Below are 72,089 nucleotides of genomic sequence, written 5' to 3'. Positions count from 1 at the left end.
TCCTTTCTGGGCTCCACATGTCAGTGGTAGGTAAAGACAGAGGTAAAAAGTGGGATGGCCAGAAGCTAAAGTGGACAGGATAACAAATGTGAATTCTGTCTTTATATGAAAGGCTAGTTTCTATACACATGCAACTTTTAATTGTGCATTCAGTCAACCAACCAAGAGGCATTTTCAGAGGTCAAGAACAAATTCCAGCCAGGCAAAAGAAGAAGTAGTGTTTGAATTTGATATCCCACTTTATCACTACCCTAAGGAGTCTCAAAGCGGCTAACATTCTCCTTTCCCTTCCTTCCCCACAACAAACACTCTGTGAGATGAGTGAGGCTGAGAGACTTCAGAGAAGTGTGACTAGCCCAAGGTCACCCAGCAGCTGCATGTGGAGGAGCGGGGAAGCGAACCCGGTTCCCCAGATTACGAGTCCACCACTCTTAAGCACTACACCACACTGGCCCAACCAAAAGCAATAAAGGAGGGTATTAAGGACCAGTGATGGATGTGATCTGAGGAAGGGGCTTGGCCTAGGCAGAGTCTCAAGGGCCAGATAAAGACACCCACATTTTGCCCGGAGGCCTGAGGCTGCCTACCCATTTCCACAGCTGCCTCCCCTTGGCCATTAAAAAACGTTAAATTTTTTTGATCAAAGGCAAAACCATAGCGATAAATGTGTGTGCAGTAATCAGACAGTAAGCCTATAACAGTTTAACCATATTTTAATGGTCCCCTTTTAGCCCCTTATTCACATGACTTGCCCTTTTGAGCCAAGGATCTTTGCATTATGGATGATCTGGGTTATCTGAAATGATTAAAACAAAATGGTCCTTAATCAGAAATACAAGTCAGTGCAATTCTGTAGATGCCTATTCAAAAGCAAGTCACCAGGACTTATCCCCAGGTACGTGTGTAGAGGATTGCAACCCGAATCAGGTTCACATTAGTCTATATGGCAACAGTAATTTCTCCTGGTGACATGGAAGCAATTAAGCTCCTCGCTACTGGTTTTAGCCTGGGGTAAGTGCTTTCTTTAGTTCCTCGTAGATTAGTACAACTGCTCTACTATCCAGATATGTTTCCTGTAGGCCCTGCTGTTTGCATCTGAAGCACTCTGGGGCCACTTATCAGACCACACAAATTGTAATTATTTCCCAAATAGCAAGACAAGCATTCCAGATCTGTAATGAGCTCAATAAGAAGAATGCCATGAGTGGAGACGGGAGGAGGTCTTCATAAAGCCCATAGGCTGACAAAACAGCACATCTAAAGGAAATGCAATAATGACAGAATCAGGAATATGATGAGAAAACAATTGGGGGAATTACATCCACCTACTTGGCTGTTGCGGCAAAACTGAGTGGTGGGCAGAAGGTCTCCTTTCAGCTTCCCATGTATAGTTTCATAAACTTAAACTGCCCAATTCTGCTGATTCTTTCTGTTTTAAAATAAAATACAGAAACAGTGGGCAATCCAGTTTTAACATGCATGTCTTGACTTGGATACACCCCTTTGCATTAGCAGGCTATAAGCTTTGTGCCCAGGAATCGGCATAACTTCATGTCAGTTCAGATCCTGTTTTTGCTAAACAGGTATCTTTACCATAATTTGTTCGGCATGTGACTCCCCCTCCTCGTAAATGCCACATATTGCTTGTGCAGTCTGTTTTTAATACTATATTTTGCCCCAGTTTGCGTCTCAGCTTCCATTTTCCCTTTTAAGTACTAAAATTAGCACCTTTCCAAATTACCAATAACCTTAGCCATGGTCATTTGGACAAACCTTTCAATCCCTTTCATCCTGTCCTTTGTTCTAGCTCTTCTTCTTCTTCTTCTTCTTCTTCTTCTTCTTCTTCTTCTTCTTCTTTAAAAAAGGTGTTTTAACCTGCTTTAGGACAGGGCGGCCTGCCTGCTTATATTTAGTAAATTTATAAATCGCTCTTCACCAGATTAATATGTTAATCTTTAATATGTTAATATTTAAAAACATTTCATGGGCTAAAACATTTAGAACATAAGGCAAAATGTCAATTAAATATCTATATGGAAGCAGTGAACAAAGAAAGCAGATTCAATCAATTAGCATGAGATGCTAGGGCAAAGCCAGGGCAAAAAGGTGTGCCAATAATTTTGATTCATGACCCACTTCAGAGGGGAGGTCATTCCATAGGTATGAAGCCACTACAGAGAAGGTCCTCCTGCACAACTGCAGACCTCACTGGGGGTGGGGGCAGAGGTAAAAAAAAGAAGGTGGTAAAGGATACCTCGATGGTTAGATTCAGTCAAAGGCGACTATGGGGTACAGCACTCATCTCGCTTCAGGCCGAAGGAGCCGGCATTTGTACACAGACAGCTTTCTGGGCCATGTGGCCAGCATGACTAAACCACTTCTGGTGCAATGGAACACTGTGACGGAAACCAGAGCGCATGGAAACACTGTTTAACTTCCTGCCACAGATACCTATTTAACTACTTGTGCTGGTATGCTTTCAGATTGCTAGGTTGGCAGGAGCTGGAACATAGCAACGCGAACTCACCCTGTCATACGGATTCAAACTGCCGACTTTCCAATTGGCAAACCCAAGAGGCTTGATGGTTTAAACCACAGTGCCACCCGCGTCCCTTTATGGTAGAATCTGCTGATCGTGGTCAGCTTTGCATGGGGTATTTGACACATTCTTTCAAATATTTGGGCCCCAAGGCATTTAGGGCTTTGTAGGTCATCATAAGTGCCTGGAATTGGGCCTGGAACACAATTGGCAAACAGCTTGATTGTACAAGAATTGGTCTTATATGTGCCTGACTCGTGGTACCCATTTGTATTCTAGCTGCCAGAGTTTGCAGTAGTCCAACTTGGAAGTTATCAGGCCATGGATAACTCTAGGAATGGCCATAGCTGGAGAATGAGACAGAGCTTGGATTAAGCACCCTTAGCCACTGAAGCTACCTGGGCTTCAAGTGACAATGCTGGCTTCAGGAGCACTCACAAGCTACACATCTGCTCTTTCAATGACAGGAGATTTCTCTCAATCCTTGGCCTGACAGTCTTACCCACCTGACACCTGCATCTTGTCTGGCTTTAGCTTCAAGTTATTGGCCCACATCCAACGTATTACCACCTCCAGGCACTAGTTCAGCACCTGCACGGCTTCCCTTCATTCCATTGGAAGAGAATTGGGTGTCCTATGTATAGTCATAATGCCTTGCTTCAAATCCCTTGATGACTGCTCCTAACAGCTTCATATAATTCAGGAATGAAGAAACTTTTTCAACCTGAGGGCCTTCTGGGCATTCCCTTGAGCAAGGCCAGAACCAAATGTGGGCAGAGCAACGAATGTGAATTTTATCTTGGTACACTAAGCTAGTTTACACACATACACACACCCCTCTATCATCCATTCAGGCAAACAAGAATCATTAACAGAGTTCAAGGACACATTCCAGCCAGGCAAAAACTCTCAAGGAGGGTGTGGAGAAGGGCTGGAGATGGTGTGTGGTCTTGGAAAAGTCCCAATTACCAAATTTTTGCCACCTGAACCCCATCCCCCAGGCCTGAGGTTCCCAATCCCTGATATAGTTGTCAAATAGTCTAAGACTGAACCCTGTGGGACCCTGCAGGACAGTTTTCATGGGACCAAGCAGCAGTCTCCTACTGTTATTCTCTGAAAATGACTCTAGAGGCAGGAGTGAAATTGCTGCAAAACTAGGCTTCCAGCACACACAAATCCTGGAGGTGCTCCAGGAGGGTACAGTGGACAGTGATATCTAAAACATGCCTTTGATAGAGAAAATCAGAGACCCATAATTAGGAGGGTTATACTAAGACCAGAAGCAGCACCATGGGAGACCATTAAGTGTCAAGCATCATGGGAGACCACCTTAGTGTGAATGCTGAAATCCCGCAACACCACCTCTGCTAGCTCAGCCTGGGAAACTGACAGCCAGAAAGATGGGTGACACACCAGCAGCATCCTCAAATCCAGTCCCAGAGTGGATTGGCTTTCTGGTAAGAATGATAGAATGCTTATAACAATGGTTCTAGATTGGACTGGTGTTTCAGTCCACACAACTTGCCCACTCAGGTCTTTGTAACGCATACCATGTGGGCCCTGTCCTCCATGATTGAATCAGGAAGAATAGATGACTTACTGTGAAGTGACCTGGCATTTCATAACACCCACCAAGCGAGGGGTTGACTAACATGGACAACCCAACTTTGATAGCTGTGGGGTGGTCCAGGAGGCGCAATGGACTTAATGTATATAACAGTGTTTCCCAACCTTGGGCCTCCAGCTGTTTTTGAACTACAATTCCCATCATCCCTGACCACTGGTCTTGCTAGCTAGGGATGATGGGAGTTGTAGTCCAAAAACAGCTGGAGGCCCAAGGTTGGGAAACACTGGTATATAACACCCCTTCTTCCAGGTGACCTTGACTACTGATGACCACAATGTGAACATAAGAGCCTGTTGGATCAGGACTATAGTCCATCTAGTCCAGCTTCCTGTTCTCACAGTGGCCAACCAGATGCCTGTGGGAGATGTCCAAGCAGAACCCAAGCACAAGAGCATTCCACCCTCCTGCGGTTTCCAACAGCTGGTATTTAGAAGCATTACTGCCTCTGATAATAATATCCCATTGCCCGTAACCACTGTAAGGGTGGCCTCCATGTACCTCTGCCCAGTGCTATTTTTCTAGAAAAAGAGATGCTGGAACTCACCATGAACATGTTCTAATACTACCACCACCACCACTACTACTACTACTTTATACCCCACCCATCTGGCTGGGTTTCCCCAGCCACTCTGGGTGGCTCCCAGGAGAATATTAAAAACATGATCAAACATTAAAAACTTCTCTAAAAAGAGTTGCCTTTAGATGTCTTCTAAAAGTCAGATAGTTATTTATTTCCTTGGCATCTGATGGGAGGGCGTTCCACAGGTCGGGCACCACTACTGAGAAGGCCCTCTGCCTGGTTCTCTGTAGCTTCACTTCTCATAGTGAGGGAACTGCCAGAAGGCCCTCGGAGCTGGACCTCAGTGTCCAGGCTGGACGATGGGGGTGGAGATGCTCTTTCAGGTATACTAGGCCGAGGCCATTTAGGGCTTTAAAGGTCAGCACCAACACTTTGAATTGTGCTCGGAAATGTACTGGGAGCCAATGTAGGTCGTTCAGGACCGTTGTTATATGGTCTAGGTGGCCACTCCCAGTCAATGGTAATGGTAATGGCAATGGCCGCCATGTGAGAGGTGCCAAAACTGAGTTCCAGCTGAAGAAAAGCCCTGCTTCCACCCTTCCGCCATTACCTAAATACACAACCAACTGCCTCATGAAGCTAAAGGCAGCCCACTCTCAAGGGAAGCTATTGAATCTTAAAAGCAAAGTGTGGTAACAAATAGTAAAATAATACAGCATTCTAAAATCAATTCATTATAAAATCAGTTCAAATCAAATTTAATTGATTTGATCAGTTCAGATCAAATCATCCAACACGTATAGCAGCTCCCTGTGGGTTAAACCACAGAGCCTAGGACTTGCCGATCAGAAGGTCGGTGGTTTGAATCCCCATGTCGGGGTGAGCTCCCGTTGCTCAGTCCCTGCTCCTGCCAACCTAGCAGTTTGAAAGCATGTCAAAGTGCAAGTAGATAAATAGGTACCGCTCCGGCGGGAAAGTAAACGGCGTTTCCGTGCACTGCTCTGGTTTGCCAGAAGTGGCTTAGTCATGCTGGCCACATGACCTGGAAGCTGTACGTCGGCTCCCTCAGCCAATAAAGTGAGATGAGCACCGCAACCCCAGAGTCGGCCACGACTGGACCTAATGGTCAGGGGTCCCTTTACCTTTACCTGCTGCTACAGATGTAATAAGGAATAGTCTCTCACCCTAAGGTTGGCTATTGTCTCATGGTCCTACCAATATATGCATTCATCTACAGCACAATCATATTATGTTTACTTCAGAGTAATACAAACTGGAACTTATTCCCTAGAAAAGGTATATACTTAACCGAGAGTGTCTCACTGAAATCAATGGGGCTTACGTGTATAGAATTGCTGGAAATTCACAGTAGCCACTTCAAAAAGCCCTTTGGGGCTAGAAATGAAGTATATAAATTCTGTGAGAAAGAAAGTTCTGCAGTTTAGATTTTATTGCCTCTTTCTTAAAGAGGCCTTAGTTTTGTCCATTTCCCATCCTGGATTTAATCACTGGCTGGAATCTCCTGGCAAAGGACCTTGGGTAGCAAGACTTGAAAAGAAACTGGGAGATCACATGCTGGAAATTTAGATTTGCACAGTTAAAAGTGGGTTAAAGCACTCTGTCCCAACAAATCCACCTAGAAACACAGGAGTTTTTGCAGCTAGGAAAGTGAATTGCACTAAATAGGGTGGGAAAATTGGTTGATTAACGGATAAGACATATAACCACTGCACAAGCAAATCAGGACGAATGTTCATTGTCCTATAGCTGCCCTGCAAACAAATCAGAATGAATGCTCAATGAAGACAGACATTGTCTCACCTTCACATAAGCTTTGTGCAAGCGTATCAGGTTGAATGCCCATTAATGCTCCAGAGGAGCCCAAGGACTGAGCAGCAGTGATCTGATGAGTCACTAGGAATATAATTGATACCAACAGCAGATTCTATGGAAAACTCTTGCTAGACTATATACTGATGTGACTACAGGTGTGTCTGGGGGGAGGGTCTCATAATTGAGTGATACCCCATAAAGAAAACTATCGCCTTGCCCTGCCGCCAATCCCAGCAAATAGAAAACCAGCATCCTGAATTGTCCAGTTTCTAACATTACTGCCTGTGGCCTGAGCTAGCTTTAGTCTCAGCAGGTCACCCAGTGATATATGTAGTTTTAAAAATATAAAGGATAAACCCTCAGAATATATAGCTTTTCTCTAAAGCCCTATTAGCAATAGGAAGCCTTTGTAAAAACCACTCTGCAAAAATAAACTCAAAGTGGTGGGTGGAGCAATATGTCTGTACCTTTAATTGTTTCTAACAATGAGGGCCGTTTCTCTCTAGTGTTTTGCCTGCCAGCCAACAAACGCTTCCACGTGGGGGGGGGGGGGGGAAGGCCTGAGAGCAAAAAAATAAATAAAAGCAAGAGAATTGTTCGGCTTTCCTCGCCTTCTCCAGGAAGTGATCTCTCTCCGCCGCTGCTTCAGCCGCGCGCCTCCCAGCGAGGCAGTGGCTCCGGCTAATTAGGACACGTGATGGGAATAGGAAACAAAAGCCCAAACAATGGCAGCGTGGGAACGCGGCATAAATTGCAGTTACATCCCTCCTCAAATAAATAAATAAATCCCCAGCTAAAAGAAGGCCTGCCTTGTGACCCGCAAGCCACTCGTTGGGGAATAAATCCCACTGGGTTTAACCGGATAACGATTATAGCCCTACTGATTTCTTTCAAATTACGCAACCTCCTTGCTGGCTACTAGTGGTCCACAGACTGCAGTGGGGCGCACCAGCATCTCACGCTAAGGTGCTCATTGGCTCTGATGCAGCAATTATTTCCATCTCGAGATTCTGAAAACACAGATGCTGCCTCTCTTTGCAATAAATAATAATAATAATAATAATAATAATAATAATAATGGGTGAGGTGGTGGGGAGCAAAAAATATATCTGCATGGATGTTTAGTACCCTTCGCTTTTGTTGAGAGGTAAGAGAAGTAAAGGAACACGCTTCCATCAGTACTGAAGCAGCTTAAAGCACATGGCGGAGATTATCGTCCTGCAAAACTGCACGCCCCTTGTACATGTTTGGCTGAAAGAAAATGGGAGAGGGCAAAGCCCACATTTCCTTTGCAGCTCAGGAGATTCCTTCGAGGAGACCCCTTGCAGATTAAACACACTGGATCTGGAGAAACAGCTCTGTAATGTCTAACGGCCTCTCTTAGCCCCCTGGGGAAAATAGTATTCATAATAACAACCTACTGCGTTTCTGCAAAAGTCATCATTGTGGTGTCTGGGCACACTGGCCTTATATAATTCAGTATTTATGCAATACTGCATTCATTTTGAGACAAATAAAAACCAAGAGTGCATTTGGTTTTTAGGGCTAAGATCTTCAAAGTACTGTTTGTGTTTTATAAAAATCCCCATGCCTTCAGTAGAAACTCCCTGGGCAGTTAACATAAAATGAATTATCTACACTAGACTCATGTCTGAAGAAGGCGCATTGAAATCAATGTGACTTAGGACAAAATCAATGGGACAAGGTAGCTTGCACTGCAGGCCCAAAGAGGCTTCCGTATCAGTGAGGCTAGTTCATACGTGCATGGTTATTATTTGATAACTGAAGGGATGTTCAAATGAACATCACTCATGCGTTGATGGGGGAGCAGGTTGCTGTGGGCCAAGCCCCCTGACCATCAACCATGCTCCCCCTGCCTGCCACATGTGCAGCCTGCGTGTGAGTGAAATGGCCCTACATCAAATCGGGATCCCTCATGTGCAGCCAGTGTGTGTGTGAAGGGCCCCTCCAATGTGCATATTGGCTATGGGGAACTGTGGCTGCCAGACTCAACCCTGCTTCACCCATCAGCACCTGAAGGATACCGGTACTTGCAACATCTAGTGATGGCTTCCTTGTGTGAATAAGCCATCGCAGGTCAAATTTTTGTATCATAAGCACACAGCTTTTCTATGACACCTTGTTCATACTGTCAGCTCTTGTAATTAACTGAAATCAAGCGATGTTTATGATCTGTAAACCAGTCCCAAGCCTAAATTCTGAGCAAACATGATTAGGATTGGGCCAGTGGATCACTAGTATTTAAATGGTGATGTCCTCCGTTCTCAAGCTAATACTCTCTCTGTTGAATCATTGTGGCTGCTAAAACACTGGTCAATAAACAAAACAATCATTGTAAAACTTAAGGTTTTCATTATACCATTTGCAAGTCAATGGACTTGCTTAGCCTTTCTACCCAGATTTTCCATTTTACCGTTAATCTAATCTAGATTAGATTATCTGGGGTCATGTTTATATAGTCAATGCTATGTCTCTGCCTCTTTCGTTTAAGTAGAATATAATTGCTGAAATCACCCAGTCATTACAATTGATTTAGGCTGCAATCCTAACTGGGAGTCAGCTCCACTGAATTCAGTAGGACTTCAGTAGGACTTCTCACTTCAGTAGGACTTCAGTAGGACTTCTCACTTCAGTAGGACTTCAGTAGGACTTCTCACTATATAGAAGGGTCTGGTGACTTCTGTTTCAGTGTATCTGAAGAAGTGTGCATGCACACGAAAGCTCATACCTAGAACTAACTTAGTTGGTCTTTAAGGTGCTACTGGAAGGAATTTTTTTATTTTGTCTTACCGTACTTGTGAGCATGCATGGTCAGAATTGTGCTGTTGGTATTCCCCATATGCAAGGAAGGACGCTCACATGTGTTTGTTCTAACTTCTGATTAGATACCCCAGGCCATTAGATGAATGAGGTTTAATGTATGAGTATGATCAGGCAGCTCACGCACTACGTTGGCATTCATATCGTCTACTAGAGGTAGCAGGAATGCCAGTACCATTTGATGATCTACAGGAGGTGAGTAAGTAACCATAGTGACACAGTAGGTTTTCTGGACTTAGTATGACAGGTTGACAGGATTACTCTTCAAAGCAGTTCCTCCTTCCCGAAGAAGAAAAGTGGGTGGGTGGAGTCTAAGGAGAGAAAGGCTTTCAAAGTTAATTTAGCACACCCACTAAGCAAAGGTCAACAGGAGTGGTTTCCTGTTCAGGGTGCCTTAAAGCTACCTCTTCTCACCTTTCGGTATTATTTTGACTAGGTTCATGCAACAGCCTGCAGGAACTGTTTTTGTTTTTTGTTTAAAAGAAAGATGGTTAGATACTTCTGGACTGATCCTGGGTTTGCAGTTGAGTTTCCCCTGAAGGCTTAGTGACGTCTGCCAAAAGAACAGTCAAAAGAAAAGAGGAGGGAGGGGAACTTGGCTCAAAAGACCTCTGCACTCAATTCTTGACTCCTGGGCGGGGGGTGGAGACACCCTTTATGAATCTGAGCAGCATATATAAAAGAAATCTGCCAGCCCTGAACATCTTGTCTAGTTTAGCTCCAAAGTCAAGATCAGGAAATGCAGCACCAGTTGTAGGGTTGCCATACATCTGGAATTTCCCGGACATAGCTTGTATTTGGCTCCCTTAAGCAGTGTCCAGGCGGAAATTGTTGAAATGTATGGGAAAATCCGGACGTGTGGCAGCCCATTGGCGATTTCCCTTAAAAACAGCTCAGAAAGTTTTGTGCAAAACTTTTTAAAAAAGCTCAACGACTTCTGTATCCGGGTTTTCACTTTTTGAAATATGTTAACCCTAGAAAGGCTTGGAGGTATCAGGGCTGCACCAGGATTCCCTTTGCCTGACAAAAGGCCAGAGAAAAGGCATTTGATTGGCAGAATGTCCAGGTTAGAATCTGTCAAGCTGGCCTACAAGCTCCAGGTAATCATTCCCTTCAGCATCCTATCCGCTTCATCTGCAAGTACTTACACAGGCATGCCTAGATGTCAGTTGTCCCCATAAATTCCCTTTGAAGTGCCTAGAAAAGAGCCTAAAAGAACCTCGGAGGTCTCTTAAGTCAACCAGAGCAGTAAGCACAGAAAGCAGATGTGATCATTGTAAAATCATTACAGCCAACTTCTATGATTAAATGCAGTAAGCGATTTAACACAAACATATTTAGGGACATGCGTACATCGGGGTTTCTAGAGTCTGAGCATTTTAGTGCCAAAGTAAGATTATTGGTAGTTCGCAGGCGACAGTAGAGGCAGCATGGAGGCTTACATGCCAATGTTACAGCTTGGGCTGAAAGGATGGTTCAAACCAGGTTGGTCACATTTCATCTTTATGTATTTTATTTACCAACCTTCCCTTATAGGAACAAAGGCTGACAGTCATGGGGTTTTTCAAATTGTCCATCCAGGTACAAAGTAGGGCCAGCCCAACTTTTTCATGAATAGAAAGAACTACATGAGATGATTTCAGATCATTATTTACAATGAATGGTTTTCTGAATGTATAACTTGCTGTTGAAGTGGAATACACAAGATGAAACGGTTAAATCGGCTATGATAAAGTGGGCACAAGACATTGGATATAATATTATGCTTGAGGACTGGGAGAGGTTGTGGACTACTGGGCTGAAGTTTACTGCATGTACTGTTTTGAAAGAAAATGTTATGAAAATGATCTATAGATGGTATATGACCCCAGTCAAACTCGCAAAAATATACCACTTGTCTGATAACAAATGTTGGAAATGTAAAGAAAATGAAGGAACATTCTTTCACCTCTGGTGGACTTGCCCTAGAGTGAAGGCTTTCTTGGAAATGATATATAATGAGTTGAAAAAGGTATTTAAGTATACCTTCCCTAAGAAAGCAGAGGCCTTCCTTTTGGGTATTGTCGGCCAGAACGTGTTAAAGAAGGACCGAACATTTTTTATGTACGCAACAACAGCAGCAAGGATACTTGTCGCGAGGCATTGGAAAACTCAAGATCTACCCACACTGGAAGAATGGCAGATGCAACTGATAGACTATATGGAACTGGCTGAGATGACTGGCAGAATCCGAGACCTGGGAGAAGAGACGGCGGAAGAAGATTGGAAGAAATTCAAGATTTATCTACAAAAATATTGTAAATTGTATGAATGTTAAGAAGGATGCGAGAGTATAAATAACTGGGCACCATTAAGCTAGATGAAGTGAAATATGAAGATAAGCTAAATTTAAGAAAGGATAAAAAATTTGGAAGTTCTAGGTTATATTTTAAATCTTTCATGATTTGAACAAAGGATAGTTAAGAATTAGAGATATAATTTTGGAAAATTAGATAACAAGAATAGAAATAAGGGGATAAATTTGCTGGAAAAATTTTATAACAGGAACGCAGGAGCGGGAGATGTGAGGGAGTCCAAAGAAGTGAAGAGAACTATGTTAAGAGATGTTATATCGTATTGTTTATTGGTACTGTAATTTTAAACAAAATTGTTAATAAAAATTATTTTTTTAAAAAAAATACAATGAATGGTTTTCTGGCTCACTTCTACTATGCAGACAAGGTTGGGGACAACTCAGTTCACAATTGCCTTGCTGACTGAGCACAGTCAATTCCCTCTCCCCACCTAAAGTGCAGCCCATATTTATGGTTAATTTTATATATATATACAATTTAGTCTACAGTGTCCTCTGAATTATGAAATAACTAGCATGTCACTTGATTGACATGTTTTTAGCAACTGAAAGGGGCATGTAAACTGACTCTATAAGTCAGTTATAAGTTACCGCTTGTGATACAGAGCACAACTCTATTCCAGTCTACTCGAAGCAAACTTCCATTGTTTTGAATGCAGTTTACTCGCAGGCAAACGTGTAGAAAATTGCTACCAGTCGCCGTAAGGAAGCGACCAGCTGGACGTGTGCACGAACTGCGGGCAGCACTACGTTTTCTAAAACGCTCTAGGGTCGGGCCTTACGCGGAGTGAAGTGCTGCTGCTGAACCTACAAGCGGTTCTTCATCGCAAGCGCAACAAATGCCCGACAGCAGGCAAAGCCGGAGAGCGAATCGCGGGCTCCCGAGTTGTTAGCGATCCCTCGGGCTCATCCCCGGCTGGGCTCCGCGCCGCGGCGCCGGTGGCTGAGAACAGGCAACTCAGCGCAACAGCCGCCGTTGGCCCGAGTGCCACCGCCGCTCCACCCCGCGCCCAGGGGAGGTTCACACGCGGCAGCCGCCGCTCCTGCACGCCCCGCTCAGCGCCGCCGCCGCCGCCGGCCCCGCTTGGCCGCCAGCCGGGCACAGAGCAACTTTCCCACGGCCGCCCGGCCACGCGTGTGGCTCCGCAGGCCCCCAACTGGCCCCGAGCCCAGCCAGTTGCACAAGCGCGGGGAGGTCGGCGTGGGCGGAGGCAGAGGAGGAGAGGAGGGAACGGGAGAGGAGCTTCGAACGCGGCCGTGTAGCAAATCCTAATGCTTCCAGCCAATGAGCGGCGGCGGGCGAGAGGGCGTGCCGTCGAGTATCTCCCTGAGTCGGCGGCCATTGGCTCAGGGCGGCGGGGGCGCAGCCAATCGGAGGCGCCAGGGCGGTATGTCGGCTGCTCGGAGTTGCCTGGAGCCGGGAGCGCTTGGCGCGCCTCCCAGGCTGCCCCTCCCCCGGGTAAGAGGCGAAGCGTGGGAACGCGATGGGGGAGACGGAGCCAGAGGGCGAGCGGCGTCGGCGGTGGGAGCAGAGGGCGCGCTGAGCTGGCACCGGGGAATCGCCGCTCGTTTGCACCAGGCGGGCAGCAGGAGCAGGACCTCCCCTCCCTATTCCGGACGGTTGTTTAGAGGGAGCCGGCAGCAGCAGCAGCATGAAGCGCTCGCACCCGGACTACAGCTCCTCCGACAGCGAGGAGCTGGATGAGCCCATCGAGGTGGAGAAGGAGAGCGGAGACGAGAATGGGTGAGGGTGCTGGGGGGTCGGGCCTCGGGGAGGCCGGGAGGGGTCCCCAGCCCCTGGCACAGCAGCGGCACTTGGTCCGAGTTGGTCTGTGCCAGGTGCAGGATTGAAGCTGTAGGCAAACTCCCGCTGCTGACACGCAGAGACAACCATCTCCGCGGCCGCCCCTGCTGCGGCTTCGATCCTGTGCGCACTTACCCGGGAGTAAGCCCGGTCACGCTCAGCGAGAGTTAAATCAGAGTAACCATGCGCTACCGTCTCCGGTACGGCCCCTTGGTTGCCTTTTGCTAAAAAGCCGGTTCCATAATTACTGTACACCCGATTTATTTCCTAGTGAATTTGTTGGTGCATTAAAACAAAACACACGGGGAATCGGGTGGGGCGACGGATCTCACCCTCTTGATTTGGACGCCTTTATTTTAAGGAGAGGAGGGTGCTTCTGGCTAGATTCATTTGGTGGCGAAGGAAAGGCCCTCTGCACTCACTCAAGGCAACCTCGTTCTAGGTCGTCTTCTCACTTTCCGGAAGACTGCGGCTGCAACCTGACACACACTTGCCTGGTGGCACAGGGCCAGACGGCGAATCTTGGCATTGAAAACGGGAGGAAAAAGGATGGGTCTTTGCACAAATTAAACCATGCTCCATTGCCTGCTGCCCATGCGCTGCATTTGGCACTGGGTTACCTGGGATTACCCAGGCGTTTCTGCGCTACAACTATTTCTGTGCCTACAGGCTTTCCAGCTGTTTATTGTGGAAATCACTGCTCCCCAACCTCACTCCTTTTCTGTGCCTTCTCAGTATTGACACCCGATTTCTTTCTTGCTGGTTTCAGAAACTTGAGCTCGGCTCCAGGTTCCATGTCTCCAACCACTACTTCCCAAATTCTGGCTCGGAAAAGACGCAGAGGGGTAGGTCTCTTTCTGCTCTGCTTGAAGTCCCTTCTCTTTCTGCTTTGCTTGAAGCCCCCTTGAAAAATATTCCTGCTTCTCTTTCAGATTATTGAAAAACGTCGCAGGGATCGGATCAACAATAGCTTGTCAGAGCTGAGGAGGCTGGTGCCTAGTGCTTTTGAAAAGCAGGTAATTTTGAGGCAGCCCTCTGTGTATGCTGCAATTCGGGTGCAGTATTATTAGGCAGCAATGTGCTATTTCTGTGCTGCCTCCTTCCCTTGGCTTGACTCCAGCTGCCTTTATGCTGAACTTTGCCTTCAATTTCTTAGGGATCAGCTAAACTGGAGAAAGCTGAAATCCTGCAGATGACTGTGGATCACCTGAAAATGTTGCACACAGCAGGGGGGAAAGGTAAGGTCCTTAACCTGGCATGGAAGTCAATTCTGTGTACTAATTCCGATCAGATTTTTTGAATGTGGTTCCCTAGGTAGCCAAAGCGAAGCATCATTGTTGAGCTTGGGGGAGACCCAAGGTTTCTGGAAGTACTAAAAAGGTGGGGAAAGCCCTTAAGGTGTGTGTGTGGGGGGGGGTGTCCTCCCTCAACAGCTCAGGAAGGAATGGGCATGGGATGCTGACTGACTGTTGCAGGGAGGAGTGGGCAAAGAAGGGGAATGGATTGGAGTATCCTGGAAAGAGCATGGCTGGCTGGCTGGAACTGAGTGGAAGCATGCGACACTGCAACATCTCATTGCAGGTCCCACTGTCTCTGTGTTATAATAAATTTGTTCAAAACTCAGCCACCCTCTAGCAGCACATCTGCAGCCTGCTTACTACCTACCAGTCTAAATGGTAAAAGCTCTACTTCAAAATAAGTGAGGTATGGATCTCACCTGAAGGGCAGGAAGCATTTGTGTTTGGCAAGCACAATTTTGTGTTCGTTTGCTAACTTCAGTGGAAAGTACAGCCAATTAAGTTTGTGAAGGATCTGGCTGTGCATGATTTCCCTTTGGCTGGAGGAATCTTCAGCTAATTCCTGTGTGCCAAAGGCACTGGATCTCATGTACGTGTCACTGTCTCAGCCATTTAGTATTTTTCATTTTGTTCTAGTATCTTAAAGGCTGTTGGTAGCTGAGCTGATAAGATTATAATCCGTGAGCCACATTGAAGGCTCCTGATGGGCCAAAAGACAGGACATACATTTAACAAAATGGTAAAATAAGAGAGCAGCAGCATGTGTGCATATATATCTATATAGTAGTCATACCAAATGTTTAATATGCTGTTATTAAGCTTGCAATAAACTATATACTGGTGGATAGTGGCAGCAAATCTTGGACTGTACTTCATAACCCAGTAACTGCAGAACAATCCCATAAAAAAACTCTGGAGTTTGTGCTTCAGAGTATCTTGGTTGATGGTGGACTTTTAACTGGCGCTTAGACTCTTTGCTGAGAACATCACAGATGCTTATTGGCTGTTTTGAGGTTGGGTCTGTGTGGACTTGGAGCAGATCACTGAAATCTAGATCCTGTTCTCATTCATGAGATTTGGCTTCTCAAAATAACCAGCTTTGCACCTATATGCTGCCTTGGGTTCCACGGTGGAAGAAAGGTGGGATATAAAATAAAATAAAAATTATGGGCACAGTCACAATGAGACATGAAGTGTACTTTCCAGACACTTCCCTTCACAACGGTCTGATCAATATTTCTATTGCTCATGGGTTTCTATAAAGTGAATGTGGAGTAGCACATCTTTAGTGGGGCATGCCCTGGAGAAAACCCATCTTCTTGAGAGAGAGACGGCTGCAAATGAGGAATGGAAATTGCTGTCCATGCTTAAGACATCACTCTTTCTTCTGTTCCTTTCTTCTAGGCTACTTTGATGCTCACGCTCTTGCTATGGACTATCGCAGTCTGGGCTTCCGAGAGTGTTTGGCCGAAGTTGCCCGCTACCTGAGCATCATCGAAGGTCTGGACACTTCTGATCCTCTCCGTGTCCGCCTTGTGTCTCACCTGAATAATTACGCCTCTCAGAGGGAAGCCGCAAGCAGTTCCCATACAGGGCTTGGACACATCCCTTGGGGCAGTGCCTTTGGACATCATCCCCACATCTCCCACCCATTACTGCTGCCTCAGAATGGGCATACTACTACGAGCGGCAGCGCAACTTCCACAGAAGGCCATCATCACCACAGCAGAAGTGGGGCTCCCCATGCTGAATCATCTTCACTGAGAGCACCCCCTAATGGCAGCATTGGACCAGTGCTTCCTGTGGTCACTTCAGCTTCTAAACTCTCTCCTCCCTTGCTGTCTTCCATGGCTTCCCTGTCTGCATTCCCCTTTTCTTTTGGTTCGTTCCATCTGTTGTCCCCCAATGCTCTCAGCCCGTCTACACCGGCACAGTCGGCCGGCCTTGGCAAACCTTACAGACCATGGGGAACGGAGATTGGTGCATTTTAAGAACTAGCGGGGGGGGGGGTGAAGGGGTGCGTTGTCTGTAAATTAGCCAGCTGAGCTGGGGCATCTGAACTCCTTTTAACAGTTTGTTATCAAAGGTACAGTTCCAGTTTTAACAGAGTTTGTACAAAGAAAATGTTTCTCCCCACCTGCTTTCTATTAGCAGATTTTAAAAAAGCAGCAGTTGCCAGAAGTTTATCCATTTTTTTGTAAAATCTTCATAGATGTTAATTTAAAAATGATAATAAAATAGAATTTTGCTGACTCGTTCGTTATCTTAGTGGCATTTCTCAAATGATCCTGTTTGTCTGAAAACACTGGATCTTTTTTTTAAAGAGTAGAATTTTCGTCTTTCTCTCCCCCCCCCCCCCGGCAACAGAGCTTTAACTCACATTTTTGTTTGGTTGTGGGGGTTTTGTGATACTGAGATGTTTTTCAAGGGAGAAATTGTTTGTAAACTATGTTTTGACTTTTGTATTGCCGAGCAAAAGCGTTGACAAATCAGATGGACCAGCTTTATCTCAGATGTTGGTGGTGGACCTGTGGGCCTCTGGAGCTCCCATCGGCCCCAGCTAGCATGGCTTATAGCTGTCAACATTTCCCTTTTTTAAAGGGAAATTCCCTTATTCTGAATAGGATTCCTCGCAAGAAAAGGGAAAAGTTGACAGCTATGGCATGGCTAATGTTCAGGGGATGATAGGAGCTCTAGTATAACAACACCTTGAGGGACACTGGTTCTCCATCAGTATTCTAAGAAGAATAGAATCTTTCTGTGACTAGTGCAGTGCTTCAATCTGCCTTGCAAGTTTATCCTGCTCCCCAATAGGTATATTTATCCCCATTACAGAATCACTGTTTTGTTTCTTGTGCCAAATTTTGTTGCAGTTTTCTTCCATTGGGGCAAACAACACTAAAAAGTTGCAGGTCAAATCCTAATTCTAGAAGCTTTACCACTGCAACTAAGTTCAACCAACTTTGTCCAGCTCCAATCCATTGGATGTTTTTTGTTTTGCTTTTTAAGATGGAGGGATTATGAACATTAGAGCTTTGGGGATAGATTGTGCTGGGTTTGGGGATGTAGGGACAGAGACCATCGCCTGCTATGTTGCTGGAACGTAGGATGTGTCTTCAACTCGAAGTTCCTGCAAGCAGATGTGCCAAGTTCCAATCCGGAGAACAGGAGTTGCATCTAAATTAAGTTGGTTGCACTTGGGTTTCATTCAGTGGGGCTTGACGTGAGTCATGATGACTAAGAGTTGTGTCCAACTTTATTCTGTTCAGATTAGACCCACTGAAATGAGTCGTGTCCATAAATTTCACTGGATCTATTCTGAGGATGACTAATGGTGGACACTACCCTATAGTCTGCCTTGCCTTTCTTGACTGGACATGGAAATAGTCCTGCTCCTGCCTGCAGGTATGGGATAGCTGGATGGACAAGGGGCAGAATAGGTGGGGAAAGCCACAGTTCCTTGTCCCATGCTTTATTGGTGTGTTTGAAGGTTGCAATCTGGTAGACATCCATCACACACTTAGCAGTATCCCATCAAAAGCTGCAATGTTGTGGTCATAACTGTGATTGGAAAACATGGCCGCTGACATAGAATCTAATAGTTCCTTTGAGAACTTGAGCAAAGCTTTTGTTTTTTTAAAGCAAGTTTCAGCATTAAAACTCCCCCAAAACAATTGCATAAAGAGCTGCTATCCAGTACCTAGAAACTTGAAGGCTTTATATGGCCTTCCATTAGTTGAGAAGTGAAAATGTGGTCCAGCACAAGTTTTAGTTGCCTCCCAGTGCTCTTCATTAATGTTTCTTGAGCCTGCCTTTCTATTGTTACATAATGTTCTGTTCAGAGCAAGCAAAACTGGAGAAAACGAAAGTGATTATTCTATGTTTAAAAATACAACCAAAATTAAGATACTGAATCATAGTTCGGTTTGTCTAAATCTGCATACTTTATCCTTCTAGTATGATTGTAGTTTTCACATCACAGAATGTGGGATTTTGTAGTACAGTGATCCTGCATCCCAGGGCAAAAACCAGGTGAGCAGCAGCTATGGATAGCCACAAAATTGATTGCTGTGATGTATATACATACTGTGCAGAAAAGTACCGTAGTCACTGCATTTTTGTAGGGTTTAAAATGAATTCAAGAGGGTAATCTGAAGAGGATCCCTATCTATTCTCAACAGGCTTGTTCCTTTAAATGACTATTCTAAAGAGGGTTCCACCAAATTGGATTTGATCACTTTTGTATTTGCATTGTGCCTAAATAAAAGAATTGAGAACAAAAAAAAAGTTGACTGGCAAGTTTGTCTAGCTACATGAGAGAAAAAGAGTGTTTTAAACAGATTATGGTATAATTGCCTTTGTGTGTGTTGCTTTAAGTGTACTCTTCAGTGCATCTTCAGTTTTCCTGTTCTGTTTTCTAATTTTGGCCCGTGAAGTGATATTTCAAGACCTTGTTCATGAAGTGGACGTTAAAAATAACTGAAAATTTGATAGTTCATTTATGCAGTAGAAGAGGAGAGCACTATTCACATGTTCATTGTTGGGTGGGATGTAAGAGACAGAAAATCTGGTTTGAACCTACTGCCCCAGCTTCACTTATTATTCTGAAGGTTTTAACAAACCCTGCATAGGTACAGCTGACTGCACATAAACCTCGTGTACTGAATTGGAGACCTTGCCTTTTGCAACTTGTACATGAGGAAGCTTTGTTCCAGGACAGACATTTCATGTTGAGGACTGCATTCCTTTTGGTTGTAGCATCTCTTGGGGCCCACCTGCCAGGGATAGGCAGGTCTAGTTGGTGGGTGGCAACCCAACATGAACTAGGCTACTTTCCTTACTGGTGTTCTGAAACCTTCTGGTCTTCTATGATGAATATTAGGCATTTCCCCCGCAAAGTGTCCCCCTTCTCCCACCCCCAAAGTGGCACAAAGAAATTAAATAAACATGGTTGTGTCATTGCAAGTATGTCATATGAGCTCCACAGGTTGGTTTTCTGCTTATTGTATAGTTACTTAAGGCAGCACCTGCATGTTTAGGAAATGAGCTGACAATCTAATTCTACAGGAACATATAAGGGAGATTCCTCAAATTGTTCAATGTTGCCTTGGTTCACTGAATACTATGGCACAGGGTCTGTGGGTGTACCTAGAATAGGGTTGTTTGGCTCCACACCAGCCGGCATTGCCAGTGGCTGAGCATGATAGATGTTTCAGTCAAACAACATCCGGAGGGTCACAGGTTTCCCACTCCTGATATTTTTTTTAAAAAAATCTCATATTAAGTAAGGCTGCCAGTTATCTATTACAATGGAATGGTGCCAATTGGCAGAAGATTGGTGTGCACCTGGTTGCTTTAAGTAGCATGTCAATCCAGCAATATAATTTGTCTTGCTTACCTGCCTGCAACGATCTTTGTAGGTTGGCTTTTCCCACCATAGTGCCTTCTAGATACTCAGCTACTAGCTTTTATTAGCTGCAGGCACCATGGCAGATGGTTGGAGATGATGGGAGATTCCAAAAGATATGGAGGTTGGAGAAGGCAGACCAAGTGCTTCTGTATCATAATTATGAAGGGAAAGTTTTGTGCTTTGGGAAGAATCTACATGCATTCAATTATCACTGTATTTCTTGTATTTCACTTTCCTTACACCTCACAGCTAACATGACTCTCTACATCTATGTGTTTTAACTACTTCAGAACTCAGGAAAACTTTCCATTTCAGGAATTAGAATCTAGTCCATAACAGCATGGACTGTAATAAATTGGTAAGTCTTTTAAGAGGCTACAAAACTCTGCATTGTTTGAACAGGTAGGAATGCCCTCTTTAACATAAGGCATATTTATTTCATTCTGTGTCTGAATTGATTCCCAAAACATTTCAAAGTAAGTTAATAATAAAAGAACCAATGAAAACACTTAAAATAATTTCACATATAAAAACAAATTCAGATCCAGTACACATACAGATACAGAATGAGATAAAAACAAAACTTTTTTTTTTTTTTTGCTAGCTGGAAAATGAAGGTCTTGCAACAGGTCGGGGATGCAATGGGTGGTGGTGTGGGGAGAGTATCAAAGGGTTAGGTGCTGCCATGAAAAGGCCTGATTTCATCTTGCAGAGCAGGCTTCCTGATAAGATGGTCTCCGCATCTGCAGATAATGGCAACATTATTGTGGGAAACCAAAGCTCATAAACTATGACACTTTCCCCCATTATAAACTGAATCCCTATTTAAGTCTTATTGCTCTTACACCCAGAAAATGTTGGAGGAAAGGTTACATTATTTCAAAATAAATAAATAAAATTAGAAGATCTATGAAATAACCATCAAATAAGGGTGGGCGGTTGAAGTTCGCTCAGGAGCTGTGGGACAACCCCCCCCCACCACCTCTGGGCATGTTTATACACACATTTTGTGACTGCCCAGCCAAGGAATGGGATATAAACTTTCCTCCTTACTAGATGAACCCTGGGGGTATGAGCTGTAAACATGCTCCAGGCTTGCATCCCTGGCCTAGAAGGGACAGGACCCCCAAAGCCATGTGATTTGGGTGGTAACTCCTGAGTGTCTTCTATCCAAAAATGCTTCAGGGTGGCAGTTGACTGTTATCATAATCTCCTTCACTAGCCAGACTGGCCAGAACAACCAAGCCAACTGTATCTCTACAGTATTAAACAGGCAAAATACAGGAGTCCCGAGTGCCAATCAGGGGTTTGCTCCAAAATTCCTACTCAGGAATTAAGGCTCGCACTTTAAAAGAGGGTGGGAGGTCGCTCTGTGAAGACAAACAGGAAGAAGGGTAGATGGATGGAGCATAAATACCCACCACTGGAAAGTCCTAACTGGGAATTCCAGTCCGAGCGCCCCCAAAACTCATTCCAACTTGAGTCACTTCCAAGATAAGGAGGGTGCCATTCATTCTCATTCCCATTCTCACCAGTTGATGAAGGCCACATTTAACAAACCTGAATGCTGGGTGTATAGATGCACTTTGCAATGTCTATAGTTTACAGTACTGTACGCACACAAGTGTGATAGAAAGGGAATGTAATCCGGACACAAAAGTTGTTGAGCTTTTCTTGGCAAAGTTTTTGAGCTATTTTTAAGGAAAATCACCCAAAATGACACTGCTGACAGGGGTTGCCATATGTCTAGATTTTTGCTGACATTTTAGCGATTTCTGCCTAGGCACCGCTTCCGATTGCAGTATTCCGGCTATGTCCAGGAAATTCCGGACATATGGCATCCCAATGTACCCAGCATTATGATGACATGTTAAAAATAGCAGTTCTCTGTATTGCTTTGCAAGGAACACATCCATTAATTTGAACAATGTCCCTTGCATCATATCGATGCCTCGCTGTCTGTAGTTTCCCCCTTTGAATTTTATTTGAGCATTATTGCATCTTTTTTTAAAAGGAAGCTATAAACAACAAGGGGAAATCCTGTACTAGTACTGAATGGTCCTTATTGAAAAGGGGCTTCCTTTCTGGAGGGAAGTGTATGTAGTCAGCACAGCACTCCATGAAACAGATGGATTATTATAGCAAGGAGATAGTATTTTATTGAGAGGGAGAGAAAGAGAGAAAACTGCTATTATCCTATACAAGAAAAACAAAACTTTTAAAATGGAAGTGCTTCTATCTCATCTCTGTGCTCCCTCCAGATGTTTTGGATGGTATTTTGGGTGGGGCTGATGTCCAAAACATCAGAAGAGCTTCAGCTTGTCCAAGGCTGATTTAAGGACTAGGAGGAGGAAGCTCAAATTTCTTAGGTACTTTTATAAATGTGCTTCATTTGATCATAGTGATCACACGACGTTATGCACATTTTAGGAACATAAGCATTGCAAAATACATCATTGTAAAAACCCTGGACTCTTAAAAATAAGTTTGAACATTAATTGTGAGAAGCAGAAGTCTGAAGCATATTGGCCATCACCAAGGGACAAATCCATACTTGTTTAACATCAAAATGAGAAGAAGACTTAAGAGCCTCATCCATGTACTTGTGTGTGTGTGTGTAAGGCCAGGGGGGTGTTAAGTTGTGGGCGAACATAGCAGACGACACAGCAATTCTTCAAACAGCTCTTCTTTATTCAGATGTCAGAACAGAACTAAGCTGAGGGCTCAGTCAGCCTGCTTATATAGAGCTCCAGAACAATGTAACTGTTGCCATTTTCTAAAACTATCCAATCACTGAACGTCACTTTTTGATCCTTCATTTGCATACAAACTATCCAATCACTGAACGTCACTTTTTGATCCTTCATTTGCATAACTATCTACAGTATCCCCCTGCTGGCCCAGGGTGAGAACTTCAGTACATAACACCCCTCCCCACCGAGATAAGGCGTTAGTTACAATCCTTATATACAGCACTACATGTAATGGTTCAATTAGGCACAAAAGCATAATTGTAAAATCTTATGTTTGTTTTATTCTTTCGATGTTTTCTGTTTATTCTGTCTTTTTTTCTTTATTGTATTATTAAAATTCTTAATAACAAATTTTATTAAAAAAAAGCAAAAGCATATCGGTTACATTTCACATACTTAGACCAACAGTGATACATGTCCAACAACATAGTCCTTTAAATAAGTTGCGCGCTTGGAAACTCTGCCAGACCGCCAGGGACTGGTAGCCACGTCGGGGGGGGGGGGGCACACAATTCTTGCTGAGGCTGTGGTGCGACCCTAGGTGGCGTTGAAACCAAATCCCCTGGATCCGCTGCTGTGGGTGGAGCCTCCGCAAGTGGAGTGGTCTGAGCCTGTGGTAAGTCTGGCAGACCCTCTGAAGCGGCTTGGTTTGGCTCCATGCTGGCAGTTTGCGAGGGAGGTGTAGGTGGAGCCTCGCCATCTGTAAGTGTCTCTTCCGGAGCCACGAGCACAGTTGGGGGCACCACGGTAGTGCCCAAGTCCCCAACCCTGCGCCTAAGCTGGTCTATGTGCCAGCGCCACAAGCGTCCGTCTTCGAGTGCCACCTGGTACGAGCAAGGTCCAGTGACTCCCACTACTGTGGCTGGCACCCAAGGAATGTCCCCCACATAGTTCCGGGCAAAGACCTGGTTTCCTGGAACAAATGACCGTGGCGTGTTGGCACAGCCTGGGGGTTCGGCCACAGCAAAGTCCGGGTGCAGCCGGTCGAGTGGTGACCTGAGGCGGCGGCCCATAAGCAGTTCAGTAGGACTCCGCCCTGTGGCCGCATGAGGGGTGATGTGTTGCACGAACAAATATTCGGCAACCCGCTCGTGCCAGTCTCCCCGGTCCAGGCGCGCCAGTGCCTCTTTTGCCGAGCGCACCATTCTCTCCGCTTGCCCATTGCTGGATGGATGAAATGTTGCCGTTAGGGCATGGAAGATGCCCAGTCCCAAAAGATACCGCTCAAAAGTGCCTGACGTGAACTGCGGTCCGTTGTCGGAGACAAGGACATCAGGACACCCATGCGTTGCAAACAGGCCTCGCAGCACCTGGATGACGGCCTCGGTAGTGGTGGAGGGCATCAGGGCCACCTCCAGCCATTTGGAATAGGTGGTCCGGCCGTGAAAGGGGCCGGCCAGATCAATGTGCACCCTTGACCAGGGTTTCTTGGGCATCTCCCAGGTGTGAGCCTTAGCTGCCGGTGTTGCAGGCCTCGATTCTTGGCACGCTTGACAGGCGGACACCCAGGCAGTGATGGCATCGTCCATGTTAGGTCACCAGACGTAACACCAAGCCAACACCTTCATTTTGACGATTCCCGGGTGGCCAACGCGCAGAGCCTCCAGGACGCGTTGACGGAGTCTTTGGGGAATCACGACGCGGTTTCCCCACAGCAGACAGCTGCGATGAGCCGAGAGTTCATGTTGTCTGGTTGTGAACGGTTGGAACTGTGATGCAAAAGGTCCTTGTGGCCACCCCCTCCACACCCAGTTGAGCACACAGCTGATGGTGCGATCCTGGGCAGATGCGGAAGCCACAGTGGCAGTCGATACAGGTGCTGCCGGAAGATCCTCAATCAGGAGGAGTGATGAGGCGTCGATAAGCTAGCCCAGGAACTCCACCTGTGGAACGGCGATCTGGCACTTCTCCCTCTTAACCTTGAGTCCGGCCTCCTGGAACCTGGTCAGCACGGCGCGGAGGTGCTCGAACAGCTGCTGGTGTGAGTCTACAGACACCAAGACGTCATCAAAATATGGTACCACACCCGGAAGCCCTTGCAGGAGATGCTCCATAAGGCTTTGGAAGATGCCAGGAGCCACACTCACCCCGGACTGCAACCAGCGGCAACGGAATGCCCCTCGGTGGGTGACGATCGTCTGGGCTTCAGCAGTGGCATCATCGACGGGCAGTTGTTGATAGGCTTGGGCAAGGCTTAGCGAAGACCTTACCCTCACCCAGGGAATGCAGCAGGTGTTGGACAACAGGAACCGGATAAGCGTGCTGCTGAAGTGCCTTGTTGATCGTGCACTTGTAGTCAGCGCAGATTCTCACCGACCCGTCTGGCTTGAAAGGCGTGACGATGGGGGTTTCCCACTTGGCATGGTCAGCTGGCTCCAAAACCCCTTGGGCGATCAGCTTGTCCAGTTCATCCACCTTAGCCTTGAGAGCAAAGGGAACCCGGTGTGGCTTTAGCTTGATGGGGGCGACTTGTGGATCAAGGCTAAAGGAGATGGGCGTACCTGTATATTGCCCCCAAATGCCGTCAAAAATCTCGGCAAAGTCTTTGACCAGACCCTCAGTCTTTGCGTTAGAGATGCAGTTGATGCCGGTGACTTCCAGGCTGAGGGCATCAAACCAGTCTAGCCCTAGGAGGCTTGTTCGCTGACCTTCGACCACCACCAGTCAGAGCAGGCCCGAAAAATCCTTGAAGGTGATCCGGAACCAGCCAATGCCTACCACAGGAATGTCATTTCCCTGGTAGTCTCTCAGGTGTACGCGGTGAGAGTCGAGTTGCCTTTTGGACGCTCTGGGTACCAGTCTTTTGATAGTGCTCCAAAACACAATGGACAGGGCAGACCCGGTGTCGATCTCCATGTCACATGAAGCTCTTTCAGTGAGCACCGTGACATTCAGCTTGCGTCGCGTAGGCGAGTCGGTTTGGCCAATCGTGGTTCCAGACGGGCAGTGGCAGTTGGTGAGAGCGAAACAGCTTTCCTTGGCAGACTGGAGTGAAGACTTGGACTTGCGAGTCGGTAAGGGGGGGGGGTGTCAGATGGAGCCGATCGGCAGACCTTAACGATGTGGCCCCTTCTGGAACACATCTGACAAATGGCGTCTCTGAATCGACACTTGGCACGGGAATGTTTGCCTCCGCAGCTGGCACATTCCGGTTAGCTCTTGGACTTCTGTTGGAACTTCCTGTGCTCCCGCTTTGTCTGGTGCACGTCATCGTCTTCACTGGAGGATGCCTCATCACTGCTGGCCTCTTCGTGATGCACTGGAACTGGCTTCCTAGCAAGATGTGGGCTGCTGGACTTGCGGATCTCCTGGGCGGAGCGTTCAGCAGCTTCTGAGGCCACAGCCTCCTCAATGGCTTTCTGTAGCGTGAGGTCTGGCTTGGCGAGAAGACGCCGTTGCAGATGGATGTCCCGGACCCTGCAGACGATTCGATCCATCAGGGCATCGTCTAAGTCTCGGAACTCGCAGTGCATTGCAGCCTGTCGCAGGGTGGTGGTGTAGTTGTTAATTGACTCCCCCTCTGCCTGGTTCCGGTGGTAGAACGCATGGCGGGCAGCAATCTTGGACGGCTTTGGCGCGTAGTGGTTGCGGAGCTTCTCTTGGATCGTGTCCCATGGTGTTGCCTGGAATGCTTCAGGTGCAACCAATGCTCGGGCTGTCTCAAACACCTCAGGCCCACAGAGGCTGAGGAATAGGCCCCGCTTCCGTTCCTCTGATACTGCTGTCAGCTCGTTGGCTTGGAGGTAGAAGTCGAACCGAGCGAGGTAGGAGTCCCATGATTCAGAGGCTGGTGCAAACGGTGGTAGAGGCACAAGTGAAGCCATGATTCCGATGCCGGCGTGGGGGGCGATGGATGGAACACCGTGCTCTAGCCAGAACAGTCAGCTCTGAATTGGTTCTGTTCAGTGATTTCGCTCAGTGATTCAGCTCAGGGATTCAGCTCAGCTCAGAGGGTGGCTGCATCTGGCTGTGCTCTGATGTCCATCAATCCCATCCTCGTCGCCAGTGTTAAGTTGTGGGCGAACATACCAGACGACACAGCAATTCTTCAAACAGCTCTTCTTTATTCAGATGTCAGAACAGAACTAAGCTGAGGGCTCAGTCAGCCTGCTTATATAGAGCTCCAGAACAATATAACTGTTGCCATTTTCTAAAACTATCCAATCACTGAACGTCACTTTTCGATCCTTCATTTGCATACAAACTATCCAATCACTGAACATCACTTTTTGATCCTTCATTTGCATACAAACTATCCAATCACTGAACGTCACTTTTCTATCCTTCATTTGCATAACTATTTACAGTACCCCCCTGCTGGCCCAGGGTGAGAACTTCAGTACATAACAGGGGGTAAATGTGGTCCTCCAAGCCTCTCTGTCTGGTCCTTGATACTGGAATTTCCAATGAATCAAAGGGGAAGTACAACACTGTCATATTGTTTGCAATGTGTTTTAGGAGTGGTTCAAAGTCACTGCTTGCCTGACATACTCAAAAGATAATTATTTCACCATAGGCCCCATTTGCAACTCAATCCACATTTGCTGTGCAACTGCTCCACAGACTTTTGACCTCGCTCTGGCTAATGCGGGATATACATGGCTTGGATTGCAAAGGAATGTCTATGGCAATGCAATCACACAAGCACCTCATTACCTCTTGAGCTCATGTCAGGGCTACTCAATTCTCAGGCTAGCCAGACCACTTTGGTTGCACAAACTGACTCCTGGAAAACCCTATGCAGAATGCTAAGCTCATTTCCCAATAATAAAATATATTGCCTGTCCGTTTAAAACAGAAACAAACAAACAACAAAAAGATCCAACCTCGGCAAACAAATGTCAGTGTAATCAAGGTTTGCACAGTTCAACTTTTCTTTTTTCTTTCTTCCTGAGAAATCCTTAAATGCTTCTGCAGCTCTTTTGTTTGGTAAAGCAGGATTCTCTCCCACCCACACTTGAAAGTGACACAAAACATCAATATTCCATTTCACAAGAACGATTGGCTTCCGTACGGTTTCTTGTGTGTGACTTGAACAGGTTTTTAGCAGCAGTGTGGTTTTAAAAAGTCTCACATGCTTTCATGATGTACGAGCAGTTAAACTTAAAGCAAAGTGTCGCCCTGCTACATCTGTTGCCTTATTACACGTGATATTCCCAGTGAGCTGATCTGCTTCAGTGCTGAGGTTGATCGACTTGGATTCTTAACACTGACTATAATATGGAAGGATAAATGGAAACACAGAGCAAAAGTTCCATATTTTGGACACCACCAGTGCTTTTCCTCTAGAAAAAAAGGGTGCCAGCACCGTGCACCCCTGAGTACCCCCGGAAAATGAACACCTGCCTTTGCTTGTCTTCTCTCTCTCTCTCTCTCTCTCTCTCTCTCTCTCTCTCTCTCTCCCCCTCCCTCCCTCCCTCCCCCCTCTCAGCCATTAAGCCCCTCTTGTCCCACAAGTGTCTCAAAGAAAAAAAGCCCCTTCTGAAAGGCTGATTGCTCTTCCGAGTGCTTACGAACAAATACTGTTTTACCACCACTAAACAGGTCATGGGCCTTGACTAGTATCACAAACACTAGCCTTGTACAATAGGTAATCCTTATTGGTTCAATAGTTTCAACGGTTATGCAGGCCTGAAGTTGTGCTCCCAAGGCAAGGGTGCAGCGGCGGCAGCAGTGGGGATTCTCAGGTTGTAGCTGCATTTTTACAGCACATGAGGAATGGGTCTCCTAGCTCCACCACTGGCTATGGCTTCTGTCCCCTCATCTTGCTGGTTCCTCATTGATAGCTAGGACCCAAACTTTTGGCGTCACATACTGGGAGCCAAGCCTCTTGAGGCACTCATCTGTCATGAAGTGTGAATAGCTCATATGAACCTCCTGGAAGCCCAAAGTTCACCATCAGAAGCCTTGGTCTCTGGTCCATTACTAACTAGTGAAGATCAAAATGATGGAAACTTAGTGGCCCCACAGCTGTGGAATTATTATTATTATTATTATTATTATTATTATTATTATTACTACAGTGGTAACTTGGGTTACAGATGCTTCAGGTTACAGGTGCTTCAGGTTACAGACTCCGCTAATCCAGAAATAGTACCTCGGGTTAAGAACTTTGCTTCAGGATGAGAACAGAAATCGCGCAGTGGCAGCACATTAGCTAAAGTGGTGCTTCAGGTTAAGAACAGTTTCAGGTTAAGAACGGACCTCCAGACCGAATTAAGTTCTTAACCCTAGGTACCACTGTATTATTATTATTATTATTATTATTATTATTATTATTATTATTATTTTGTATACTGCCCTATATACAGCAGGTCTCAGGGCGGTTCACAGAATAAGATCACAGTATAAAAACACAAAATACATAATCAAAATGAAAACAAAAGCAACCCAATACCCCCCCCCCCATTTTAAAAGGACATTGGATGTGCGTCAACCAAAGGCCTGGTTAAAGAGGAATATCTTTGCCTGGTAAATTCCCTCATTGGAAAGCTCTATCAAACCCCTCTCCCCTTTATCAATCAATCAATCAATCCATCCATCCATCCATCCATCCATCCATTTATCCATCATTTCATTGGTATGCCTCCTTTCCAAAGTTAAAGCCATGCTTAATGTGCCTTACAACTGGGGCTGGGTGATAAATTGTCTGAAACCAGTATGGTTCTCACATTGTTGGCTTGGTGATGAAAGGGATGGAACAAGTAAGAGGATGTTCCCAGGCAAGTAGCAGAATATATGTAGCTCCTCCCTCCTCCTCTCAGCTCACGGTAGGAGTCTCTCTCACAGAGTTCTCTCTCTGCAAAGTCTGAGCTGCATGCTCAGACTACATTTAAGTTAGACCTAAGTATGTCTTTGTAACTGAATTACCATTTTAAGCCTGCCTGAACAAAGCTGCTGTTCAAAAGCACGTAATGCAAGTAGATAAATAGGTACCGCTCCGGTGGGAAGGTAAACGGTGTTTCCGTGTGCTTCTCTGGCTTTGCTAGAAGTGGCTTAGTCATGCTGGCCACATGACCTGGAAAAACTGTCTGTGGAAGCAGACAAACGCCGGCTCCCTTGGCTTGTAAAGCGAGATGAATGCCGCAACCCCAGAGTCGTTCGTGGCTGGACTTAAATGTCAGGGGTCCCTTTAGCTTTTCTACCAAGAGAATATCAGCCTGCCTTAAAGCATTGGCTTTAAACAGAAAAGCTAAGCTTCTTTTTAAGCTGCAAAGAGATGGCACTCTGCAGAACTCACAAACATGAGGAAGGAAAGTTAATAAATATATCCTCTCCTAGCCTCTATTCACATCTTGACAAAGAGGATCACAGCTCCAGGACTCTGTTTCAGAGCAGAAGCATTGTCTGTTGAAGCACCTGGGTAACTGATGCACTCTATTTGTTTTGGCAAATGAATGAGATAATAATGAGGTGCTCAAGCTTGTTGATTTAATTTGCAATATTTATATATATGGAAGATGTAGAATAAGGCTGGGTACTTACTTCCTTTTCTTTGCTGGGGTTCATAGTTCATGTTAGAAGTTTAAATGGTATCATTTCCTTGCCACACTGATTGCAAAGCAAAAGTTAGAAGGTGGATTTCAGCTGGCTGAAGATCTTTTATTAAAACTCCATGTCTGTTACAAGCTGAGCTGAGTTCAGTGGATCTGACTTCCAGGAGTGATGCACAGGATTGAAGAAGTCATGCTAATCCTAATAAATTAGGTATTACACAGCTAATTGGTATGCATGAAATTAGCTATGGGGGCTGTCATTATGAGTTCCTTTGCTTTAAGATTTACCACTGAACAACTGTACTGGTTGCTGGCTATTGTATATCTGGTAAGGCTGATCAGTAGCAGAATTATTTTTCTGCAGATGTACAGTGGTACCTCAGGTTAAGTACTTAATTCGTTCCGGAGGTCCGTACTTAACCTGAAACTGTTCTTAACCTGAAGCACCACTTTAGCTAATGGGGCCTCCTGCTGCCGCCGTGCTGCCAGAGCACAATTTCTGTTCTCATCCTGAAGCAAAGTTCTTAACCGAGAAGCACTATTTCTGGGTTAGCGGAGTCTGTAACCTGAAGCGTGTGTAACCTGAAGCTTATGTAACCTGAGGTACCACTGTATTATGTTATTTCCACTTGTGTGAAGATTGGATCGTTGCTGAGGTCAAAACCCATAACTCAGATGAACTGAGGATCACTGCAGAGAGAGCCTAGACATGGTAATTATGTTCACCAGTCATAGGTTTAGGAACTATATTATTATTATTATTATTATTATGCTTGAGAAATCTGTGTTTTCTTTTCATAACTAGTTGTTAGAACAAGTGGGAAAGTAGCTTATTAAAGCAAGTGCTAAAATGACTGGCTTTTTCTTCCATTCCTTTTCTTCTTTGAAAGCCTTTCAAATATGAGAAAAGAGCAGCAGCGATGAATAGAAAATGAACAAACAGATATAAAAAATGGTGCTGGTGGTGGGGAAGAAGGGATGAAATGCATTTCTGGCATAACAAATAACAGTGCAAAGGAAGATCGATATAGACAGTGACAAATTATTACAGCAAGATAATAGCAAGGTGTCTATTATTATTATTATTATTAAGAATTAGCTAGAGATATGTGATGGAAGCAAAACAAACTGGTGTACTTGTGAGTGTTTTTGCATGTGAGAACACAATTATCTGAAGCTCAGAAGAAAAGGCATTTCTAACAGCATGTTTCTTAAAGCAGTCTGCTCCAACAAGACCTTGCATGTTGAGGAGCCAGCATATTATCGAGATGGGTCTGACAACATATGGCAAAATGGGTGTGTGTATTTGTAGGGAAGAAGCATTTCAGGAGCAGCTGTCCAGAACAGATGTCTTCTCCTTCCAGTGGATGGGCCCAGCCCATTTCTGAGATATAACTCGGCTTGACAACAAATCTAAACAGGGAAGCAGCTCTTGCGAACAGCCGTCCGGTTGACTTTGTTAAGACGATTCACATCAGAAATGAATGCGAGCTGATCTGTCACTTGACTTGCAGTAGCTCCTCCCAGTTCCAGCTCGCTCGGTGCTCTTGCCATTGTCTCAAGCTAACATCACCTAAAGGAGACATTCTCCAAAGTGGTGTGTGACAGGATGATGCACAGCCCCAGCACGTTGCCGCTAGGTAGATCGGCAAGCATGCGCTGAACACAACAGAACACACAAAGTTCAAAGAGCTGGAGTGCTGTGTCTGATTGTGGTTCTGGTCTCTGCGGAGGGCTATGAGTGGCAAGTTTATTTGAGTGCTGCTAGAGCTTTCTGTGCAACTACGTACATGAGCAATTGCTGTGATTCAATTGCAGGGTATATTGGCACGCCTGCTTTTGAACACGTTGGTGGGGAGACGGGCTGTGGGTGACATTCAACAGATCAACGTTGATCTGTATGTAATTTACTTTTAGATGCATGGCGACATTCCTGTTCTGAAAGCACAGGCTAGGTGATCTAGCTTCATTTTACGTCTTTCATGAGACTATTTGTGTGTTCTGCTGAATGTGCTCAGAATCCTCCATGTGATTGAGGATTCTAAACACAAATTGGTTGGACCCATTGAAATGCTACCTTCAGACTTTCCCACTCGATGTATGAAGGTCAAAGGATGAAGGGATGGCGAAGCTGGAGATGAGGCCAGTGCGTGCAGCCCTATATCCCCCTCTGTCCATTCCTGTCAAATGCCTGAATGGGGCTATTCTTTAGAAAGGTTCTAGTCCTGTGTAGCATAGAGCAACATTTTGGCCAAAAATGCACATGCATTCTAACTTGGCCATTCATAGATATATAGACAGATTATTCTGACCTTGAAATAATTCACATGTTCAGTGCTTGTAGTGTATTGTTATTACTGTTTACCAGAAAAAGACTCACCTCAGAGAGAGATATATATATAGACCGAGAATGAGAAGCTCAGGGCTTCTTGAACATGCTTTGGGGCTGCTGCTAATGTTATTGTTATGCAGTCTTCCTTTTTAAGAGCTAGGAAATTCCAAAACAGCACTTACAAGGCTTAGTTTCCATTGAATAAGAGAGCTGTGGAGACTAGGGCGACATACACATGGTGCCTTTAGAGCACATTCAAAACACATACCCACCCTGCTTCGCCACAATTTGTTAAGGGCTGCTGGGAATTGTAATTCTGTGAGGTGCAAACTACAGTGCCGAGGATTATTTGAGGGAAAGAATGTGTTTTGTATGTGTGCATGCATTTTTAAAAATAATATTTGCTTTGTTTACAAATATGCAAGCAGAGCACATACACTCCTATGAGCAGACTGCAAAACTGATAATCCTTCATCACTATTAAAGGACAACTTCACCCCAAGAATGACACAGCATTGGCCAATTCACAGCTCCCTCTGCCTGATTTTGCTTCTTCATATTTAATGATCCTATATTGCCCTCTGGTGATAAACTAGGATTTTACATGTTCCTCAGAAATCTAACGTGAAATCAGATGAGGCCCTGGTGTGTGTTGGTGTGTGTTTCAAGAAAAGACTACAGCATTAATAGGACTTATGATCTGCAAATATAAGTGTTTGTTTGTTTGCTGCTAGTTTTGGATGTTTGAATTGCCTCTTACAGGTTTTCTGGAAGATGCTCAGGGATAAATTGATGTAGAAGAAGAGAGATCCACAGTTGTGACTTGCCTCTGGGAAATCTGCATCATATATGCGTCTGATATTATATCTTGCAAAAAGGGATTTAACAGTTGCCAACAGATGAGGTAATGAAGAGAGTCCAGGCCACTGAAAATACTGCAACTCTCACTTTTTTCTCTTACCCTTAACAGAGAATTTTTGTGTGGTATTTGTTCCAAAGCCCACTCTTCCCTCCCTCCCACTCTGTATGTGGAGCTGGGATGTGTGGAGAAAATAATACATCCCGCTGTTCTATGCCCTTTTAGGTGCTTCTGTGTTTCTTTGTTTGCATTTCTGAAATACAGGTGACTCCCCATTTACTTGGGGGTTATGTTCTGGCCCACTGCTCACATAAATGAAATGCACTTAAGTGGGGAGTGCCTTCAGTTTATGGGGAGCCTGTACCCAGAGCCCAAAGGAGACGTCCCCTTTGGCCTCTAGGAAGGGTCTCCTCACATGCCGGAGGCACAGCGGGGCTTTGTTGTTGCTCTTCAGGTCTCTCCCCCGCTTCCAGGTTTCCAGCGCCACATGTATGCGTGGTTATGCATGACTTGAATGTGTGTAATGTTAAGCATAATTGTTTAATTCACACAGAAATGGAAAATGCCTATGTCTTATTGCTGAAGGATTAACATGGTTTTCCCCCACAGTGGCATAGTATGGGACTCTAAGCTCCTAAATGGGTTAATGATTGTTCTCTGCTCTGAGTTGAATGTACCCTTTGATCATGTGATGAGGTTATTGAGTTGCTAATTCGCCATCTTGGAAGGGTGGTGGCTGGAGTCTTTCGCGACCTGCTAATTTTCTAAGTCTGGGTTTTTGGTTTTGTGTTTTTTTTAAAATGATATTTATTAGAAGTTTCAAAAATTACAAAAAAAGGCAAAAGAGAGAACAACAAAAAATTAACAAAACATACATAACAGTACATCAAAAAAGAAAAAACACACATAAAAACCAATACACCAATAACAATAAAAAAACCCACACATCCAATATTCCATATCTCCATCATTCATTTACTTGTTTCATCGACCTCCTCACACCTCCCTTTTTGTATTCTAGTTTAGTTATTTGTTTCAGCAAATTCTTTCCATCTTTCTCAATTTTTATTGAATAATTTGTTTTAACATTCTAACCTATTACTTAACTAGGCAAATCCTTTCCATCTTTCACTATATTCTGTCATTCAATTTACCTTAATTTATTTTAACCTTATCTTTCTATAAAATACTTTAAAGCTTAAAACTTAATATTTATTTGTACATAATTCCTTATATCATTTCTACTAAAGCCAAATATTTTCATTCCAACATTTTCCTAATGCTCATTAATTTTACACTAATTCCCAATATAAATAAAAAAAAATCTTCCAATCTTCCTCCAGCGTCTCTTCTTCCTGGTCTCGGGTTATGTCAGTCCTTACTGTCCGTTCCATCTAGTCCATCAACCTGGTAATCTTATGTCCGAGGCTCTTAAGTCTTTTCCATGTCCCTTCTGCAGATCTTCTTCTTGTTTGTACTTGCACTTTACCTTATCTTTTGTTGATCTCTTTCTTAATTCCTTTCCTTTCTCATTGAGGAGTAGGTCTCGGGGATGTTCCAACTCAAAAATATCTCCGTCTCTCCTCAGCAGATCGGCCCATTCCCCACAGTCCCATTCCCCACAATCAACAGTGTAATCCAGAAAATATTTAAAGGTATGTTTCAAAGTCCCTCCAAACTTAAGGGCCCCCACAACTCCAGACCCCCCCTGGCCCACTCCAGATTCAACCTTCAACCACAACTGCTTATGCTCCTGTAGGGCCTCGGGCTTCTCCATTTGTATTACTTGAGGTTCAACAGCAGCCTCCTCCATTATCTTCTGCGTTTACACTTGCTCTGTCAAAGCAGGTTCCTGAGTTGGCTCCTGGATGGTTTTTGTGTAAGTATTCACTGTTTGTCCAAAATTTTTGATTGCAACAGTCATCAAGTCCATCTTCTCATGCATCTGCTCCAACAGTGTGAATCATGAGACCCATGTGAGATTGTGGACCTGGAAAAAGCGCTTTTGGGGGCAAGACCTTGGCTTGAAATCACATGAGAGTAAAGTGCCCCAAATTGCTGTATTCTCACTGGGGGTGGGGGGTGGGGCAGGATGTCCCAGTTTTTCCAGGTAATTGACAGGTATGTGTGTACCGCTTAGTTATACTAGATGTGACTGAAAGGACTGACTGAAAATATAGGAACACAGGAAGCTGCCTTGTGCTAAGTCATACCACTGGACCACCTAGCTCAAATCGTGACTGGCAGTTTCCAGGTCTTCAAATGAGTCTTTCCGAGCACTTCACAGAACTTTCTGCATGCAAAGTTATGTGGCCTACCACTGAACTACATATATATGGCGCTACTTCAAATATAAGACGATTAAATGGAAGCATTAGTCTCGTGGCGCTGTGGAAGTGATTCAGGAACTTCCACTGGTTCTCTTATAGGAACCTCTTGGTTTCGACTAGGGTTGCGTGCTCATTTTTAAATGAATAAATACAGTGGTACCTCAGGTTACATATGCTTCACGTTACATACGCTTCAGGTTACAGACTCCGCTAACCCAGAAATAGTACCTCAGGTTAAGAACTTTGCTTCAGGATGAGAACAGAAATCGTGCTCCGGCGGCGCGGCAGCAGCGGGAGGCCTCATTAGCTAAAGTGGTGCTTCAGGTTAAGAACAGTTTCAGGTTAAGAACGGACCTCCGGAACGAATTAAGTACTTAACCTGAGGTACCACTGTATCAATATGAAGGACGCCCCCTCCCTTTGTTTGTTCATTGTTACATTACAAATGAATGGGGATCTGCCAAATGAAAATTCATTCATTCACACATACATGTAGTGCGATGCCCTGGAGCAGGGGTCACCAACCTTTCTGGGCACATTTGTGAACTGGAGAAGCTATTGTGAGCTGCAAGCAACCACAGCCTCAGATTATGAGAGAATGCTCATTTCGAGCCTTATTTCGGGAGGGAGGGGAAACTGTGAGTCCAAGGGAAGCCTCTGCAGGTGCATATTCACCCAGAGGTGCCCCTCCCATTGGAGAGTGCCAGAATATCTTCAAAAACGTGCCAATGGTCACCCACATTGTGAGCCGAAGAAATGCAGCAGGTGCTTCCATTAATGAAATGGAAAGGTTATAAGGTGGTATATCTTCTTTCATCCAGGGGCGGAGCTACCTGCCCTGGCCCCCGGAGAGAGGGCGGGGCTAGCCGCCCGCACAGTGAGCATCCTTAGCTGCCTGCCACCTGCGTGGTGAGTGTTGCGAGGGGCGTCGCTAGCCGCCTGCCGTGGCATCGTCCCTAGTAGCCCGCCGCTCATGCAGCGAGTGTCTGGGGCCACCGCCCGTGCAAGCTGGGGTGGGTGGGTGGCACGGCGATGTCACCCGCCCTCACGGCTGACACCTGGTGTGCACCCGCCTTCCTCCGCCAGTACTTTCATTGCCTATAAAACGGGGACTCTTTATCCAATCTGAAATTTGGGTGGTCTGATGCCCAGTGTCATTTGGATGGGAAATGCCCCTTGGTTGGAAAATGACACACAGAAACAATCACAAACAATGAGCAAAGGCAGGTCAAAATGCTTGGGGATATGAAGTGAAACAAATGGACAAATGAAACAGGAATTTTCTCTCTTAGCTTATATGGACCGACACTTTTCACGCTGGGAGAAGGGAATGAGCGAGTCAACAGACCAGTCCTTTTTCAGTTCACAGAACCCCAATTCTTTATTAATCACAGCTTGCTCACAATGACATACAGGAAAAATAGCACAAATGAAGAGTAGACTATGCAGGCAGCAATTCCCAGGAGGGAGAGGGACAACTTCAAACTGGCAGCTCTATGGGGAAAGCAGGCGAGCGATGCCACACCTGGCTCAAGCATCCTGGCTCCTAGTCGCTCCTGCTGCTTCAGCCCTTGTCATTCTTGGTATCTTTTTAAAACTAGGCAGGAGAGGAGAAGTCAGCAGGATTAAAAATAAGCTTGTTGAGTCTGGATGAAAAATGTCCTACAGAGCGTCTCGTGCCGTAATGAAACAGATTAGATTAAGGCTTGGATCCTTCCCACAAAAGTGCACCTGGTTGCCCCACTGATTTTAGCAATGGTGGGCAGGACTGTGGCCTAAGATAAATAGAACAGGTCACAGCATCTACACTTAAAAGCTTCTTGACTCAAGTTAAATAATTTCTTCATTGGTGAAGAGGCAGATTTTGAGTTATTTTTAAATCCAGCTTCCCCAAAACCCATAAGCTTCTTTTGGCCAGATATATGATTGGTCATTCTCAGCTGCACACAATGCCTATTTTTTAAAAAGTCAAAACTTGCTTCTGCTTGCCTCCTTGTCAGTGACACTTGCCTTTGAAAAACAGAAGCATTTTTCTTCAAAAGGCAGAAGAAATTGTTCCTGTGAATACTAATTTGCAGCACAACGCTGTGCATGTTTACTCAGAAGTAAGTCTCACTGTGTTCCGTGGCGCCTACTCCTTTGTAAGTGTGTTTATGCCTGCAGCCTTTTCTTACCTTCTCCAATGGGTGTTAAGTCCCATTGAATTTGATGGGGTCTGACTTCTGTGTAGAGATGTAACAAGAGATGTGTGGTGCACTGCAATTTTGTTGTTGTTGTTGTTTAGTGGAGCACTGAGGCTGTAATTAAAACATGACTGCTTAATGATTTAGGGGGGTGTTTCAGGACTGCTCTGTCAAGTCCCAATGCCTGTAATTTGCTTATTGTTTTAAGGAAGTGTATTGATCGCAAACCTTTCTAGGTAATTAAGCAATGGCTAGACTCTAGCACCATAGACCTTCCACTGACTTAGATGTTCACTTGGAATGAATGGAGGTTGCTGCAGGGAACTTCATAGGAACAGATCTAACAAATTCAACCAAATGGAAATAGACAACATCAAAAGCCTGTTACAGGACATGTAAAGATTATGAAATAACTTGCATAATGCAATACTTGTATTTTTTAACAAAAATGTAAGTATTTACAAAATAAGATCCAAGTTTTATTTTTAAACATCAAGCAAATCATTCTGCAAAAACTGCATTGTTTTATTTTTTTGTTTTGTTTTCTATTGAGTTCTTGATTCTTCTTCTTTTTTTAAACCGTGTCATACATTTCCCATACTAATATCTCATGATCTGTAATAATATAGGCAGGGGAGTTTGAGGAGGGGTGGGGACTTATCCCACCCTCTCCACTGCTGGGCTCAGCCAGACAGTTCCACCTGGAGCTCCTTGTTTCTGCGGACCTCTGCAGCATGCCTCTCCTAGGAGGAAGAAAATAAAAATAAAAATAAAAACAGGAAACATTTAACCCCCACCTTCCTTCTCCAGAAAGAATTTTAGAAGACAACCATTATTTGGTTCCATGTACTGCAAAGTAAGCAAGGATATTAGAAGCATTTTAAACTAGGTAGAACAGGCAGGGAACCTGTGGTAGTCCTTCAGATGTTGTTCAAATCTACTGTACTTTCCATCAACCACAGCCAACATTGGCAATGATCAGAGATGATGTGGAATTGTAGACTGGAGGCCCACTGGTTCCCCACCTCTGAGGCAGAATATAGCCCATGCTCCTTGGCTAGGATAACTAATGGTCCTTTCTATTCCTCTTTGGATTAGAGGGAACTGGAGAATGGAGACAGAAAGAGGGTTTGGGCCACCCTTTAAGTGTGAAGCAGCTGTGCTTGATAGGGAGCAGAGTCATTGAACCCCCAGGTTCAATGAACTTCCACATGGAATTTCTGGAGTCATTAACATGGGTCAACATAAATGGTACTTAAGTGGGTATAGACACTAACAAATATGATGTCCAGTGTGTGGACAGGTAGTTGGTCTAGAGCAGCCTTCTCCATACTGATGCCACCTTCAGAGGTTGTTGGACTCCCATCATCATTATTGGTGGAAGCTGGGTGCCCTGCATTAGAGTCAGGCTAGGCACACCTGAGCGGGTAGGAGGTAAGCAGACATGATTGTGCTTCCACACCACATGCCATCTTTGCACGCTTATCTCTGAATCCATCTGAAAGAAAGTTATGACATCTTTGGGACATCACCTTCAGACTGAGGCAGGAAATAAGCTGAAAGCATGTGTGCTGCCTTTGGTCCCTTTCCTACACCTTCTGGGGAAAGCAGAGGGAATTTCCCCCATGTCTGCACAGCTTTCTTTGGCTGTTTCTCTCTTTGCCTTTAGCACCTGGGCAGCCTTTCCCAACCTGGTGCCCTCTAGGCTGCATTGAGACACAAGGCATCTTGGTTTAGTTTTTCTAATTATAATACTCTGCACTTCTGTCCCATATTCTGACGTTCCTTTTGCACTGCAGTACCTGATGCATTATGGAACTGTGGCTTTTTAAGTGATAAAACTGGCATGCTGTGCTAAATTTTATTCACACCAGTGCGTGTGGTTTGACATGACAACAAATGCTACCCTGCACTTTTTGCACATACATCTTCTATTCCTGCATGATTCCCCCATGAATACAGCAGGAAAGAACTGTATGCTGGCAAACTACCTCAAATTACATCACTTTACTCCCCTGATTTTCTGGGTTTAGGGGGCTGCAAATGGATTTTTTCTGGAATCAAAGAACATGGAAATCAGCACTAAGCATGCACTATATTCCCTTAGTTTTCTAGAAGTGTCTTTTACGTCATGTGAACGTTCAAATCCATGCAGAAATTAATAGCTAGGGAAACACTGGGGAAATGGAGTAAACTGTCACATGAATTCAGTCCAGATGTTTTGGACTACAATGCCCATCATGCATATTGAAATACAGATGACCACTTGCCCCCTCCTAAAATAATCTCAGCCTGGTTACCTTCTCCTGGAGGCGTTCAATAAGAGCAGCTAAGTTAGCTTCACGGTTTTCTTTGATCTGTTCCATTTTCAGTATCAGTTTTTCCTCTGCCATTTTGCTGAAGTTATTGTTCTCCTCCAAAGCCTTCTGAAGGACTTCTCGTTCATGTTCTCTCTTTTCCGCCAGTTGTTTCAGCACCACAGCCTCCTGGGACTGTGAAAGGAAGGGGAAAGAAAGAGACCCAAGGGGATAGTTTGATTTAAAAGCATTCAGCCAAGGTTGGAAGGATAATGTGTGAACTTCAGTTTGTCTAAAGCAAGGATGGTGAAGCTGTGTGGCCTTCCAGATGCTGTTGGACTCCAACTCCCATCAACCACAGCTGGCATGGGTAATAAGGGATTATGGGAGTTGTAGTCCAATGGTATGTGGTCAGAGGTCTCCCACCTCTGGTCTGAAATGCCAATAAAAATGTCTGAAAATTTTTGAGAGCATCTGACAAACATGAATCCCTGAGTAGCACTCTTACTAACAGAACCTCCTCCAAATATTCTGCCATTCTATTTTTGTTGTTCTATGGGATTGTAGGCAAATTTTATGGGCTGCTTTAAAAATTACATTTTGATTGGGAGTAATGCTTCTGATGCACCAACTCCCCCTTCCTTCTGCAGTCTAGCACCACATCTTATATCATTTCAGCGGGTTCACCTATCCTCTGGAGTACATTATTTTGGGAAGGGGCAAAGGGAGCTGTCAGAAGGCAGAGAAATCAGCAGAAATGGCTTCCTCTGGTGGGAGCCACTGCTAGATAACAGCCTGTGCATTTTGTATTTCACTCAAGTTATGTATTTCACAGTATATTTGTTTACTTGATTGCAGATTGTCTCAGGAGTTAACATTTCCTCCATATCCTACGGAATTCACGATTTCAAAATGCCCCAAATGTTTTGTTGTTTAATCTGGCTTCAAACCCAAGGAGTTACCGAAAGTAATTTTTCTTAACTAAAGAGCTGGAATGTGTTTATAACCCTTGGATACTTTAGCGGTAGCATACTGTCTTGATTACTGCCCACTAAAAGTTACAGAAACAGAGAGCTAGCTTTTGAGTTTTATAAGACTCTTCTTACTGCTGCATGTTGTTAAGCAAAAAGGCAATCCCTTCGCCATTGAAGTTAACTGTTGGCTTTCCTCCTTAATACAGGTATTACATTACTGTTTGGATTGTTTTGAACGGGTGGACAAAACTATCTGCATTTAAAAATCTCTCTTACTTTCCATATTTAACTTTATTCATCTAAATATTGATTAAATATTTAAAGGTAGCATACGGGGATGACCCAAATTCTCAAGGTTATTTTGCGTCCTGAAGCTGGCCTTTACTGTCAGCTGGGGGATGATTCACACAACCTGTGAACTGGTGTCAGATGATGACATCTGGTTGGGAACCTTTGGCTCCTCAGAAATCGCTGGACTACAATTCCCATCAGCCTTGATTATTGGCCATGTTTGCTAGGACTGATGGGAAGTGTAGTTCAGCAACATCTGGCAGGCCCAAGGTTCCTCACACCTGGTGTACACATCACTTCAGTTGTGTATTTACACACACACACACACATCGCCATTACGGTAACTACTCTGAATGTGAATTGGGTTCCAGTGATATAAGGCAGTGAGAAGTCCATGATTAAATCCCCTACAGTTTTTCAAAAGGAGAAAGATAATGGGAATATGGCACTGGAGGGAGAAGAGTTAACCCTTTCCCTCATGCACTTATTACAATTCATATCCTCCCTAGAGCTGTTATTTGCCCTTCAGGGGAAGCATACAGTTACTGTATCTCCCCGCTCCATGATAATTGCATTTACTCTCACTTACCAGCTCCAGTTTTATATCTCCTGCTGTCTTGTCTAGTTTGCTCATTAAATATGGCAGGAAAACAATAAAATCCTGCACATGGTATGTGAAATGAATACAGTCAGCTCACCAGGAGGCGAGAACTAATATGTGCAGTGATTTCCATCAACTACTGCATGCTTAGTGGTTTTTAAGACTGGTGTGTGTGTGTGTGTGTGTGTTATCTTGCTTGTATTAATGATTTAATATGGGTTCAGACTGCGAGGGGCCAATTTCCACTTCAGAAGATCTCAGAAAGATCTGAGCTGCTCACATAACTGAGCTAACACACCACACTGTTGAATTTACTAGAGGCTTGGGCCAAGCAGATCAATTGCAGAGTCAGGAATGAGCTCCTAAACTAGTCCTAAAGTATTCTTCCCCACAGTCAAAAAGAATCTGAGCATAGCTGTACATGCAACTATATAGTGGGGCAAGTTTGTATTCTCTATCTGAGCTCAATAAATTCTAAGATTAAACACAAACTTTGAGAGAGCGGGTCATGGGCAGAGATGCTTGTTTTGCATTGAGAACCCTGAACCTACCAGGAAAGGAGATCATGAACAGTCTTCTAGTATATTTAAGTAAGAAGCAAAGGAAGAGGCATACACCTCCCCTTCCCACTGGCTTGTTTTAAAATAAAGGTTAAAAATAAAGGTTTATTTAGCTTCTGCATTCACAGACTAGAAAAGGAAATTGGATGGCATTGCTCATCTGCTGTAACAGAGAAGATTTTGCTGATGATTAGGTGGAAGCTTCTTTTACATATAGTCATTATGGTGAGTGATATTAACAAGCAAAAGATGGCCACTGAGCAGCTGACAGCATGAATACTTAAAAGGGTGAACATTATCCCCAATTCTATGGAATGTTAAACAGCAGGGGCTTCCCAATTACCTTTCACATAAATGCAAATCCATTAATAGGATCACATGTAATTTCTGCACCATAATCCAAAAGCTACTAAGAATATGAATCCCTTTGGAATATAATTCATATTAATGTTCTGGCTAAGGAAGATCCTACTGTACAACTCAATCTTTGCTTTTAAAACCTTGGAAGTTGGTTTAACAGCTAAGTATTTAGAGTCCCCCAGTTATAGAAACCTTCCCCAATGTGATCCCCTCCAGATTTTTTAGACTATAACTCCCATCAGCCACAGCTATCCAAAGTTTTTGGAGGACACTCAGTTGGGGAAGGACTGGGTAACAGATGCTATGGCATGAATTCTGCCTTTCACTGATATTCAGATACATTTTTTTAGTGGATTGGGGACCATATATTTGGATGGATTTTATTTGTGGTTCTTGAAAATGAGAGGGGTGGATGTGAAATAATATACTACTACAGGCACTGCTGCTAATAATGATACAGCCAACCGCATAGCACCACCAAAGCACAGCTGTCAACTTTCCCCTTTTTTTGCGAGGAATCCTATTTGGAATAAGGGAATTTCCCTTAAAAAAAGGGAAACATTGACAGCTATGCACCAAAGCTTCAATTCAGGGTTTAGATGACAAGCTAAACTGTAGCTAATTATGACAGAGGTAGAAATGGCAGGGGAAATAAGCCATGGTTATCATGACATCTGAAATAGTTCATGAGTATCATGACAGGGAGTTCACACACTACATTAAGCAAGTGAACAATATGTATACACAAAAAGTTGAGCTGTACACTTGTACAGTTGTTCACTTGTAGTGTTTGAGTGTGCAATCTGTGTACCCAACAGTGGAGCCGTACAAATCAACCACTTGTACTTGTGTGGAGATGGCTTGCACCTGTGCTCAGTGTAACCTGCAAGCAAGCCTGTAGTCTTCAGGTGTAAACTTGATACCAATTGTACACAGGTGAGTGCTATTGATCTAAGTGGGGAGGAATGTGAATGAGAAACTAGGTACAAGATTGGAATGTGTGAAAAAGCAAGTGATCTACTGATTTCTTGAATGTGTGCGGACTGATTTTTACCTTTTCTGAATTGCATTTCCTGTATACCACTTAGAGACTATTGCAGTTAGGCGACATTTAAATTGTTTAAAGCATAGTAGTAGCAGTAAGAGCAATAGTACACACACATACACAATATTAGCTCTCCTATGTGTCTAACTTCATTTTGAAGTGTTGTTTCACACTCCTGCCTTTGGGGGACAGTGTAAGAACTCAAAACAGCTAGGAATCCCATGGGAGTCTTGGACACAAATAGATTTACCATGACATATGTTTTCTAACACTGTGGGCTCTGGTCTACAAAAAGCTTATGCCACAATAAATCTGCTAGTCTTAAAAGTGCCACAAGACTTTTAAGAGACCTTTGAAGACCATATCTTAACTAGGTTACAGAAATCCAGAGGGGTTTAAGATGCCTGTTTGCAGAAATGAATGTGCCATAGTAGAACTTCATGTTAGCATCAGCTCAGGCCCCTTTTCATGCTGCAACAACTGGAAATGTTCTCATCAAGCAGTCATGCTATATCAGATTATGGTCCATCTAGCTAAGTATTGCCTGGGATTTTAGGGTGGGGTCTTTTCCTAGCTGAACCTGGAAGATGCTGGGTTTTGAACCTGGGATACTTTACATGCAAAGCATGTATCACTGAGCCTTGTCCGCTCAGCATTGAATGAGTCATATGCTTGGTTATTCTTAAGTGACAGTTCCATCTGCTTTCAGACACAGACCATAGATTTATGCAAACGAAGCAGCTCATTGATTCAACATGGAGCACTATGTGTTAAGGAAAGCAATGAAGAATTGCATCTTTCCTCACAGTTTCAATTCCCAGCATCTCCAGGTAGGGCCGAGGGAGACCCTTGCCAGAAACTCTGGAGAGCCACAGAAGAAGAAGAAGAAGAAGAAGAAGAAGAAGAAGAAGAAGAAGAAGAAGAAGAAGAAGAAGAAGGAGAACAACAACAACAACAACAACAACAACAACAACAACAACAACAACATTTTTGCAATGTATAACTTGTAAGAGCTCCTGCACCATTTTTGGTGTCAATAATAACATGGATTGCAAGTAGATTAACTTGAATGGATCCCTTCTCCTCCTCCCAGTTACATGTTTTGACCGTGAAGTAAGTGGCTAGATACCTTTCTCCTCTCCTCTGCAGCTTCCAGCTTTTTCTGGATCTCTCCAAGGGACAGATCTTTCTTCTTTGGAGAGGCTAAAGTCCGTGGTGCTTCTGAGACTGGAGAAGGTGGCTTCAAGATCAGCTCAAAAGCTTGGCCAGAGGCACGCTTATTGATCTGTTTCACTTCCATGTCTGTAAAGGGAAAGTTTAAACATTTCAACCCAATATTGTGCTAGTAATCTGTGCTGATAAAAGACCAATGGCAACAGATAATGCACATGGCTTCTTGGGCTGCCACAGACATTAGAATACACACACACACTATATAAGGGTGGGTTAGCACCCCTTATAAAAGGCAGCCCAAGGAATCCTTTGCTAAACCAAAGAATATCCACTGAAAGTTACTTACCATCATATGTGTATATGTTCAGGTTTCGAGGTTCAGGGTAAAAACAGGAGCAGATCAAAGAAAGCATCGACAGCTCCTTCATCTTTTCCTTGTAGGCTGAAATGAAAGAGACTGTATTAATCTGTTTCACCTCTCCTGATTCCTGTCTTACAGAATGTTTAATTTAAATGGCAATTAGTGCTGCTGGTAGATCTGCAAAATGAATTGCTCAACTAAAACTTTGTAAAAAATATCTAAGAAGATGAAAGATTTCTCATAAATGGTGGCTTTTAAAAATAATTTCTTATGCATTGAAGAATCTTTGATCTCTCTCATACATAAACACACAAACTCATCGTTCCAGTAGCAGTAAATATGACTAAGGCTGAAGTTCCACTAAGGGCACTGAGAAGTCTTGCTTCAGCCTCTCCTTCCCCAAGGCTCTCAAGTAGGTCCAGAAGCTCTAAGTTCTGCCCAACATTGGGGGGGGGACTGTCATGCGTGTGTGAAGTCACACACATGATGCACAGTGTGCTGTCATGCAAACATGTGATGTGCGACATGAGGCCTAGCAAGGCCTGCTGCTGAAATGAGGCCTGGTGAGGTGCACCACCATGAAGCCCAGCCCTTCAAGATGGGGGTGGGGGGTGCTCAGCCCCATCCCAAAAACTTAGGGGGGTCTGAAGACACCTCAGCCATCTGGAGTTGGCATCTATGCACAGGTCTTTCTGATGGCTCTTATTGGCCAGTTCTCTGCTGTGGAGAGGGGCGAAAAATTGGAACATATAATGTATGCCAATCTGCATTTATGAAGCCAGGATCCAGCACCACAGTGCCAACTATTCAAGTACTGAGACCTCCCCTCCAAGGTCCAGCTTATGTGAATGCAAAGAAAACTCACAAAGACAAGAGGCTACTTCTAGCCTTGAACTGTCTGTCTCATATACGTAGCAAGTACATCAACATCTAACCTGCATGTTTCTCAGCAAGATTGCCAATAGGATGTACTTTGGCTGGGATTCCAAAACCTACTTTCAGTATCCCCCCCCCCCTTTGAGTGGCATTCTCATCAATCCCCTACCTCACTGCCATGTCACAAACTCCTGTCTGTGTCAAAAGAGCTCTGCAAAATGACATGGGGAGCCTAAACGCAGGTCCAAAGTCCATTGTTCTTTGAATCTAGGGCTTTAAGTAAAATATAGCAAGCTGTGAGTGGCATGCAAAACATCTGAGGAATGAACTGCATAACAATGCACTTCATTTAAATAATGCTGCATGAAACATACACCGTAGATCTAAATATAAATTTTAGCTAACAAGTGAGATTGTCTTGTTTGGTTTTGAATGTATTATTAGTATTATTTCGTACGGTCTGGTGGCCACAGTGGGGTAGCGTGGGTTGTCAGCACCCAGGGCAAGGCAAGTAATTTGCGCCCCCTAACCCATGGATTTGCGCCCCCTAACCCATGGATTTGCGCCCCCTAACCCTAACCCCCAGATGTTGCGCCCGCTCGCCACATTTCTGGCGCGGCCAAAGAGTAGACGGCAATCCACCTGTCTGCCTCTCGCCACCTACCACTTCAGGAGGGCGTCAGGATGCGAAGCCATCGGAGGCGCCTCTGGTCACTCCCCCTGCAGGGAGAGTCAAGCAGGACCCCGCGCACCCCACCCCCTAAAGCCTTTCCACGCTCGGTAAGGTTGACCAGAGCAGCGCCCCCGCTCCACCCCCCCTCCCCAACGCCGGACACGTTTCCCTTCTCCAAAGAGGCAGCTCCCTGCCACCTTCTTGGCCAGATCTTCGCCCGCCTCCAACATCTGGCATAGCCATGACTCTCTGATCGCATGTCTCTCCACCCCCGCCGCAGGCACGCAGAGTGCGCCGCTCCTGATCCCCAATTTTGGCCTAAGCTGAAAAGGGCACATTGGATCACCCCTCGTCCTGGGGCCCAGCTGAGCCCCTGGGTGCCCCCACTGCCGTCGGCAGGATGAAGCCTTTGGAGAAATTTCTGAAGAAGCAGGGGTCTCACTTGGCTGCCCGGGCTGGCCCCGGGAGTGGTGGGCAGCTGCCTCGCAAGCAAAGCATCTCCAAGATCCTGCTGCCCGGATTCCTCAAGGAGCCCCCCGAGGAGCCCCCCGAAGGAGGCACGGACACTGCTGGCGATGGGCGATGGCTGGAGCTGCGGCCCCCCCGATTCCTCTCTGCGCTCCCCAACGTCCTTCTCCTCCGAGGAGCTGTCCCTAGGCGGTGGCGGAGGAGGCGAAACCCAGCTCAGCCGGCGTAAATCCCCTTTGGAGAGAGAGAGGGGTGGAGATTCTTCCCTCCCCACCTCTGCGCCCAGCAAAGTGAGGCGCGTGCCCTTGGCCCCCGCAGGGCTTTCCCCAAGCCGACGAAGCGTCCCGGCTTGCTTGCAGTCTGAATCTCTCCTGTTTCCTCCGCCAGCCCGCAGCCTCTGCCTCGTCTCCTTCGCCTTTGACACTCCGTGCACCCTGCGCGCGCGCGCCCTATTCGCCAGGCTGCTGCTGCTGCTGCTGCTGCTGCAAGCGGGAGTGAGCCGGGTAGGGGCAGAGAGCTGCGAGTGCGCCCCCCAAAATGTTGTGCCCTGTGCGGCTGGCACCCCCTGCACCCCCCACGCTATGCCACTGGGTGGCCAAATTGCATGTGTATAGTCTGGGTTTGTGTGATTCTTTTAAAAACCAAGTAGCAGCTGAATGGGATGTAAACAATCCCATCAGAGAAATCTCAGTAGGAGGTAACTTTGGAAGAATTTCACAGCAAAACTGTACTGTGGCTACATCTGCATGTTACAAGAAACTACGATTTATTATGGCAGTGGTGACCCTTGATTCTGCATACCCCTTCCTTTTCTCTCCATTCGAATGGCACCTAGAAGCTCAGAGACCTTTGCTTCTAAACTGCAGCTAATATGAACTATGGATTGTTGAAACAAGCCAACTTTATAATCCATTGTTTGAAGTTGGCTTGTTTCACTCATTGCAGTCCAATCTTGCTCAACTCCCTTCCCAGCAGCTGCTATTTAAAATTTTAAAAAGAATCATGCAATGTCAAGCTACATATTTAACATAGTTTGGACTTGAGATTATAAAATAGAATTGAAATGTTTTCAGTGAGGTTACAGATTAATTTTTTCCTACAGAGATGGATGTATGGACATACACTGCTATGCCTGCAGATGCCCCAGTAAAAATAAACACTGTGGATACCTGTGCACAAATTTTATCCTATCTATCTATCATCTATGGCCTGATCAACTTTAATGTAGGGAGGGAAGAAAAGCATAATTTGCTGTGGATTCCGTGATCATAAAAGCAGAGTGAGAAGGCCCCTCTATGCTTCATTGTTTTGCTTCAAAATACTGTACATTCTCTTTCCATTTCATAAAAAACATCACCACTCAGAGCCACATGGGAGAGGTTCATTCAGAGCTTTAACTGGAACATGGGGAAGCTGTCTACTGAGCACCTGTGAGTGTGCACTCACCAATTTCATTTTTAAGGGAATTTCTTCCTTGTAATTTTTAGCCAAGTCTTTCCATGCAGATTTCTTTAAAAGGAAAACACTAAACAGCTGTCAGGCAAGGAGTAGGCTGCCTCCCAATCTTTCTGAGCTTCCTAGAAAGCCCAGCTGAGGACGTCATGGGGTTTTCAGGAAGCACAGACATCTAAGGAAGGGTACAAAGTGCAGACCACTGGAGGGATGATTTAGAGACAAAAGACAAAACGCCTTTTGGCCGCCTTATTTATGTATTTTATTTAGACATCTGTACCACTTAATTCATAAAATATATCTAAGCAGCGTACAGCAAACAAAACAGCAGCACGTTACAAAAATGCACAATAAAACCATTAATACAAATGATGAATGAATAAATATGGATATAAAAATCCTTATTTCGGCACGCTCGGCACCTCTCAGCCTCCCACCTCTCACCCAGGGCCCAAACAAACTCACAGATCGCTCACAAAATCTCTCAACCAAGAGGGTTCCTGGAACCTGCTGACACAGACATAGGCATAGCTGATTCCTTTGTGGTGAGTGGGCTCAAAGGGGAAACCATAATCTGGCTCAGCCCCACCTTGCTGTCTGCTGCTGAGCCTTTTGCTGCTTAGGCAGGCTTTCAGGATGCATTTGAGTTCCTGACCCTGAATCCAATTTCATTTTCTGCTTTGGGAGAGACGCCACAAGAGGCAGAGGCAGGAGGTTCAAATTAGATGGAGCATGAAATGCAGGCCACGCGAGGGTCGTATTTCCTTTAGTGCATCATAACTGCATTTACATTGATCCCTCGGTTATTCCATTGGCAAAAGCAGTTTCTCGAATTCTGAAGGTTAAATGATTCAGCTATGCCGTGTGCCTTTTGGGTTTGTATTAAATATGCTGCTGGTGTAAAGCCTGCATTTTTCTTTCAGTGTCAAACCGACACAGATTTGCTGGGCAGCTTTCTTAATTTGGTTCCCTTTGTGATTCACAATGTGGAGTTTCAACACTTCTGATCAACCACAATGAATAAATGGTTATGGGAAAATTACATTAATAGAAATCCTAGAACTAGGCATTAGCCTCATATTTCCTCCCCTAGTTTTTAAAACATTGCCATATCTACTATTTGGTTAGATTGCTTCGACTGCTTCGACTGACAGTTAAAATACAACTACTGTAAAAAATAGTAATAGGCAATGGTCACAAAGGGAAGTGATGTTAAGCACTGTGTTTTTTCTTCTTCTTTTGTTAACAACTGATGGAGTCAACATGTATGTTCTTTTATTTGTCTGCACCAGCAGTGGAAACCCTCCAGCCCTCCCACAACTGTCAATCATCCAGCATCACCTAATGTCACCTGTGCTTAGAGCATTAAGGAACATCCCACAGCTCATGTAATGCGCCTGATTGCAGCTGGGGCTTGACAGTCCATTTAACACCTTGAATCTGGATGAAATTGAGGTGCTGTTTGGTTTGGGGGCCTTTCCTCCACCCATGCCCTGCTGCTTTTGGCAGGGGAATGGACTAACTTGGTGTACAGTGGTGCCCCGCAAGACGAATGCCTCGCAAGACGAAAAACCCGCTAGACGAAAGGGTTTTCCGTTTTTCGAGGCGCTTCGCAAGACGAATTTCCCTATGGGTTTGCTTCGCAAGACGAAAACGTCTTGCGAGTCTTGCAAGTTTTTTCCCTCCCCCCCCCTTTTCTAAGCTGCTAAGCCACTAATAGCCGCTTAGCCGCTTAGCCGCTTAGCCGCTAAGCCGCTAATAGCGCTAATCCGCTAAGCCGCTAATAGGGATTCTTCGCAAGACGAAAAAACCGCTAGACAAAGAGACTCGCGGAACGGATTATTTTCGTCTTGCGAGGCACCACTGTATCAAACCTGTACTACTATATTCTTTTCTTCTTCTTCTGAGACTTGATTTCCTTCCAGTAGATGTCAGTAGACTTCCTGGTTGCTAGCGACCCTCCCTCCCACTTCTTTCAGAGACATGATTTAAATTTTTCATTTCATTTCTTCTTTTATTGTTATTCTCCCTTTGTCTTCAGCCCCGTGTACTTTAGCCACACCCACTTCCACCTTGGGTCCTGCCACTATGGGAATTGGACTCTTGGAGGGTTGGCCTTGTTCAAATCCAGCCCTTCAGTTCCCCACCCCTGATCGACACCGTGAAGTAGGCCACAATTTATCCAACAACGCAAGTAGGAAACTGGCCATGAATTTTTATACTAAGAAGTCAGTTCCCATGGAGTTCAATGGGTCTTGCTTTCAGGAAAGTGTTGCGGACTGCAGCCTTAGGCCTTTTGACACAACTTGCTCATGGGTGCATAATAAGTTAATAACAGTAGTGGGGTTTGAACCTTCATGTCACTGTGGCCTTCAGGGTCCCTTCCAACTCTTCTATGATTCTATTATCCAAAGGCAAGTCATTAACCCTGGGACCACATGTAATCTCAAAGAATGGTATGTGGAATTAGCACATATAGTAGACGGTGGAGTAGAGGGCTACATGGAATAGCCATTCTTCTCAAGGTTAATTTTCTGCCATATAGAAGAACGAAATCAGAGTACCAGAGACATGTGAGTAACCATTTCCCAGTAATTCAGGGGTGGATATTTCACTTCAGTTACTACTTGTCTTCCATACTTTTGACCATAGAAAGAAGGGATAAAGAAGAATGTAATGACCCATCTGTACAATACATTTAAAGCAGTATCATAGTACTTTAAGAAGGGAAGAGAGATTAATTGTAAAACCACTCTGGCAGCTGTAGCTCTGTGAAGGAAATAGGGCTCTCCTAACAGATTGCTGCACTCTTAACAAACTACAGTGCCTAGGATTTTTGGTGGGGAAGCCATGATTGTTTAAAGTGGTATGATACTGCTTTAAATGTATAGTGTAGATTGGGCTCCAGAGCCAACGTGAGTGCTAAAAATCAACTGACTTTCACTATTATAGGTGGATTCACATAAATCTAAGATGAATTATTCAGGCTCACAACCAATCTACATGCTGCAGCCTGTGCATTCTTACAGTATGCACTCCATTAGGGAAAACCACTTGCAAAATATGTATATTAGTCAAAGCTGCATCCAAAAAGGATTGAATTATTATTTTTTTAATGCTGATTGCTGCAGAAATGCGGAGAGCTGACTGGAAATAGGTAAAATGTAAAGGCCCCCTGGATGGTTAAGTCCAGTCAAAGGCGACTATGGGGTGCAGAGTTCTTCTTGCTTTTCAGGCCGAGGGAGCTGTCGTTTGAGAATCTGAGAATCTGGGAGAACTGAAACTGATGCTACAGGTGTCATCTGTCATACCAGTCTTAAAGCCATCTAAGTTGGTTGTCATCAATCACTGCTTTCTGTGGGAGTGAGTTCCATGGTTTAACTATGCACTGTGTGAAGCTGTACTGTCCTGAAGTCAACTAGTAGTCAATCATTTCCATTAATGCGAAGCAAGGAGCATGCCACAGCATATAAACTCTCTTTAGGCTCCTGCCGAGTTGTTGAGCAACATGCTAATCTGCACATATCTTTGCTGCAAGGTCCATCTGCCCAAACATCCTGACTGTTTGGTTACCTCCCAGCTAGCTGGACAACCTAAACATAGCTATCATCAGGACTCCAAATACTCTTCATAGGCTAGGGGTGGAAACTGGATCTGGCCAAGAGGCTAGACTCTTAACTCCCCCACCTCACATGGGCCCAGTTTGACAGGTGAGTGGGGCTGCCCATCTGTCAGTGACTTGACATCACAGTGGAACCAGGTGGCCAGTTTTTATTTGCTTGTGTGGTTTGAAATCAAATCATGTGGGGAAGTGGAATGGTGCTTTGCAGGCACTGACAATCAGATGATCTGTGGTGCTTGCAAAGGCCTTTTTCAGCTGAACCACATCTTTATACGCCCCATGTCAAGCATGTGGGTGTGGCTTGGCCAAAATGGTCTTGAAGGCCAAATGGGGAGGCCTGGCTAGCCTAATTTGGTCCATGGGCCAGACAGAAGATCATCACTACTGCCAGAAATTTATCCTTGCACCATGGCTCTCTTGCACTGCCAAGCATGAATCTTCAAAACAGAAATTTGTATGTGTCCGTTGAGAAAACAATGACCAAAGAAGCCATAGTGATCAGGTGGGTGCTTAACAATGATAGTTTAGGGACTGGATTTATGATGCTTATAAGGTTGCAAAAAATAAGCACAGGTATATGGGCATTGTACTTCTTCTTTTGGATGCCTAAAAAACCACTGGATAGAGATCCGATTGATATGCCATTCTGTCATTTCCATGTTGACCCCTTGCCAAGCTGAATTATTTGTGCTGCACTTACAGGATTTGATCCTGAGGTATATATTAAGGTAATACTAATATTGCTTGCTTACCGATGCCAAAAGGTAATAATATCCCCGAAGGCTTGAAATGCCATTTTACAGTATCTTCATTCCTGCAGTTCTGTTTGAACAAGCTACAGAGAATCCATTCCTAGACTCATTATTGTTATGTTCACTTCTCAAACATGAGTTAATGTGTCGGTTTTGCTGAGCGAATGCAAACACTAATGCAAAATGAAATTTTAATTGTGCCTTTTATTTTCCACCAGAGGAAAGCAAGGGCTCTTGCACTGGCCTTTGATGTGACTGAGAGTGGATATGACTCTGCTGCCTAGCATTTGCATCCAGATAGATATCAATTTTAAAAAAAGGAGGGCGGATCAAATGTGTGCAAGCATCCTTTAAACAATGAATTTACCTACATTTCAGTCAAGCCACCTAAAGAGCAAAAAAAGCTAAAACGACTGTAATTCTGAGCTGCCCTTGCCCCCGGGGCACCAAAAGCCTGTTCAGGCATTCAATTCACTTATGCAATGAATATTGCATTTTTATAAACTGCCCTGGGACCTTATGGTGCAGGGCCGGCAAGGAATGCTGTTGGCAAATATATAATTATCTTGTAAATTGCTTTACAATGATATTGCAAATTGCTTCAAGATGCCTCATGGGAAATGATTCACAAATAAAATATATAAATAAATCATGCATTTGGCAAGCCTTCTTGCTCCCTATGCTGGCAGATATAGCATGGTTCTTTAGTATCAGTTGCTGAAGATTGCAGGTGGGGAGGTGAGTGTTCTTCAGCTCAGCTTTTGCTTTTGGGCTCTCCAATGGCATCTGGTTGGCCACTGTGAGAAGTGAGTGTTGAGCTAGATGGGTCCTTGGTCTGATCCAGCTGCAGGGTTTATCCTATGTCATGTTCTCCAGCACATGACCTTCCCTTGAAGGTCATTCTTCTGAAATCAGGCGCCTCCTCTGCCTATGGAGTTATAGGTGTGACTTGGATTCATAGTGAGATTAATACAGGATTCTACGTCATGCAGGGAATTTCCACAAGATAAAGAGCCTCCTCACTTTGGAAGAATGTCCTTCAATGCAGATGTGATGCAGCATAAGTGGGGCAGAGCTTGCAGGGCTGCCTCTCCCCTTCCTTGCATGGTTGTCCTTATGTGAGTGAAGTGAGTGCTAGCAAAGGACTCAAGCTGCTTCTTAAATCAGCAAGGCAACTATGCAGCAATCAAGGATTGAAAAGCAGCAGAAATTTCAAAAGGTGGTCAACCTCTGATGGTGGGAATGAACAACAGGGGAAGGATACTGAGTTGATGGTCTTTATTTTTATAATCCCCTGAGGCATTCTGGCTGCAAATTTCTGGAAACCAGAATATTGGACTAGGCACTCTTCTTAGGCTATTTTGAGAATACTGGAAACAAACTGTTGTTCATTATCCATTTCTAAATGTCAGGATGAAAGCTGTCCAAGAGATTGGAGAAGATAGTTGATACTTGTAGTCCCAGACATCAGGCAAGCTCTTTATGCAACATCCAAGTCTACAACAACACAAGGGAGCACAGAGGAGCCTTGTTTGGTGGCTGCTCTACAAGTCTGGAAACTGACTACAGTGGTACCTCGGGTTAAGTACTTAATTCGTCCCAGAGGTCCGTACTTAACCTGAAACTGTTCTTAACCTGAAGCACCACTTTAGCTAATGGGGCCTCCTGCTGCTGCCGCGCCACCGGATCACGATTTCTGTTCTTATTCTGAAGAAAGGTTTTTAACCTGAAGCACTATTTCTAGGTTAGCGGAGTCTGTAACCTGAAGCGTATGTAACCTGAAGCGTATGTAACCCGAGGTACCACTGTACTTTGCTTGAGAAGCTTTCACTTGGTTACATTTGTCCAGTTACCCTGTCAGCCTAATCTACATCATAGAGTTGTGACGATAGGTACCACCCTGTGCTAATTTGAAGAAGGATCCATAGTTCTCAAAGAACTTCATTCTTGTCAATGCCTTTTTTCACTCTCAGGTACCGACCGATACTTGAATTTCTTGAAGATACACGGGATAGAATTGTATGTAAAGGTGTTGGCTGCAGACTAGGCAAGTGATTTACATCTTATTAACACTAAGCATCTCATCTGTTATTTAAACAGAGAAGCACGGGTTCTGTTCTCCTAAGGCTATGATATGTTAACTGTAGCCTGTGGTAGGCTGACTTCAAATGTGTGCTACATTTTAATCAGAAATTGGTACATTTTAATCAGAAATTCTACATAGAATCGTAGAACATATACAATTACAAAACAACTGCAAGTGAATCAATTAGAAGCAAACAAATGCAATGCATGAAAGCAACTGTTTGCTGAGACCCTCTTGCTGAGTCTCTTGCTGGCATATCAGCATGAATTTGCATATGTTATCTTGATGACAATCAGCATGGAATACAGCTGGCATTTTTACGCTGCAAGCTTATCTCTTTAACTGTCTCCATGGCTTTTCTCAAAGAATCCTAGGTATTGTAGTTTAGTGAAGATGCTGATAATTCCCTGTTAGAGAATCCTAGTTCCTGCTTTAGGACTACAGCCCCCAGGGTTCACTGAAGAGAGGGAAAGACTCTTAAACTGGCTTGTCACCAGTGCCCATAATTAGGTCGTCATGGTACAAATTTATCTAGAGTGTAATGTCCCCAGGGCTTCTGTTACAACATTAAAACACAATATTAAAAAAAGTTTTAAACAATTTACAACCACAAAAAATAAGATGGGTCCTAAAAATATATACCCCCAGGATTCAAAAACCAGAGAAAAGAGGTGTGTTTTCAGCATTCTCCGGAAGCTGTATAATGAAGGTGCCAGACTCAGTTCTGTGGGGAGGGAATTCCACAGCTTAGGGGCCACCACAGAGAATGCCCATTCCCAGGCCACCATCCCAAACCTCTGAGGGTGGAGGAGCTACCAAGAGGGCCCCATCTGCCAATCTCAGCACCCAAGAGGGTCTTTAGAGATGGAGGTGGTCTTTCAGATATTTGGGGCCAGAGTCTACACTGCTTGGCAGTGGATTCTCAAAGAAGCACCATCTTGCATTTGTCAGCTGTATGAATTAAAGGACTTTCTAAGAATTTGCAGAGAATGTTCATAAATACTGAACTAATTCTGAATAGAGCCAAGGTTGTAGATGTCCATTCAAAGGATCACAAAGGAATTCACAGTAGAAGTTTGCCACATTTTGGAGTTAATTAATACTTCAACTTACTTTACTCTAACCCAGAGACCATGTGCCTCAGGGCTGGGAGGACTAGCCTCTCTGTCTGCCCTTCCCAGCCCATACTTCTCCATGACCAGCCCTGCTGCACCTTCTGCTCAAGTGTTTTTGCATGACTGGAATGTGTCCCTTAAATCTGATAAGGCCTTTTACCTGCCTGGATGGAGGATAAAGATGTGTGCATGCATGGGTGGAAACCAGCCTATTGTGTGAAGGTAAAATTCACATTCAGTGACCTGCTTACTTTTGCCTTGGGCTCCACCTCCCACTAGCATGTGGTACCCTCCCAGGAAGTTAGCCAAAGGAAATGCAACCTTGGCTGAAAAACTTTCCACATCCTTTCTCCAGCCTGTGCCAAAACAGCTTAATAAAGCCTAAGTTCTCCTGAAAAATAGTGCCCCAAGACAGAAAATATGTTGACTAAATTCTACACAAGAGCTCCTAAATCAGGGCAACACAATTTGTGACCCATCTAGATACGCTGTTTCCCCAGAGGTATAGAAAACTTCAATTGCTCCTACGAGATTTGCAAAAGAGGTGTTATCAAGCTCCTGCTGGTATTTGATAGCTGATGGGAAATAGTAAAAATACAGTCTGCGTGCAATTTTGAGGCCAGGCAACCTGAATGGAGCCCACCTGCCATGTAATATATGCCTGCTCGACAGTTGCTTAGCACTACCCCCACCCCAGTGTTTTTACGCTCCCAAGCAGGCAGCAGAACCTGGGGGTTGATCAAATCCCTGGTGGGCTATAGGGCTGCATTTAGCTTGGAGGGAGCGATCCCAAGCTGTGTAGGCTTAATTTATCTTTTGAGAGTACTTGATAGATGACACACAATTATATTTAGTAACTTGGAACTGGTGTACAATAGTTTTAAAAACACAAGTCTATGGTTTAGTAATATGCAAGGATATCTAGTACCTGGCAGTAGTTGCTAGTTGGCATGTAATAGTTTTTGACAGTACTGAATGCTGCTGAATAGAATGCAATGAATTTAGTATTAGAGAGTTGGCAGCTTTTTCTATTTGACAGCTTCCAAAAACTAAACAACCAATAGGTACTAACAATACCAAACCACTCAAAATTCTGATGCAATATTCTCCATTCAAAATATTCCTTTGGAAATCTCATATTTTAAAATTTAAACAGTGAAAACAGGAAATTTGCTGATTCCTTGCGAATATAAGACTGTCTCCAAAATACGTACTGCTAACTAGTCAATCTGTCTAGTCAACATGAGATTGAACTATTACCAACAATCTTATTATATATTATTACTGGACTCAATCCTGAGGTCCCATTTGCTCCCATGTTAAGAACTGGTGGGAAGTTGATTTTTGTGGATTTTTTCTCTCCTGCGGCCCCTAAATATCTGTTTCAGTGGATTGGAGGAGCCCTTCTGGAACCATGTGGAAGCTGGCTGGAGGGAGATGGATGAGCCAGCCAAAATTACTTCCTTCCCCTTGTTTCAGGTGGAGTTTCCACAAGAGGTGTACTGGTCTGGGATCATGAGGGGTTGGTGAGTCAAAGACCTATTACTATATTTGCAGCAGGGTCCCAGCGGAGACCGTGTCTCCAATGTCCAAGAGCTGTCCATTCATCATGAAATGGGAGTTTTTTTTAAAGCTACTGATTGGAGCCAATCAGAGTGAAAGGAAATGGGTCAGCCAGAGGATTGGCTCCTAGGGTCACTCTATAGGAGGCAAGTGGGAACAACACCAAGGAGGAGTTTTTCTGTATGCCTCCAAACTAAGCATTAAGAAACATTGAAAACACAGGGTGCTTTGGTTTCAAGAGAATGGTGTGCAAATGCTATTATGTACAATGGAACTTCAAGGAAAACACGGCTAAAGTCATTCCAAAATGAGGTACAGGAGCACTCCAAATCATTTGTCCATGTATGCATGCATAAAATAGCGGATCTAGCTGAAAGGAAACACATGGAGATCCCAGCACTGATCTCTGAGATGCACCCCTAATTATTATTATTGTAGAATTTAAAGATTATTGTATAATCTTAAAAGGGGCATGGCTGTGAGGGTGTGTGGTTCTGAGGAGACATGGCTGTGACTTATCAAGAAGGGACCCTGCATTTTAAACTTTGCCACTACATTACTGGTCTCCACTGGATTTAGGTCCCTTCTGGAAATGGACGAAGTCTTTCTGTTCTTGGAAGGTAACTCTGGATATAACCCACAACGTTAAAAGTTAGGTGTACTTCTGATGTAAATTGATATGATGCTATATAATTATAGTGTTGTAGAGAATGTGAATGAAGAACCAGAATTGCTTTTGTATGAATCAAACATTTTTGGATACCTATTTTTAAATGCTTCTTAAAATTAGGGCTATTTGGTTGAATGTTCAGTTGGGCTACCCACATCTTTGAGTTGCTGCTTTAGGATGTTTATTAGTCTTACATATTTCCTCCTGCTGCTATTAACAGCCTCTATTCACCTGGTTAATTTGTTTTGGTGATTTCCTGGAGGCTTGTATGGTCTTCTATTTGTAACACAGACAATATATTTTGTGAATACCATAATAATATGAATACCAAGTCCCAGCTTGCATGTTTTGTAATTATCCTTCACATGCTCACTCATGAGAAGTATAAAAAATTGAAAGCAGTCACTGCATTTACAAGTATGTCCTATGACCCTTACAAAAGGCCTCAGTAAATATCCCTTCAAAAATCCACAGTGCATGACATAGGGGAGGCATGCCTATATCCTTTTGTGTTTCTGCCTCTTTTTCTGCCCTTTTAGATGTGGCAGCCATTTTGTGTTATTCCAGACACCGCATAGCAGCCATTTTGTGACTGACACCCATGGCCCTTGCTCAAAATTCCAAATGTGCTCACTTGTCCCAAAAGGTTGGTGACCCCTAGAAGATGGAGGTCCATTCTGTAGCATGGATGCTACATGTAGCACAGATCCTTAGGCAGATACATGAGGACCATACTAGAATGGGCATGTCTAATGCTTTGACTTTGTCTTGCATGTTTTTTTGCCACCACTGAGATAAAGCATGTAAAGAAACATCGTCTTCTCTTGCTGCTGATGGTTCTTGGTTACAGTTATGTGTCTACTGTACTGTAATGAATTTTTAGTGGGGGGTTTGGGGGGCCGTGTTGAGGTATCCTTTGTTATTGTTATTAGTGTTTGGACAATAACGTTGTCTTTGGTAGAAGTTGCCTTAAGCTCTTCAAAAGAACTTGTAAAATGTTTTTAAATAAAAAAAGTCATAAGTGGTAAGCAGGGCACTAGGCACCATGTTTCAAAACTGTAGTGGTATTTGTTGGTAGCTGGAGCCCATTAGGTAAGGGTGGTAGAGAGTGGTGATTATTGGTTTGTGGTTTTTCTTTCTTTCTTATTTTTTATCATGTATTTTGTGCTTTTATATTGTGTTTTTATGTTGTGAACCACCCTGAGAACTGTGGATGGAGGGCAGCGTACACATTTAATGAATAAACAAAACAAAACATGTAAGGAAGAAGGCAAGGAGCCCCAGAGAAGGCGGAGCCAGAGACAATGACAAGACACAGCCAACTAACTTTTCCTCCATACTAATCCCTGTCGAGTTCTACAACAGTAAGGAGGAAGAAACGGATAGGCTGGGCCATGCCTCAACTCCCCGATTGGTAGTAAGCAAGAAGATAGGCAGGTAGGATTTGGCTGAGGGCAGACTGGTGGGGAAGTGCCCCATTTGCCCTAATGGACCAGACTCTTAAAACACCCACACTTAGAAGATTTGCTCAGCCTAAGCAAAGGAAACAGTGGTTGGTTACCACTAGGAGCGGAAAAGAAGGGTACAGACTGAAGCAGCACCAATAGGAAGGGAAGCAGGAGGGGAAGAAAATATCTTAGCAGGCATAGGGAGCAATCTAATGCACCCTTTCCACTGGAGTATGTCCCACTGAATTTAATGATCTTTCCTTCTCAGTAGATACACATAGGCTAGTTAGTCACATTTGATTAACTGGGCCTTACTTCTGAGAACATAGGATCACCCTGTTAACGCAGCCTAAAGTTTAAATAGTGCTTTGTCAGATTCATCCATCTCAAGTGCTCATCCTAACTGAAATACTTCAGGACAATTACAATATATATGTGAGTGTTTTAGGTAAAATAGGAAACTTACACTGCAACCAGCTAAAGATAAATTGATAATTGTTATATATACAATTACTGAAATTGGGTGTGTGGCATGGACAGCACTGCCATTTTTATCTGAGTCACATTAAAGTCTTTGATATGTTCCTAGCAATTTTCTGCTTTTAGTTTTGTTCTTCTCATGACAATTATCTCAAAAATCCGTTTTAGTTATGGCTGATTGGAATACAACCTTTAAAAGCAGTCTTTGCAAATTAATCTGAATAGATCAAGTAAAAATACACTTGCATTTAATAGTACCATTAAAAAACCAGATGATTGAAAGAGCTACTTATTTTTAAGAAAATAATCCTCATAATATGACATAATCTTCAAATGTCATTTTCAGTATATTGCATGAAAATATTATTCCAAAACTCAAAATAGTAATTATTAATGTCACTTTTCTGCTCCCACAAATTCTATTGTGTTCTGACACAGCTGCACAATCAATATCAAATGTACGAAGTGGCACAGGGTGAAATTAAATCCTGGTTCTGTTTTCGGATTGCCCTAAGATATCCTAACAAAAAAAATTCTTATCAGCTTAGAAAATGGCTGGCTTAGAAACATGCATATACTTCAGGCTGTCATGTGAGCAGGATATAAAAGCTTATCATCATAATTCTACATGAGGCAAAATATGGTTCTTCAGAAAGGTCCATAGTTCAGCCTGAAGCGGCAAGGCAGAAATGGGTATACTAGCCCTTACATGCACAGTGTATAAAGTGAGAGTGTTTAACATTAAGCTTGTGTAAGTAGAACTATGTGACTTGGCTCTAAAGTAGTGTCTGGAGATGGGCGTTAACTGCTTTCAGAGTTGGAAGTGATACAATAAGACATTTTGCTTTCCACAAAATGTTCCACAGTATGCACACTCATACCCACAGTCAACTGTATTCAGAGGTTTTGCATATTTTGAGAAATGCAGGTGCTTTGGTATAGGTATTGTTGTCTATTACTACTACTACTACTACTACTATTACTACTACTACATTTATTATTTATACCCCTGCCCATCTAGCTGGGTTTCCCCAGCCACTCTGGGCGGCTCCCAACAGAATTAAAAGCATTATAAAACATAATAAAACATCAAATGTTAAACACTTCCCTAAACAGGGCTGCCTTCAGATGTCTTCTAAAAGTCAGATAGTTGTTTATTGCCTTGACATCTGATGGGAGGGTGTTCCACAGGGTTAGGGCTTTAAAGGTCAAGTATGCATGTTCATATTTTATGTTCCATTATCTATGACCTCTAGGCCATGGGCCTGATGTGGCCTGCCATAGCTCGTTCTAGCAGAGGTGGGCAGGAGGGGTGCAAGGAGGAGAGCAAGAGATATGGCAACCATGGGAGAAGAACTTTGAAAGTGTAGATCAGTCCAACTGCTAGTTGACCTGATCTGTAATTTCAGAGGTGTCCCTTGGGCCACTGACCAACAGAAAGAAAGACTTGTGTGAAACTCTGGACAGCTGGTACTACTTAATGTTGACTAGGGGCCGCTATCCTGTGTAGTCCAACAACACATGGAAGACCACATGTGGTTGTGATTATGATTGTGGACATTGTATTATGATGCCTAAGTATTTTCTTCCTTGAATACATAACTTTTCAGTGTAGTGTTTCTAAAGAACTTGGATGCCATTTTGGTTAAAGTCAACAACCAGAATATATTTGGCTTCACAGATCAAATCAGCCTGCCTCCAGATTTCAGCATGGGTCATTCCAACATCCTTACTAATTTGTTGCCAGTTTGCTTTTGTTTGACATAATTCCTATGGGATATATGGTGGTCCAAAAGAATAGTCACAGAGCTGTGTCTTTAATCATCTGTCTGCCCCAATCACATGCAAAGAATGGAAGTCTGAGTTATAGTGAGGAATGCTGAACCCTTTGCTTATTACTATTATTGCTGTTGTAAGTTGCTTTGGGTTTCCTTGGGTAAGATAAAATGACTAGCAAATTTAATAAATACGACTACTGAAATTTGTTTTATATTATAAATGTATATTTTTTTGGATGGGTTTGATTTTATATAGAGACAGACTGCTTTTGTTTCATTAGCTAGCACCTTTGAAGAATATTTTGGAGAAAAATAATCAAATGGATGATAACCTAGTGTGCCACTGCTAGGGTAGTGTACAGAGTGTAGGACTCTGGTTCAAATTCCTACTTTTTGCCACAAAATTATTGGGTGTCTATGGGCCTGCCATTATGGCTCGCTTCAGATGTTATGGCACCAGACCCATGTCCCAGTTGCTCAGAAAAATAATATCCAGGTAGGTAGCTGTGTTGTTCTGACGCAGTTGAAATAAATAAATAAATAAAAAAAAAATTGTCCAGTAGAACCTTAGAGACCAATTAAGTTTGTTCTGGGTATAAGCTTTTGTGTGCATGAAGAAGTGTGCATGCACACAAACGCTTATACCCAGAACAAATTTAGTTGATCTCTAAGGTGCTATTCTACACGCGGGTGGCGCTGCGAGTAAAACCTCAGCGCCTAGGATTTGCCGATCGCATGGTCGCGGTTCGAATCCCCGCTGCGGGGTGAGCTCCTGTCGTTCGGTCCCAGCTCCTGCCCACCTAGCAGTTCGAAAGCACCCCTAAGTGCAAGTAGATAAATAGGTACCGCTTTCTAGCGGGAAGGTAAATGGCGTTTCCGTGTGCTGCTCTGGTGCTGGTTCGCCAGAGCAGCTTTGTCATGCTGGCCATGTGACCCGGAAGTGTCTGCGGACAGTGCTGGCTCCCGGCCTATAGAGTGAGATGAGCGCACAACCCTAGAGTCTGTCAAGACTGGCCCGTACGGGCAGGGGTACCTTTACCTTTACCTTTAAGGTGCTATTGGACAATTTTTTTAAAATTTATTTAGAAAAATAATATGGCTGTGTAGATATGATTTTTAACAGCAAAACATCTCCTTGGGTAAGGAGTGTAGGAGCCTCACTCTGACTGCCACCTACCTTTCTACAACCCCTCTCTCAATGTGCTTTCCCCCCACAGTCAAGCTCATTTCCAATATCTGAGCTCAACAGAGGAAGATTCCCCCCACAGTATGTGTACATCATATGTTGTTAGACTCCACCACCCCAAACTATGGGCTATGCTGGCTGGGGCTCATGGAAGCTGATGTCCCACAATCTCTCAAGGGTACCACATTGGCTACCACTGATGTAGAGGAGAGTTGGAGAACCACTTTATAATGCTCCTTTAAATGTGGACCATCTCATTTTCTCTGGAAATGGAGCAGATATATATTTAAATAGATGATCTCTGCCCCTGCCCAGGATAAATGCGAATAGGGCTTGTTCTCTGTCATGAGTGGCTTGAAGGAAGGCCAAGGCAGAAACCTAATAACCAAGTACTGTATAAATCAGGGGTGGGGAACCTGTAGACCACTAGATGCTGCTGAACCACAAACTCCCATCAGCTCCAGCAAGCATGGCCAATGGCTAGGGATGATGGGAGCTGTTGTTCAGCAACATTAGTAGGGCCACAGGTTCCCCAACCTTGATATAAATAGTAAGGAAACATTACAAACACAACTTGCAACTGCTTATAACTCAGACAGAAACCAATTTCAAATTTTGGTACAGAATTGTATAAAGCTGGGGGGGAAATGACTGGAAACCAGTAACAACTAGGTATCTGAGATTTCTCTGGCCTTGCCATATGACACAGCTTCTGGATTCCAGAGACCAGAACAAGCCAAAAGAGATTTTAGGACTATACATACTCTCTAATCCTCAGTTACACATGTTGTTGTTGTTTTATTAATTATATAGACAATTATATTCAGAAGTGTGTACTGGCTTTGGATCATTATTTTCTTATGTTTTTATCGAGAGAGCAGCTTCCTATAGATTTGGCAACAGGAACTCCTTGACACTTTCTGAAGACTGGGTTACTAGTCTTTAAAAATCAAGTTGAACAATATAAGCATGAATACCAAAGAACAGTGGACATTCTGAGAAAAATACTAGCATTCTTGTTCCGTTTTAGGCCAAATTCTGCCCTACTATTTTGTGCAAGCGACACATTTATTACAGTTATCAGCACATTTTTGTAAAACTGGCTATGATTTAGAAATCAAACCATGAAATAAAGCTGAAGTACTGAAGATATGGTTTGAGGGTTATGACCTAAGACATTTCCCCACATTAAACCCAATATTCTAATAAATTCACATTAATGATGCTGGTAGATGAGACACAATCCATTAGCCTGTATCTGTCTAGGCACTTAAGCATGTGGTTGTCTAGCATCATGTGCCATAACCTAGTGAAGCTTTTAGACTGGAAAGCAATGCACATGCTCCTGTCAGAATTTAGCTCTTTTAAATTCCATTGATTTCAGTGTGAGTGTTATGTATGTGCTTAAATCTCTCTCCCGTTTAAATCAGTGGCACTAAAAAAGTGCTTAAATTTGGCTGTTCTTGATGTATTTAGAATAAAAGCTGTGGCAGTTTGCAAAGAAATGATATAGTTAGGTTTTGACAGGAAAAACATAACCAAAGCAGCAACAAATTGTCATGGGAGATGCAAAAAACCCCTTCAGATATGCATCAATATTCCTAGAAAATAGGGAACTATACATGTTTTTACTTAAACATTTTACATCCCCCTTTATCTTAAAATTGGGCAGCTTCCAATAGCTTTAAAAATACATAAAAGATAAGTGCAATACATTAATAAAAATGAGATATTAAAACACTGTAATTTAACAAATCGAAGATCACAACCAGCTTCTATGGTAGAATAAAAGGTGCATTGAACAGGAATGGCTTAGCTGGTCTCAAGATGACAGATAGTGAACTTTTCTAAGAAAGGGGCCACCACTTTTAAGGCTCCTTCCCCAGTACGAGTATTTGCTCATAATTAACAGTAAGCACCTTAGCCCTAAGTGCAATTTAACTGGAATTAAACCAGCTCAATTGTTGGCTAACTATAGCCTTCATGCTCACAGGCTTGGTAACAATAGATGGTGGGACAAAGAGTTGGTGATAGCCATCACCAACTCTTCCTGGTAAGATTTTACAGTAGGAGTAGTCATCCTCCAGATCACATGTTTGAACTCAAAACTCTCATCAGTCCCAGCCAGCATGGCCAATCGTCAGAATGAGACTTGTAGTCCAGCAACATCTGGAGGGCCACAAATTCCAGCACCCTGTTTTGCAGGCATTTACAGAATGCCAGACTAGATGGGCTTATTCCAGCAAGCTGCCTCCTTATTGTAATTTCACATAGAAAGAGAATTCCTCTGACATGTACAGGTTTCTTAACTTTCCAACTAAACACCCATTGCTCACTCTGACCTATATTTTAGTAGGAGTAGGGCTTCTAGGTCTGAACATCTGCCCCTGGCACATTTCTTTGAAAATCAGTAACTGGTGAGGACCTCTGTGCTGAGCTGAAATGACCAGAATTCATGCAGTTCTTGGAAAGCTGGTATCTTGATGTCAGGACCCATGTATGATGGAAAGTCAGCCTAAACCATTAAATAATGCTATACATCTGTTGTCAAATCAGTGTCTAGTTCTTAATCTATTCATTGATCCATTTTCTGTGGAAGTATACGTCCCGCAGTGCAATTATTTGTCTTAAAAATAATTGACAGCCTTCCAGCTTAATGAGAACCAAGTGTTTCTCTCCCACACTGAGATGAGGACTGCATATCTGCGTTCCCTCTGGAATAGCAACTCTACTTCCCTACCCTAGGACATTAATCAGAGAATTTTTCAACTGATATAGGAGTCGCCTCCACCTCCCCCCTAGAACTCTGGTGCTGTTACAGGCTTAAGTTCAACAGATACAGCTTTCCCATCACTGCATTTTTTAGTGAGAAAAGGCAAAGAGCCTCAGTGAGGAAACAAGATGACAACCATACCCAGTGGGAGGGGGAACAGATGGATTATATTTTAGCTACCAAAACATTCTTTCAAATTTGCATGTGTAAACAACTGAAAATAATTTTGCATAAGCAGTTTTTCACTAGGGATATTTAGAGGAGATACAAAAGCCATCTTCAAATATTTGAAGGGCTGCCACATAGACAATGGAGCAAATACGTTTTCTGTTGCTCCCCAGGGTGGGGCCTGAACCATTGGGTCCAAATTACAAGAGAAAGGATTTAGACTAAGCGTCAGGAAGAGCCTCCTGATGGTTTGAGCTGTTTGGCAACAGAACAGGCTATCTCAGGAGGTGGTGGACTCTCCTTCATCAAAGGTTTTGAAGAAGAGGCTGGACAGCCACCTTGGGACATGGCTCAGTGGTGGAACATCTGCTCCCCATGCAGAAGGTTCCACATTCAATCCCAGGCATCTCCAGGTGGGCCTGGGAAAGACCCTTGTCTGAAACCAGGCTTGTCAGTGTAGACAATACTGAGTCTGATGGACCAATGGACTCAGTATAAGACAGCTTCCTCTGTTCTAATATTCAAAATATTTTGGGGGAAGAGCTGCAGCTCACTGGTAGACCATCTCCTTTACATGCAGAAGGTCTTGTGTACAATTCCTGACATCTCCAGGTAGGGCTGGGTGAGAACCCTGTTTGAAAACCTTGAGAACCACGGCCCGTCAGGGTAGACAATGCAGAATTAGATGGACCAATGGTCTAACTCAGTCTAAGGCAGCTTCCTAGTTCCTATGTTCCTTTCAATGATGCTTTAGCAATGAATCTCTGCATTGGCAGGATGATCTCAGAGGTCTCTTTCAGCTGTATGATTCCATGACTTCAGTTCCATTTTTTATTTTTTTAAAAAAAAACTGAAAATGAAGATGTTATTGTCTATGCGGCAACGCAGTTACTCATGAGGGAGTTTTAAGAATAAGGCACTGCATTTATTTATGCTAGCAGACAATACCCTTGGTAAGTAAGTAAGGCAGGCCTGAATAGTGGAGTGACTAGGAAGGGTCTATTAATCATCAGGGTTAATCGGCAGCCGCTAGTGACTGCCACCATCTCACCTGCATTGGATTCATGAAATCCTCCTTTGCCAAACCCTGAAGTTCCCTTGCTGGCTGTGGCTATGGAATCCTGAACAGGGGCCTTCTGCAGTGACCAGTCTCTGACTGACTACAAATTATCAATACTGATTACCCGATTGCAGCATTGGGGAGGAGTGGGAAGGGGATGAGGCCAGACTCCGGTCTGGCTGCATTGGCATAAACAGCTGTCTCATGCCCATCCCTCAGGAATAACAAAGCCCTCTGCCAGTGGGCTGGAGTGGCTTCCTGCAGCAACGAGAACCTTGAACCCAAAAGAAAGCAGCCTTTAAGGAGTGGGGCTCAGTGAGCATCCATATTAATTTTGGACAAGTGAGAGTGCAGCAAATGAGCAAGATTCCTAGGTGACAAGGCTTTTGTTTGCAAGAGGGAGGACCAGGGGGAAGGCAAAAAAAGAAATATGATCTCTCCCCAAGTTGCCTGTGTGTCAGTTGGTATTTTTAGGGGGAAAATCGGCACCCCCTTATAATATATTGGTTTCAATTTTTGCAAAAGGTGGAGAAAAGAATTGGATATTTTAAAAAGCCATTTCAAGATGTGTGATGCTGGTCGCCAAACCGTCTCCCTTCACTTCCCCAGTACCCACCGCGCCCTTCACTGCAATATCTGTTTTCTCCACCATAAAGCAGTTTTATTGCAGACTCAGTTTTGGGATGGAGACGAAAAAGTCAGAGAAAGAGAGAGAAGGGGAGAAGGAAAGAGGGATCAGTGGGGCAAGAGGAAAGGAAAGCCCGTGGCTCTCTTCCAAACGATGCTAAATAAATAAATCAGGAGATTTTACAGACTTCAACAATAACCTTTCTTGGTATAAATTCCGAAAACACAGCTAGCTATGATCTTTCTTCCCCGACCTGCAGTCCTGACTGCTGGAGAGCTCTCGGTGAGCACTGCAATGAACCTCTTTTCAGATGCGGAGGGAGGTTGGGTGCGGTGCAGGGGTGTGGCTGGGGGGCTGCTGAGTCTACATGTGTGTGCGTGGAGAGGGGGATTTGCTTCTGCTTTCAACGAGACAAAATGAAAACAAGGTCGCTGGAGGCATTACAGCAGGTGGGGCAATTCTAGCGGGGTGGGGAGAAGGAAGAGGTAGAGGTTTGTAATCCAGTGACCTACTTTTACCCCCTCTCCCCCCACAATCTGGCTACTAAAAGAACCAGCCTCTAGAGATCAAGGGGATCGGAGAGGTTGCTGCAGAAGCAAACAACTGGAAGGGAGCGGAAAACCGATGCTGATAAGCAATAGCTGCAATTTGGAAAGGGTGAAGTGCCTTTTCTTTCCTGTCCTCCAGCCCCTTCTTTTTTCTCCCTTGCTAGCTGAGAGTTGGGAGTGGGTGGGAGAGAAAAAAGCAGGGGATGGGGAGGATTCCCCAGTGCGCCTGTGACTAGGCAGCAGCAGCAGCAGCAGCAGCAGCAACAACGATATGGGTGGGGTCGCTCTGCATTGTGTCGGGCTGCTGGAGTCTGTGGCGTCGCTCTCTCTGCAGGTGCGCTCTCGCCGGGAACGCCCGGAGCAACGGCTGCATGACAGCCTTACACAAAGAAAGCCAAGGCGACCGCAACCCTAAATCCCCACCCTACAACGGGGGTAAAAGGGAGGAAAAACACGTACACCACCCGTCCATCTTTAACACAAAGGCAGCGCAACCTAATTCTTAAACCCCTTCTTCACTTCCTCTTTACGCAATAAAGATAGTTGGATTTAATGCCGTCTCCATCTAATTCAAAAAGGCTGGTCAGTTTCCCCCAATGCATTCTCCTAAACTCGCACCCCCTCCGGTTGCAAACACCAGGCGATGACCAGGGCGTGATTTTAGGAGGCTGGAAACAACTCCGCATAAAACACAGAATAACTTGTTCCTTTTTGCCACACGCCAGTCCCAGAAAAGTGCTCTGGAAATGGAGCTTCGGGTTTACCTGACCCAAAACACTAAAGCAGACCGCTAGAATTGCAATCGGATTGCGCTGTTAATACTCCGGATGAACTGATTTGTGGCTAGGGGTGTAAAACAATCGAAGTGGACTTTTCTTTTTAAAAGTAAACCAGAGACTTATAAGGAACCCTCAAATTCTCAGCTGCTTCCAGGTTTTGGCAGTAAAAAATAACAAAAAACAACAACCCAAGGAGAATAATAGAAATAAAAACAGTATTTTTGATTATAAGTATTATCAGCGCTCCGTCAGCACCACGGACAGCAGGTTTCTAGAATAGAGCAGCTATTATACAGGATGAAGACAAAAGAGATGGTATTATTTCCTTACCCATTGCAGTTTTAGCCATTGTGAGGTGTACAGACGCTCAGAGGTTGTGAAGGCAAAGAGGTCCAGCTACAGCAGTGGAGGGAGAGAGAGAGAAGACTAAGGCACTGAGTCAGCAGAGTGGGGCTGTGCAAAAGAAAGAACAAGAGGCAGGAGCCCATGAATAATTATCACTCCTCTATCCAAGCAGATTGGCTCGAGAGGTCCCCTGACATGACTCCTGCAGAGCTAGAATCTCCAAGCATTAAATATTGATCTGCCAATGGTGATGGAGTATAAAGTGCCAGAATGCAGTTTGAAATGGAAATTGGCTCTTGAATGCTGCTACCCCCCTTTCGCTTTCATTTCAGTGGTACATTCCATGTCAAATGCTTAATGTCTTACATGAAAAGCCTATTGGTCTTGAAATCTCTGGCTGTTGCTACCTGTAAAACATGCACAAATGCACTTTAACACGTTTTATGGTACTAATAGGAGGAAGCAGGGAAGAACATTAAACAAAAATTACCTAGTATTATAGCTGATTTTGCGCCCATGCAGTGGAATTATATATATATTGGCTGTAATCCTATGTACATTATCCTGTGAGTAAGGCCTATGGAGGTCAGGGAGACCTACCTCTGAGTAGACATGCATCGGATTTCATTGTGAGTGTATTGTTAACACCAATAGTTCACAGCTTTTTAATGTGTTTTGGTTTGCTCTTATAAACTCTTCTTGTTATCATGCATATCATAAAAATAGCAAGTGGCCAAGAACTGAAAAAAACAAAGTGTGGGATCATCACTGCAAGCTTACAAAATAAGAATAGAAAATACGAAGTTTGACATCCACATTTTTAAGAAATATAGAATGATAAGGCAGAGAAAGTGTGATGACTCCCAAATGCATTAATGGTAAATGTACAACTTCATTTGCTTATGTACAGTATGTGTCTGAAATTTGGGAACCGGGGAAATTCTATTGTGAACCCAGTGTGGGACAAGAATGAACCTGTTCTTTCCTCTTCTGCGGTGTGGTGACAATGGAGAAATAATATTTTATTGGAATGTGGGAGGGATCAGTGGTATCCTCTATTCCATTAGTGTGAAAAGAACTGTTAGCTAGATGGAGTGTGTATAAACCATAGGGTTTTTAAAATGAAGAATGGAAATGGCCTTCTAGTAATTTAGTACTCTAAAAAATATAGGATCGTTGCTGGGGTGGTGGGTGTTAGGTTTCACATGGGCCAACTATCGTGGATAAGAAAGTGGCAGAGCTTGGCCTGAGACTAGCAAATATAAATATAAGCAGCTGAGAAATTGCAAAATGATCAGAATATAATCCTGAGGGGAAAAATGTGTTTCAAGTGGCTCCACATCTCTCTTGTTCTCTCTGATGCAATTATATATCCAGGTGATGATAATTATCTGATTTAATTTCTGCTGCCATGTTTCCCTTCCTTTGTCACAACTAAGCACTAATGTGATTGCCAAAAGGGCTGTGTGTGTGTGTGTGAGTGAGAGAGAGAGAGAGAGAGAGAGAAGGACTTTCCCTCCTCCCTTCTGATCCAATAGAGCAAAAACATCAATTTGTGCTTTCACCTGATAATTTGAGTTGGAGAGAATTGAAATTCATGTAAGATACAGACTCAAAGATGCTGTGCTAGAAAGGACTATGAACACAGCTTCGGTGAGCTAAGAACTAATACCAGTGATGTTCTTTCTTTTGTACTATTTGATAGTCAAAGCGATGGCATTAAGTAGTACCCTGAGATTTACCACAACACACACTTCTTTGTGAGTGAAAATAATTGTG

At 44.1% G+C, this 72,089-nt stretch overlaps 2 protein-coding genes across 2 annotated transcripts; one reads left to right on the top strand and one right to left on the bottom strand.

Moving 5' to 3' along the window:
- The first annotated feature begins 13,139 nt into the window (after nt 1-13,139).
- HEY1 (hes related family bHLH transcription factor with YRPW motif 1) lies at nt 13,140-19,102 on the top strand. Its single transcript, XM_079985183.1, has 5 exons — nt 13,140-13,457; nt 14,287-14,362; nt 14,450-14,533; nt 14,674-14,755; nt 16,220-19,102. Exons 1-5 carry the CDS (start codon nt 13,366-13,368, stop codon nt 16,804-16,806), a joined length of 921 nt encoding a protein of 306 aa, XP_079841309.1. The 5' UTR covers nt 13,140-13,365; the 3' UTR covers nt 16,807-19,102.
- Nucleotides 19,103-37,346: 18,244 nt separating this feature from the next.
- STMN2 (stathmin 2) lies at nt 37,347-70,541 on the bottom strand. Its single transcript, XM_079983227.1, has 5 exons — nt 70,296-70,541; nt 45,826-45,921; nt 45,436-45,608; nt 40,479-40,670; nt 37,347-38,921 (listed from the first exon to the last, which is right to left on the bottom strand). Exons 1-5 carry the CDS (start codon nt 70,312-70,314, stop codon nt 38,862-38,864), a joined length of 540 nt encoding a protein of 179 aa, XP_079839353.1. The 5' UTR covers nt 70,315-70,541; the 3' UTR covers nt 37,347-38,861.
- Nucleotides 70,542-72,089: the final 1,548 nt, after the last annotated feature.

Source organism: Podarcis cretensis (genome assembly GCF_951804945.1).
Source record: "Podarcis cretensis genome assembly, chromosome: 7".
Lineage (NCBI taxonomy): Eukaryota > Metazoa > Chordata > Lepidosauria > Squamata > Lacertidae > Podarcis > Podarcis cretensis.
The sequence above is the reverse complement of the archived record's forward strand: the minus strand, read 5'-3'. Positions and strand labels throughout refer to the sequence as shown.

Excerpts from the sequence above, each read along its gene's own strand:
- HEY1 (XM_079985183.1), top strand. The coding sequence starts at position 13,366 with ATGAAGCGCTCGCACCCGGACTACAGCTCCTCCGACAGCGAGGAGCTG. Across the intron at positions 13,458-14,286 it reads GAGAGCGGAGACGAGAATGG|AAACTTGAGCTCGGCTCCAG; the intron begins GTGAGGGTGCTG and ends TGCTGGTTTCAG. Across the intron at positions 14,363-14,449 it reads CTCGGAAAAGACGCAGAGGG|ATTATTGAAAAACGTCGCAG; the intron begins GTAGGTCTCTTT and ends CTTCTCTTTCAG.
- STMN2 (XM_079983227.1), bottom strand. Across the intron at positions 45,609-45,825 it reads GAACATATACACATATGATG|ACATGGAAGTGAAACAGATC; the intron begins GTAAGTAACTTT and ends TTCCCTTTACAG. Across the intron at positions 38,922-40,478 it reads TTGAACGCCTCCAGGAGAAG|GAGAGGCATGCTGCAGAGGT; the intron begins GTAACCAGGCTG and ends TCTTCCTCCTAG.